This window comes from Dipodomys spectabilis, unplaced genomic scaffold (genome assembly GCF_019054845.1).
Source record: "Dipodomys spectabilis isolate Male_0828 unplaced genomic scaffold, ASM1905484v1 ptg000019l, whole genome shotgun sequence".
In the NCBI taxonomy this organism is placed as follows: domain Eukaryota; kingdom Metazoa; phylum Chordata; class Mammalia; order Rodentia; family Heteromyidae; genus Dipodomys; species Dipodomys spectabilis.
Window position 1 is genome coordinate 10,087,214 of NW_024870696.1, and position 72,089 is coordinate 10,159,302.

The 72,089-nt window shown below is 36.3% G+C and overlaps 5 protein-coding genes and 2 pseudogenes across 6 annotated transcripts in view; 3 read left to right on the forward strand and 4 right to left on the reverse strand.

The window, feature by feature from the left end:
* Positions 1-6,325: 6,325 nt before the first annotated feature.
* Positions 6,326-7,277, reverse strand: LOC122103999 (olfactory receptor 2AJ1-like). Its single transcript, XM_042674705.1, is given in 2 exon segments — positions 6,326-6,568; positions 6,570-7,277. Coding segments are annotated over 2 exon segments (951 nt in total).
* A 7,296-nt stretch (positions 7,278-14,573) lies between these two features.
* LOC122104001 (olfactory receptor 2AJ1-like) lies at positions 14,574-15,515 on the reverse strand. Its single transcript, XM_042674708.1, has one exon. It carries the CDS (start codon positions 15,513-15,515, stop codon positions 14,574-14,576), a length of 942 nt encoding a protein of 313 aa, XP_042530642.1.
* Positions 15,516-24,577: 9,062 nt separating this feature from the next.
* On the reverse strand, positions 24,578-25,513 carry LOC122103998 (annotated as a pseudogene).
* A 10,021-nt stretch (positions 25,514-35,534) lies between these two features.
* On the forward strand, positions 35,535-36,901 carry LOC122103773 (annotated as a pseudogene). The gene has a single exon (XR_006146833.1). The product of XR_006146833.1 is annotated as a serine/threonine-protein phosphatase 2A 56 kDa regulatory subunit gamma isoform-like (transcript).
* A 9,447-nt stretch (positions 36,902-46,348) lies between these two features.
* On the forward strand, positions 46,349-47,290 carry LOC122104000 (olfactory receptor 2AJ1-like). The gene has a single exon (XM_042674706.1). It carries the CDS (start codon positions 46,349-46,351, stop codon positions 47,288-47,290), a length of 942 nt encoding a protein of 313 aa, XP_042530640.1.
* Positions 47,291-52,935: 5,645 nt separating this feature from the next.
* Positions 52,936-53,886, forward strand: LOC122103994 (olfactory receptor 2AJ1-like). The gene has a single exon (XM_042674690.1). The coding sequence runs from the start codon at positions 52,936-52,938 to the stop codon at positions 53,884-53,886; it is 951 nt and encodes a 316-aa protein (XP_042530624.1).
* A 14,243-nt stretch (positions 53,887-68,129) lies between these two features.
* Positions 68,130-72,089, reverse strand: part of LOC122103882 (olfactory receptor 2L13-like) — a 13,157-nt gene continuing 9,197 nt past the window's right edge. Inside the window, exon 3 of the mRNA XM_042674569.1 lies at positions 68,130-68,219. Within this exon, the coding sequence (XP_042530503.1) occupies positions 68,130-68,219 (90 nt within the window). The remainder of the gene's footprint in view (positions 68,220-72,089) is intronic.

Consider the following 72,089-nt stretch of genomic DNA (forward strand, 5'->3'; position numbering starts at 1 on the left):
AGGATATGTTGACATTTTAATTGGAATGACAACAGATATTTTCTTTATATTTCCAAGTGAATTTGAACTTCTTTCTATGTGTTTTCATATTGTTGTGCTTTGTCCATTCATATAACTGAAGTTTAGGCCAAAGTAGGCTTGATGAAGTTGTTCAAGAGAGTTACCAGAGAAGGAGAGAAAGCTTTAAAAAGATCCCAGTGTATATAGGGACACTGAGTGGAATAGAGGGATGTGGCTAGTGAAGCATGAATGGTATGAATTTGCATCAAGTTGGAGCAATCAAGCATTTCAAGGAAGGAGAAAAGAACACTAAGACAATTCTATACAATAATTTAATTACAACAATAATAATATATACAATATAATTCAATTTTATACCTTTTTCATCAACATGAAAGGGTTTGCTTTTGAAAATTTAATAACAGACTGAAAATTCATTGAATATACTTCCAGAAAGTTTTTTTGGGCATATTTTGCATCATTTTCTATGTCAATAAACAGTATATCAAAATTTACTAAAACTATCCAACTATTTATTTATTTATTTTTTACTATGAAAATATGTACAGAGGAGTTACAATTACATGGGCCAGATAGTGAGTACATTTCTTATCAAGCATTGTTGCCTCCTCCTTTGTTTCCACTTCCATCCTTTCCCCTCTCCTCCCCTCCCCCCTTCCCCCATCAAAGTTGTAAAGTTCGTTTATTGACATAACGTTGTGTACATCTCATTGTTGTAATGGGTCCACCTGTATCCCTATTTAACCAATTTGGTTTTTCCCTTCCCCTCCACAAATTATACCAACATCAAATATAGTGAAAGCAGGGCTTATACCATGGGGGAGGTACATACAAAGCAACAAAGAAATCATCTTATAAATATTTTCCAACTATTTATGATTGTTTTAAATATTCAACACTGAAATCCAAACAAATGGCTTATTTCAAAACAGAACGATATAACAGTATTCTGTTTCAAGTTACTGTGTGGCATTCAGTCAACAAAAGAAAATGCAATCCTGGCCACCACAGCACAGGCTCTATGGTTCAGCGCACCACTAGCCAACCGAATTGGGTACACTCCCTGGGGGTGACAACACTGTTTGATCCCAAAGCCCTCTGACTCAAATCCTCTGCCAAAAGGGAGGGATCACACACATCAGAGCAGAACATAAGCTCTGTTCTTAAGGCTCCTGTGTCTACCTGGGAAAGGCTGGGACACAGCTCCAGGCCTATGACAGCATCTGCAAACCTCAAATCCCCAAACATCCTGCCACCAAGCCTGAGAGTGGGACTGTAGATAGCAGCGACCCTCCCTCATCAAAAGGTCATCTGTTCCCAACCAAGCCACAAGGAAAGTGGACTACTGCAAGGCATACAAGCTTCTATCAGGAATCGGCTTTGAGGACTAGGTGGAGACTCAAGCTCCCCACAACAGCCCGAAAAACCCACTCTTTAGTTTTCTTTGTTTATTTTTGTTTGGCTTGGTTTGGTTTTGGGTCTGATCATTTGTTGTTTGTTTTTTATTTCTGTGTGTTCTTTTTGTGTATTGTGTTTAGGATTTGCTATTTCACTTAAATCTCCTGTTTTTCATTATTTTTTTTCACTTTCCAATTTCCTAATTTGTAATTGTTTTCTTTTCCTCTCATTCTCCCCTTCTTGTTTCTCTCCACATTGTACTACTACTCCATCAGAGCTACCCTGTCTAGTTCTTTTTTTTTTTAATTTAATTTTATTTTATTTGAGAACATACTGTACAGAGGGGTTACAATTACATGGGCAGGATAATGCATACATTTCTTACCAAGCATTGCAGCCTCCTCCTTTGTTTACCCTTCACCTCCCTTCCCAGCCTCCCCCCTCCCCCCCACCCAATCATACCCCCCCTCCCCCCCACACACACACCGACATTGTAAAGCTGGTTTTGACATGACATTTTGTACTTCTCATTGTTGCAACAGGTCCACCTGAATCCTTAAACGACTTGTTTGTCCCCGTCTCCTCCACATGTTATATTGACATCAAATATAGTGAAAGCGGGGGTTACACTGTGGGGGAGGGACATACAAAGCAACAAAGAAATAATCTTATAAATGCGTTAGAAACACATGCATGAAAGAAACAAAAACATTAAAATACATATTTGAGGGTTCGTTTTCCTAACATCACATTCTCTGACTTTCCTGTCTAGTTCTATACACAAAGTAAGGCCTACTTCTATGTATGTAAACAATAATTACAGGAGCTATCTTAGATTAAGTGACTTTCCAATAATATGTGAAGAAAACTTTTTCTAATCTCAGCAAGTCTCTCAAATACACTTGTATATAACTTCTTTTCTTAACTTCATCTAGATCTCTAAGCTATTCCCTTCATAATCTTTCTTTGAATTATTTTCTACCTTACACTCAAAAACAAGGTCTCTTTTCTCCTCCTACTACATATACTCCTTCCCTAAGCTATTCTTACCCCTCTACTATCACTATAACCAATTTATCTTCTGAACTTAAATTTATATCTCTCTAATCCTAACCCTTCTCTTCTGCATCTTCTTGGTACTGGCGCAAGAACAGACCTGAGGACCAATGGAATAAGACTGAAGACCCAGAAATGAACCCATAGACCTATAGCCACCTAATCTTTGACAAGGGAGCTAAAGAAATAGATTGGATTAGTTTCAATATGTCGATGTTTGCAAAGAAATTGTCCATTTTTTTTCAGATTCTCAAACTTATTAGCATGAAGGTTTGAGAAGTATTCCCTTTTAATGTTCTGAAACCTGGTTGTTTCTGTGGTGATGTTTCCATTCTCATCTCTGAATTGGTTTATTTGAGTGTGTTCTCTTCTTTTTCTGATTCGCTAAGGGTCTGTCAATTTTGTTAATATTTTAGAAGAACCAACTCTTTGTTTTGTTGATTCATTCTATGTTTTATATTCTAATTCATTTATTTCTGATTTAATTTTAATTATTTCTTTCCAGCTACTGGATTGGGGTTTAGCTTGCTGTTCTTTTTCAAGGAAGTTCAGATGTCTCATTAAATTGTTGGTTTCAGATCTCTTCAATTTTTAGATGTAGGAACACAGAGTGATAAAATTGCCTCTGAATACTGCCTTTGCTGTGTCCCAGCAGAACTGATATTATGTGTGTTCATCTTTGTTGAAAATCATGAACATTTGAATTTCCATTTTAATCTCTTCTCTGACACACTGGTGGTTCAAAAGTGTGTTTTTCAACCTCCATGTGTTACAAGACTTTCTTTGGTGGCTTTTGGTGTTGAGTTCTAATTTTATTCCCTGGTGGTCTGAGAGAATGCAGGGCATAACTTCAATGTTAATGAATTTGGACAAGTTTGCTTTGTGACCTAAAATGTGGTCTATTTTGGAAAATGTTCCATGTACTGCTGAGAAGAAGGTACATATGACCTGATAAGATGATCTTAAACAAAATGAACCTCAAGATAGGGACACAAGTGATGTTTCCTTTATTGCAATTATTTCTAACGTATTTATGATGTACCTTGTGATTTTTTTGCTTCTTTTTATGTTCATCCTGCATGGTATGATCCCTAATTTCACTGTATTTGATCTTGGTGCCCTGCATCTTGTATATACAATTCTCTAATTTGGGGCGGGGAAGGGATAAAACAAAATGCATAAATACGGATACAGGTTGACTCATTGTAACAATGAGATGTACAAGACACTATGTTGAAATGAACTTTACAATTTAGGTGGGGGTGAGGATGGGGAGAAGTGTAGGTGTGGAGGTAGGAGAGAATGGATGGTAGGGGAAAAACTGACGAGGCAACAATGCTTAATAAGAAATGTACTTATTACATTGCTCATGTAACTGTAACCCCTCTGTACAGTATTGTTACAGCTAAAAACATATTAAAAGAAAAAAAGAAGAAAAGAAATAGGATGGAAGAAAGACAGCTTTTTCAGTAAATGGTGCTGGCAAAATTGGTTAAACCCTTGTAGAAAACTAAAGCTAGATCATATAGATCACCCTGCACCAGTATCAACTCCAAATGGATCAAAGACCGTGAAATAAAAGCAGATTACATGAAAACATTACAAGAAGGAATAGGAGAAACTGGCGCTCCTTGGCACAGGCTGAAATTTTCTTAATAGAGACCCAGAACCACAACAAATCAAAAAAAAAAGGTTGGACAAATGGGATTGCATGAAACTTCAGAGCTTCTGCAAGGCAAAGGACATAGCTAGTAAGATCAATAGAAAGCCCATGGACTGGGATAAAATCTTCACTAGCCATACAACCTACAAGGGTCTCATATCTAAACTATAATTAGAACTCAAAAAACTAAATCCCATAACAACAAATGCTCAAAGAAACAACTGCCCAATAAATAAGTGGGTTAAGACTTAAAGAGAGACTTCTATGAAGAGAAATCTGGCCAATAGGCACATGAAGAAATGCTCAACTTCTCTAGCCATAAAAAATTGCAAAACAAGACAATATTGAGATTCCACCTCACCCTAGTCTAAATGGCTATAATCAAGAATTCTAATAACAACAGATGCTGGAGGGGATGAGGACAGAAGGGAACCTTACTGTATTGTTGGTGGGATTGTAAACTCGTTCAACCACTTTGGAAGGCAGTATGAAGGTTCCTCAAAAGACTCCATATAGAATTCCCCTATGACCCAGCAATCCCACTTTTGGGCATCTACCCAAAAGATCACAAACAAGGTAATACCAATGCTACCAGCACAATCATGTTGATAGTAGCATTATTCACCATAGCTAAGATATGGAACCAACACAGATGCCTCTCAGTAGATGAATGAATTAAGAAAATGTGATATATATATATATATATATATATATATAAATATATATATGCACATATGTATATGGTATATATATGTGTATATTTATATACACATATATATGGTATATATATATATATATATATATATATGTATATATATAATGGAATTCTATGCCTCCATCAGAAAGAATGAATTCACCCCAATTGTTAGGAAATGGAAAGACTTGGAAAAATTATATTAAGTGAAGTAAGCCAGGCCCAAATAAACATAGGTCCCATGGTTTCCCTTGTTTGCAATAACAAGTACATGTCTACAACAAGCAGAGGAGGTCAAACACTATGTACATATGACCATATGTGATGATATAAACAGAAATGTACCCCAATACATGGACACAAGGGGTTTTTCTTTCTTACTATTGTTTTTAAGGAACTTAAAATGCACTATGTGATTCTTTATATCTTTTGGAAGATCTTTCCCATGGTATAACCCCTGTTTTCATTGTATTTGATTATGATGTTCTGCATTTTGTATATATTTTTGTAATGTGGGGAGGGGAAGAGGTATAATGAAATGCTTAAATGGGGACACAGGTTGACCCATTGTGATGATGAGATATAGAGGATACTTTGTTGAAAACGAACTTAACAATGTAGGGGAGGTGGGAGGAGTTGGGGAGGTGGGGAGGGAAGTGATGGTGGGGGAAATCAAAGGAGGAGACAATGATGCTCCATAGGAAATGTGCTCATTACTCATGTAACTGTAACCTCTTGTACAGTTTCTTTACAATAAAGTATATGTGTATATACATATAAGAAAATGCAGTTATAATTTAACTTTTAGTAAAATAAAATAGTTTATGTATTTTCATTAAAAACTATTTAAGCAAAATTTCAATAGATATTTTTCATTACAAGATGCTTAGTAATAATCTTAAACATGTATATTATGAACATAGATATGTATGTATGTATGTATGAAATAATACCAAATGTTCAGACCATTCTTACCTAGAATATTATCCAGTGCAATATGAATTATATGACTTATTACGTTTTGGAATATATAAACACTTTTGAATATTTCTATGAATTGATCACTGAAGTAAACAAGTATATAAATCTGAATAATGTGGATTTGAACTGACATTTGTGGATTTTTGATAAAATTATAAGCTGCCTCATTTCCAATAAATTGAGGAAATTTAATGAAAATACAAGTATTGCAAGAATCCATGCTCAATATATAATTGAAATGAATAAATAAATTGTTAACCTCCTAATTTTGGAGGAGAAGGTAGAAGTCACTGGTGATCTTTAACTTTCTACAAGTGCAGGGGTTGATTTTAATAGGTAACAGGGAAGAAGGATTTTTGGAGGTATGTACAAACAAAACTAACTTACAGAAAAAGTTGTGGTTGTTTTCAAATCCTTTTTAAAAAAATATGTTTCCTTAAGAGACTCAATGAGTGGTCTGTGGGTAGTTTATATAGAAAAAGAGGAAGCACAAAATATGTGCATTTTTCTATTCAATTTTTGTTCAGAAAGTTACTTTGGAACATACTTTTGGCAGCAGCCAGAACATCTTTATTCCTAAAGCTGAAAATGACGGGGTTCAGTGTGGGTGTGAGGATGGTATAGAATATGGCCAGGAATTTATCCAGACCTGGTGTGTGGTAGGGCCTGGGTATCACATATGTGAAAATAAATGGTCCATAGTACATTATGACCACAACCATGTGGAAAGAACAGGTAGAAAGGGACTTCTTTCTCCGCCTCTGAGGATTTCATTTGGAACACAGTGTGTAGAATTTGTACGTAAGACACAGAGATCATGGAGAAAGGGATCAGCAGGAAAATAATGGCACTAACATCAACTCCCCTTTCATAGTGAGATGTGTCAACACAGGACAATTTCAGCAAGGCTGGGAATTCACAGAAATAGTGATCAATAACATTGGAGTTACAGAATGGAAGGTGCATCACAATAGCTGTGTGAACTATGGCATTGAGGGTTCCAACCAGCCAGGACCCTGCAGCCATGAGCCTGCTGACAGCATCCTTCATGAGCACTGGGTAGCGCAGAGGGTGGCAGATGGCTGCATAGCGATCATAGGACATGGCAGCCAAGAGAAGGCACTCACTACCTAGCAGGATGATGGACAGAAACAACTGAAAGCCACAACCCACAAAGGAAATAGTTTTGCTGCCCAACACAAAGTTAGCCATCATCTTGAGGACAATGTTGGAAATGTGCAAGATATCCATGAAGGAGAGATGGCTGAGCAGGAAGTACATTGGGGTATGGAGTCGTGAGTCTCCTCGGATAAGGAGCATCATGAGTACATTTTCAGTCACACTCATTATAAAAATGACAAATACACATGAGGAGAAGGCTCGACTTGCTTGGGAAGATGAGAAAAGTCCCGCAAGTATAAAGTCACTACCAAAGTTGAAGGTGTAATTTGTATGTACCATCATAAATTCTCCTTTGTTATCTATAAATAGATAAGCAAATACATCATTAATCATTTAGTTATTAAAGAAAGGAAATGTCATAGTAAAATGGAATGAAAACAATGGATAACACGCGATCAACACATAAAATTTCTCTACTTCAGGAAGTGAATATTCTTTAAAAATCTGGAAAGTTATTTCTTCAAATCAAGTGGCCATATCACTCACTGGCTCTTTATTTTAATTCATTTCATACACTGTACCAATCCAGACTTCTCTCAAGTGGCTACTTCTGAGGAAGCCTCTACCTGCATACTCTTATGTGAGCTTAATTTCTGCCTGATTTTTTGGATTTCTTGGGCACCCTAGCTCAAGTTACTTTTGGATTGCTGATGCTTAATTTTCTAGCAGATTAATAAAAGTGTTCTTTGTTGCTATTCCTAACAGAAGAATCTAACTGATGCTTGGTGTTAGATTTGCTCACTTGTATAGACAAAGGCCTCCACTATCACCAGTTTTGAAGTTTGTTACCCACCTGAATTCAGAGCGAGCTGAGGAACTTGACATTTCTTGAGATAAACCTAAAGAGAATGACATGCATTATTTCTAAAACTTCCCAATGCAAATAAAGAGAAATAGACCATCTAAGTTTTTATTTGAAACAACTTTTATCTTACATTTAAAGTCAAAAGTTTTGCTCATTGAGCATCACCAGCAATTCCTGAGAAAAGTTTTTACTTTACATTTTTTGCATACATTATAGCAAATGGATACTATATATATGTATATGTATAAATTTCCTATCTTCATATATATGATCTATTGCTCAAATAATTAACAAAATAGCAACACTGACAGTGATTTTCTCAATATTTGAAAAAAAACCAACTTTGTTTTTCATTTGTTTCAATCCAGTATCTTACAATGCTTCTTTGAAGATTAAAGGACATACACAAAAAAAACACAGCACTCATACAAATATCATACGCATAGAGACTAAATCCTGGCACATAGTACTCAGAGACAATGATCATTACTATTATTCTGGTTCTCTATGTTAACATTTATATTTAACTACTAAAACAGAACAATTACTCTTATTTCTGTACATTTAAAGTAAGTCTTTAAACCATTGTAAGCCAGAAAGAGGAGAGATATATACATAATATGATAGAATAATTACATAAATAAAATGTAACCAAACCAAAGTTATCATAATTATATCGTATACTCCTTGATGGATAAAATTGGCCCATGATACTCTGAGTGAGAAAGGTCCTCATGCAGATAATGAGAACTCTTTATCTTCACCAACAAGAGGCATAAATAGTTATTTGTGAGGGGGCAAAGCTCATTGCTTTGTTGTATGAAATCTGACAACTGTTCTGCTCACACATTCATATCACACTAGCCTTTCAGTGTCCAAACAAATTATTTTCACACCTTTCTTCTGTTTTGTAGAGCACTGTCACAGTCTATAAAATCATTGCATGAGTAGCCATAGTTTGTTCAACCATTGCTACCTTTCCATTTTATAAATGCAGGGTCTCACAGTGAGATAATCTTCAACATATTTTTAAAAAAATCTTTCTCAATTAAATCTCCTAAAACAGTGATTATTGAATTTCACATAAAATATCCCATATGCAAGACATCTTTGTAATATTCTGCCTACAAAACAGATTCCCATATTACAATCTAGTCTGCTCCATATATGTTTATGGTAGGTTTAAACTATCTATTCTGCACATGTTTCTCAAATAAATAGAATCTATATGCGCTCAGAGAAACATACCTAAAATATTATCATGCTCAGCACCTTTGCAGCCAGTGGAATGTGAGAGTATGGCAAACGGGCTAACTCCTGATCAACTGTAACACAGGAGTTAAGATGACTGAAACAATGAACTTTCTTCTCTTTATCTCTCTGTTCAGCACAAAGTATGATGACATAGGTTCATGCTGTATGGCTATAATGGTTCCACTGAGACCAACCCCCAGGGATTCAGACAGAAAGCTACAATTGCCAGCACATTTCCTATGGATTATGAGCTGCATAAGAAGTTCAGCCTGCTAAAGCCAGCCCTAGCATTGAACACGTTATTTCTGTTTATTCAAAGCAAATCATACTGTATATATTTGAGACTTGAACCTATGAACAATTGAACGTGTTATTTCTGCTTGGTAAGAGCAAACTATATAGTATACATTTGAAATTCAAGCATAATCTATGAGATGAATGTAAATATTTTAAAGGTTATCACAGCAAGACAAATAAAGATGCCCGTTTGTGCTTATGATAGAGTTTTGGTGAATTAAAAAATTATAGTTTATTTAATAAACAGCATATTATACAGTCCAATTTCATGAACATTTTCCCCATAGGGCACATATATTCCCGATACATGTTTTATATATATACACACCCTCATGTGAAATATATATCCTTTTGTATATTTGTCCTGTGATATATATATATATATATATATATATATATCCTCATGTGGTATATATATATATATATATATATATATATATATATATATATATATATATACACACCCTCATGTGAAATATATATCCTTTTGTATATTTGTCCTGTGATATATATATATATATATATATATATATATATATCCTCATGTGGTATATATATATATATATATATATATATACATATAAAAGTATAGAAGTATTCTATACATTTATTCATACTTCTTTATAATTTTCTATCACCTCTTTCAACATTTCCTAAAAAAGTGAATTTTCTGATAATGGCCTTGTTTTTACAAGTAATTGAGTTATAAACATTTCCTTAGTTTTGAAGAAGGTGCTAATAGCAAACATTCATCCAGTTTAGTTAAACTTGAGTAGTACATGGTATGGTAGTTTGGAGGATATTATATTGCTTGGTTATTTGATTTAGAAAAGAAGGCATCAAATACAGTGAAATACAGGGGTTATTTGATGTTGTTATAATTTGTGGAAGGGAAGAGAAAAACAAATCGTTTAAATAGGGTTACAGGTTGACCCACTGCAACAATGTGCAAGTCGTTATGTCGAAAAAGAACTTTACAACTTTGGTGGGGGGGAGAATGGTTGGGAGTGGGTGGGAGGGAGGAGGATGGGAGGGGAAGGGGAAACAAAGGAGGAGGCTACAATGCTTGATAAGAAATGTATTCATGGGCTGGGATGTAGCTCAGTGGCAAAGCGCTTGCCTAGCAAGTGCAATGTCCTGGGTTTGATCCCTAGTACCAAAAAAAAAGAAAGAAAAAGAAAAAGAAATGTACTCATTATCTTGCCCATGTAATTGTAACCCCTCTGTACAGTATTTTCACAATAAAAAAAAAAAGAAAGAAAAGAAGGTAGAGATTATAGTAAAGGTGATATTTGACTCAATATAAAGAAACTGAAATATAATAATTTTGTTTTTTTCAGCTAAAGACAATAAGAAGTTTATGAAAGTAAGCTAGACTTAATATCCATCAGGAAGAAAACTTGAACAATAATAATATTTCTCAACACAATAAATATTACACAACATTTTTTCTAAATTTTATAAATATTTTGTATTCAGATTGTACAATGATTTGTGTAAATATACATATGTATTTATATATTTTATTTTCCCTGTAGAATCTAAAAAGGACAATTATATGAACCTCTCTTTCCAATAATTATTTTTAATTATTTGAGTAGAATTAATATTTGAAATTGCCAATAAAATTATTGTAGTTGTCATTTTCTGTTGTGTGTATTTATTTATGAAATACTTAAAGTGTATACACTATCTGCCAAATGGTTTTAATTAAAGAATCTAAAATTGGAGTTGCTTATTTTTTATCAATTCAAAACAAAATATGAAAAATGAAAAAGTTTTTCTGGCAAGGTGGCTTATGCCTCTCAGCTAATTAGTAGACAAAGTTCTGTAGATATATATAAATTTCTTGTTCTGACATGATGTGTCCACATATGAACATTTTAGAATGAAATGAATTTTTCAGAACAGAAAAAATAATTGTTTATGAAAGTAATGAGCAGATTTTAACAGAAAATCAATTGTTGGTAATATAAATGACTTTAAGGAAAAAATTGATGAAAAACATTTAATGGAATGACTCCTCAAACCAATTAGACCTATTTCAGGTCTGTCAACTGTTCCTTGGGTTTTTGTAGCAAAGTTAGTACAATATAATGCCCTGATGCAGCTGAGAGGTGGAGGAGGTAGAGGTTACCATTGTTTTTCACTTCTGGAGTTTAGCGACTTACACAGATCTGTGTTGAGGATTTTGTACAAGTTCCTTACCGTGAGAACATGACTCTCACAGCATTGATGATATGAAATACTTCAATTTGTAAGTACATGAACGTGAGTAAATGTAAAACATAAATACATACTTTCTAACAGTGTGCAAATTCACAGGAAAAATAATGGTATCAACAAGCACAGATTGTCCCCAAGGTGGCTGGCATAGTGATGTTCTTCTTGGGTTTCATTGCACATAAATTTCATTTCCTCAACAAAAATTTCAAATCATTGTATACAATAACCTGCAGGTTATGTGTAGATGTATAAATGAAACATATTTTATTTCATATATAATTTAGTTCCTGTCAATGTGTTTTCCAAAATAGGCAATGCACATATGTCAAATCCAGACCAAAAAAATCCAAAAGCTTCTGGTTCTATTTTAGGGATATTTAATGTGTTTCAGTAGATAGGTAAATGCTATGATGTGAAGAAATATTTTTGATAGTGCTTTAATATTATATAATATTGTACACTATTAATGCTTTGCTCATTTAAAAATGCTAAGTGTAATGGGGATTTGTATCTCATGCCAGTAATCCTAGCTATTCAGGAGTCTGAGATTTAGAGGATCTTGTCAAAAGTGAACTCAGGCAGGATTGTCCTCAAGTCTGTATGGCCAACCAATGAGCAAAATGCCAGAGTGAGTCATGGCTCAAGTTGTAGTGCAACTTTTATGATACATGTATTTTTTCAAAAGCTAAGAAAAGCCAGGCATCAGTAGTTCATGCCTGTAATACTAACTAATCAGGAGGATGAGATTAAAGTAACATTTTTGAAGTCTGTCTGGACAATAAGTCCTTAAGATACTTGTCAATTAATGTCTTAAAAACTGTATATGCAAGCACAAGTGGTAGAGCACTAGACTTGAGCACAAAAACTTTGGGACAATGCCCAGACCCTGAATTCAAGCCCCAGGACCTGCATATAACACATAACACAAACACACACACACACACACACACACACACACACACACACACACACACACACACACATGCATGCACGCACACAGTGATAATAAAATAAACTAGTAGTTTTGAGCTGTGACTGTGGCTTATAGCTACAGTCCTAGCTACTCTGAAGGCTGAAATCTGAGGATTGTGATTCAAAGCCAGCAGGGTTAGAAAAGTCTGTGAGGCTCTTATTCCAATTTTCCACCAAAAAGCCAGAAGTGAACTGTGGCTTCTCTGGAAGAGTACGAGCTTTAATAAAATAAATAAATAAAAATTAAAAAAGGGACAATGCCCAGAACCACAGTTTAAACTTTATCGTGTTTAAGAGTCATAAACTTTGCTGTCCATAATGAATTGAACCATAGTCATCAGAAATCAGGGGCCTATGTAGTGAGGATTACACATGTGAGCCACCTGAATCAGGATATTGCTAACTTTTTGTGGGTTAGATGGGTTAAATATTTTTAAATTTTTACTTGTCAAGGTTACATACAAAGGGGTGACATTTACATAAGTAAGGCAATAAGTCCATTTCTTGTCACACTTGTTACTCCCTCCCTCATTTTTCTCCCATTTTCCCTCCCCACCTCCAAGTTGTACAGATCATTTACAACATAGTGTCTTGTGAGTATCGCTGTTGCATTGGCTCCCCCTTGTCCTTTGTCTCACCATTCTGTTGTTCCCCTTCCCTTCCCTAATTCAGAAATGTATTTGCAATAGCAGGGAACCAAAATCATATACAGTGAAAACAGGAGTCATACCATAGTGGGAATAACATACAAAAGAAAGAAGAAATCACGTGGTACATTAAGACATGGACACAAGAGGTTGTATAAAAATTTTAATTTCTGTTCTTAATAACTACATTTGTTATGCCAGTATATTTTTATACATTTTCAACTAAAAGAATATATTTTATAGCATCTTTTAAGTGGTTGAACTGAACATGGACTAGATGGACAAATGTTATTGTGTACTAATTAAAATTTATTCATGGAAAAATCCATTTTGATTTTATTACTATAATTTTTTTGGTCATTTGGATAATAAAGATTATTCTTGAACCCAGTTCAAATAGACAAACTTTCATAACTAATGCGACTGCTGGTCACCAGTGGCTCATACCTATAATCCTATCTACTTAGGAGGCTGAGATCTGAGGATCCTGTTCAAAGCCAATCCTAGCAGGAAAGTCTGTGAGACTCTTATCTCCAACAAAAACCACTAGGAAACAGGAAGTGGCACTATATCTCAAGTGGTATAGTGCTTCACCTGGAGATGAAGAACTGAGAGACAGCACCCAGCCCAGAGTTCAAACCACTATCAACCAGAAAAACAAAACAAACAAACAAAAAAATGAAACTAATTCAACTGCCACAGTTTCCCTTATTTGTAATAATTAGTATGTATCTAGTATAATCTTAGCAGATGAGCAGAACAGCTCAATAGCTAGGTACATGTGACCATACAAGACGACACTAAGCAAAATGAACTCCAAGACATGGACACAAGAAGTTTTTCTTTGTTGTTGTTATTTTCAATGGAGTACATGATTTCTTTTTGTTTTGTGTTTTTCCCTCTATGGCTTACCCCTTTTGTCACTGTGTTTGATTTTGGCACCCTAGATATTGTTTACACATTTGTCTGAATCAGGGAAGGGAATGGGAACAACAAAATGGTGAGGAAGAACCAATGCAACAGACACTAGGTCACAAGACACTGGGTAGCAAATGGTCTGTACAAATTGGAAGATGAGGTAAGTGGGAGAAAAATGAGGGAGGGGTAACAAGTTTGACAAGAAATGTACTTATTACCTTACTTATGTGACTGTAACTCCTCTTCACATAACTTCCAGGAAAGCAGAAGTAGTCTTGTGGATCAAAGTTGTAGATCACTAACTTTGAGCAAAAGGAACACAGGGATATTGCCTATGCCGAGTTGAAGTCCGACATCCAATAGGAATAATAATTATTAGTATCATAATAGAAAACAATCATTAGACCTATCATCTAACATATTCAAAGGGCAGAATAAAATATGTACGCATGTTTCTATTCATTTTTTGTACAGGAAGTTTCTTTGGAGCATATTTTGAACAGATGCCAGAACATCTTTATTCCTAAAGCTATAGATGATGGGGTTAAGCATGGGTGTGACAAAGGTGTAAAATATAGCCAAGAATTTATCCTTGCCTGCAGTGTGGTAGGACCTTGGTTTCATATAGGTGAAGATACATGGTCCATAGTACATTGTAACCACAACCATGTGACAGGAACAGGTGGAAAGGGACTTTTTTTGTGCCTGTGAGGATTTCATTTGGAACACAGTGTGCAAAATTTGTATGTAAGATAAGGAGATGATGAAGAATGGGGTCAATAGAAACATAATTCCGCTTATATATATTATTCTTTCATAGTGTGATGTGTCTACGCAGGACAGTGTCAACAAAGCAGGGATTTCACAAAAAAAGTGATCAATGGCCCTAGAATGACAGAAGGATAAATGCATGATATTTACTGTGTGAACTATGGAGTTGAGGGTCCCAACCAGCCAGGCCCCTGCAGCCATGAGCCTGCTGACAGCATCCTTCATGAGCACTGGGTAGCGCAGTGGGTGGCAGATGGCTGCATAGCGATCATAGGACATGGCAGCCAGGAGGAGGCACTCACCACCCAGTAGACCAAGAGACCAAAACAGCTGGAAGCCACACCCCACAAAGGAAATCGTTCTGCTTCCGGACAGAAAGTCGGTGATCATCTTGGGGACAATGTTGGAAGTGTGCAAGATATCCATGAAGGAGAGGTGGCTTAGCAGGAAGTACATTGGTGTATGGAGTCGTGAGTCTCCTCGGATAAGGAGCATCATGAGTGCATTTTCTGTTAAGGTCATAACATAGGTGATAAATAGACATGAGAAGAAAGCTAGACTTGCTTGAGAAGAAGAGAAGAGTCCCACAAGTATGAAGTCACTATTGGATGTGTGATTTCCATGGCTCATAATGAAATTTTACCTATAAATAAAAAAGAAGAACATATATAATGGCAACACTAATGAGAAAGTATTTATATCACAAGCACAATAGTTTACATAATTATAATACAGTACCGAACTATGTTATAAACGAGTTAAAGATGCATATTATAAATTCACATTAAAAGTGTCTTCATCAGTTTTTGAATGGAACATGCTTTAAAGGTGGATATTAATTTACACAAACCAGTGTCATTTATTATTTTGAAAGCATTGTGTCTCCTACTTCTCAATCATCCCGTACCCTTCAGCAATTCCAGTTTTCTCCAAAATGACTGCATCTCAAGAATGCCTACTTCTGTGCTGCCTGTTGAAGTCTAATATCTAGCTCTAATCCTTGATTGCCTAATCATTCTTATTCTCATAAGTATTTCATTTGGCATAGCTAACACTTCTAGTGTTTCAACTAAGAATATTGTTGTTTCTTTTTTGTTCCTATAGTGATCTAACTTGATGTTAGATTTATTCATCACTATATACTATATTCTTCTAAAATATTTTGGGTACATAGAAGCTGCCAGAAATGATTTCTATGTACCTTATATTCAAAAATTTGCAATATAACTGAATATTATTTTAAGTTCATTTCTCATAAGCAAAAATTAAAAGAATATCATATTATTTCCAAGACTTTCCTATAAATATGAATATGTAATTAGCAAATATCTTGCTTAGTCTTTGTTTTACTGGAAATATTTTCAACCTAATATGTAAATAATGAATATATTGTTTATTCTGAATCCACAGTGATGAAGAAAATATTTTACTTCTTCTTATTTTGAGATTTCCAAAAAATGCATGTTTATTTATTCCTTACACGATAAAATAGTTTAAAAATATCTCTTCACAATTGAACGCTTTGGCTTCTAATAGTGTTTAACAAATGATACTAGCTGACTTAAGCATAGAAAATAATCAAAGAATCTTTTTTGCCTTAAATTCGTTTTTCATTGTAAAAACACTGTGCAGAGGGGTTACAGTTACATGAGCAAGGTAATGGGTACATTTCCTATCAAGCATCATTACCTCTTCCTTTGTTTTTCCCTTGCCATCCCTTCCCTCCCCTCCACAGCTACACTCCCCCCTCTCCTCCCTCCCTCCTCACTGCTTAAATCACAAAGTTCTTTTATCAACAGAGTATCTTGTACATCTCATTGTTACAATGGGTCAACCAGTATCCCTATTTAAGCATTTTGTTTTTTCCCTTCCCCTCCCCAAGCTAGAGAAATGTGTATACAAGATGCAGGGCATCGTCATCAAATACAGTGAAAACAGGGGTTACACTGTGGGGGAGGAACATACAAAGAAACAAAAAACCACATGGTACATTTATAAATAGGTTACGCACCATAGCAAGAAAGAAAAAAAACCACATGTGTCCCTTTCCTGGGGTTCGTTTCCCTTAACATCAACTTATCTGATAATATGTACATAGCTTTTGAACTTTTCTTCTTTTCCCAGACATATACTAGTTATTGCAAATATGGGAAATCATAGGACCTATGTTTCTTTGGTCCTGGCTTACTTCACTTAATATAAGTTTTTCCAAGTCTTTATTATGCCCTAACAAATGGGACGATATCATTCTTTCTGATCTTTTGGACAAACATGTCAGTATTTGTGTATTAATTTCAATTTTGAATAGAAGTGTTCTTAGCTGCTTACTATTGAAATCATCCCTGTTCTGAAATAACATTATACCTGTTAACATAGAGGTGTCCAAAGATTTTTTCTTCCAAGTTGCTAAATTGATATCTAGACTTTTTACCAGTGGACTTAAACACAGATTTTTTTTATTTTTTTTATTTTGTTTCCAATATTATTATAAGCCAAACTACATTAATTTTAAGTAATTATAATTAAATTAGTCCCATTTCTGTGCTGATTTTTAAATTAAAATAATTTATAAAAAGTGTTTCTTTTAACTTTGCTATAACAGGACTATTTTTGTTAACATTGGTGTCTACACATATAGTTTTGGCATCAATTTCTCTGTCACTATTTACCGAAGTGATAAAGAAATAATGGTGGTTAAACGTGTAAAAGTGTTTTTTTCTTTCTTGCTATTGTTTCGAACGTATTTATAAGGTGATTTTTTTGGGGGGGAGTGGAGGGGTGAGGGCGGAGTGCAGTCCAGGAGCTGGGAGGGCAGGGATGGTAGGGAAAAACAAAGGAGGAAGCACAATGCTTGATAATACCTTGCTCATGTAATTGTAACCCCTCTGTATGGTATTTTCACAATAAAACACATTAAAAAAAAAAAACAAAAGTAACAAATCAAAAGATATAAGGAAAATTCTGTGACTTCTCCCTGAAAAAAAGTTATTCTCACAACATATCATTGGTTAAACTTTAAGTAGAATCTATGTGTACTTACATTTTATAATATATGAGAATATAAAATTATTTTGGTGTTTACAAAAACCTTATCACTAATCTAATTGATACTTTTCCAAAAGCAGACATATGCCAGTTTGAGTTAGTGACCAGCAGATTAAACAAAACCTGATTTGTTACTCATAATAATACACGGACTAAGGTCTCAATTATATTGGAGACTGAATCAAATACTAAATAAGATGAAGTACAATCACTACCTTAAGCAGACAACATACAGAAAATATGTATAAGAGATGCATAAAACTCTACTTTCCTTAGGAATTAGTGCGCTATTGACTCAAATTATTATATAATTGTATGATAATAAAAGAGAAACATAAGCAGTATTCTTCCTAATACTCTGCAAAGATATGAGAAAAAATATATTTTGAGAATATTTAAGTTTCGATCTCTTGTATATGGAACAGTGATCACTTGTGAAATAATATCTGCAATATTTTTTATTTTTAGTTATTTTAAAAGATATAGAGAGAAGGATTATAGTTACATATGTCAAGTAAAGAGTACATTTCTTTTTGGACAATGTCAACTCTTCCCTAGCGCTCTCCCAGTTTTGAAATAAATATTTATCATCCATGCCACATGGTAAAATTTTGAAGATTAAATGAGACAGGATCAAAAACACCACCAACATAAAAAAAGACATAGGAGCCAGAGCCTGATTAGATAGTGCATACTCAGTGCAGCATTCATTATTATATTTATTACCACATTAATTAAATTTTTACTACTATTGCTATGATCATATTTCTATAATTCTTATTTCTGAACTTTTACTAAGCATTTAAGCTATTGGATAAAAGAAGAGAGAAATCTAACCAGGATGTTATAGGATATGATAATTAAATAAACGCAACAGAGTTAAGAGTATCAGAATGATACTGCCTACATAGTGATTGGTAAATTTGTTCCCTGAAGCTCTGTGAAGGAGAAAGGAGGTATATTACTTGAGAAATGTTTGCCTTCCTTAGGAACAAACAAACATACAGAAGATGGCGAGGTAGTAAGATGAATTCTTATGAAATCAGCCATATAATCTATATTTTACTTTCTTAATACCTTTAAATGTTTTAATGAACTATCTTTGTCCTTTCAACTTTTCAAAGCACTGTGATATAATCCATGATATCACGACATCATGACTGTGAGTTGCAATTCTATTTCTGACTCTACAATAGTGGTAAGTTTTGTTCATAAGGACGTTATCTCCATCATGACTGAAACTGAACTTGGAACGTTAATCCTACAAAACAGTCAGCATGTCCACCATAGCAAACAGGCCCAGGACAAACCAGCAATCAGGAAACCATCCTTGACAGAGAATGTTAACCATCTCAATACTCATGCAACAGCTTGTATATATTCTTCCTGTAAACTGACTCTCTTAATTTGTATCTCACCTAGTGTATCCATGTGTTCATGGTGGCTCTGAAGCACATGTTTTCCATATGTTCCTCAATTAAACAAATCCAATGTGTGCCAGGCAAAACACCTAAAACATGATCAATTTCAGCACCTGGTAGTCAGAGGACTATGGAAGTGTGGGAAATAGGCTACCTCCTGGACAGCTGCAACCCAGGAGAACTGGAGATGGCTGGAGACACAAGGCCTTGTTTGTTCCTTTATCTTGTTCTTCAGCACAGGGTGCTCCTGCAGTGTGCCTGTAATAGTTTCAAGGGGAGCACACCCCAGGGAGTCAGAGAGCTGGAACCAGCAGGTCATTTCCTGTGGACCTGGTGTCTCAGAGCAGTCTCAGGCTACCATGAACAGTTTTATCTTCTATGAAAAAAATTACAACCATCATTTGGTAATGTTAACACAATTTTATTATGTATAATTGATGTTTAAAATGGAAATTATGGAATTAATTTGATTTTATCAAGTTGATTATGACACGCAGATAATCATGACTTCATCACATGTCATTTTTGTTAAGAAAATACTAAAATTCTATTTATTCATAAGTCTTAACTTTATTATATTATTTATTGTACCATTTTAAGAACTCTTGTCCACATGTGTACATTTTGCCTAAATATTTAGCCTTTTTTCTTTTTTGAATTATTCTTTTCAAGGTGATGTAGAGACGGGTTATAGTTACATAAGTCAGGTAAAAAGTACATTTCTTTTTGGACAATGTTACACTTTCCCTTGCTTTCTCCTAGATTTTCCTTTCCATACTCACCTGTAAATTGTATAGGTCATTTTCAACAATATATCAAGTGAGGACCACTGCTGTATGTATTCAACCTGAGTCCCCCCATTTCTTTGACACCCCGTTATACTCCCAAAGAGATATTCTTTAACCTTCTTTAAATCTTTCTACCTATGATTTTTTTTTCATACCAATGACAGTTAAATTCTCTTGCATTTCCTTTATGGATGATGAGTAGTTCCTCAAATGTTTCTCTGTCATTCTTACCTCTTCTGAGAGTTCTCTCCTCAGCTCCCTTGCCCATTCAGTGATTGGTTTATTAGATTTGAGAGGGGTTAGTTTCTTGGGCTCCTTATATATACTGGATATCAGACCTTTGTCTTATATGTGGCTCATAAAGATTTTCTCCTACTCTGTTGGCTGTCTTTCTAGTTTAGCAACTAAGTCCTTAGCTGTGCTGGAACTTTTCATTTTGATGTGGTCCCACTTTCAAGTCTCTTTCCTATCTGTTTTGTTCCTGGGCCTTTTGAAAAAGTTTGTACCTATACCTATAAGGTCTAATGTTTCTCCTGCTCTCTTGCAGTAGTTACAATGTTTTGGGTCTGACATTGAGATCTTTGATCCACTTAGATGTGATATTAGTGTATCATGACCACTAGTGATTCACTTAGGTTTTTTGTTTGTTTGTGTGTGTGTGTGTGTGTGTGTGTGTGTGTGTGTGTGTGTGTATAGATACCCAGGTTTCCCAACACCAACTACTGAAGAGGCTATTTTTCTTCCACTCTATGTCTTTGGTTTCCTTACCAATTATCACATAACTGTATGTGTGTGATTTTATTTCTGGGTCTTCTAATCTATTCCATTGATCTTTAGGTCTATTTTTGTGAAAAACTAAGCTGTTGTTTTTTTTTTTTTATGATGGGTCTTTATTAGAGCTTGAGATCTGGTATTGTGATATCACTCACATTGTTATTTTTGCCTAGCATTGCTTTGGCTATATTAGGCCTTTTGGTGACTAAACCTCACCAAAGATGTAAAAAATGTTTATAGTGAAACTATAAAAATCTGAAGTAAACAATCAAAGAGGATACCAGGAAATGGAAAGGTTCCATGTTCATGGATAGGTACAATCAATATTGTGACAGTGGCCATACAGTCAAAAAATTATATATGTATATATATAATTCATTCAACAAAATCCCAAGGATGTTATTTACCTAGATAGACAAAATAATCCAAAAATTCTTACTTTTTTTCTTAAGAAAAATATAAAATGTCTTTTTTTTGTGAGGGGGGGAGGTTGGTCGTGGGGCCTGAACTCTGGGCCTGGGCGCTGTCCCTCAGCTCTTCAGCTCAAGGCTAGCACTCTACCACTTGAGCCATAGAACCACTTCTGGTTTTTTTCTTTTTGCTTATGTGGTGCCGAGGAATCAAACCCAGGGCCTCAGGCATGCAAGGCAAGCAATCTACCACTGAGTCACCTTCCCAGCCTCACAAAATGTCTTTCAAGAGATATATTACAGGGTACCAGGGAATCTGATCAATAATAATAGCTAATCAGTGTCCCGACGCGCAGGACGTCAACAAGGGCAGTGAACCTAAGCGAGAAGGAATGAAGGGACAAGAGACACGAAGAATGACAGCAAGACAGGGGTTCTGATCAAGCTGCAAATTTTTATTTTTCACACAGGGGTATTTATATGCTTGGAATAAAGAAGCTTTTTCATTGGCCATTAAGGAAGCTTTTTCATTGGCCGTAGCAGTGCAGGATGTTTGCTTAGGGCAGGGGGAAAGGGTGGTCGTTAGCAGTTGCAGGATGTTTGCTTAGGGCAGGATGAGGGTCGGATTCTGTAAACTCAGCCTCAAGATGTTCCAGTGAGATAGTCACGCCTATCATGTTGAGAGACTCAACTTTTGGCTCCCGACATCTCTCCCTTTTTTATTTAGAAAATTGACCATCAATTGTTGGCTGCTCTTTTTAAGGGGGTGACAGAGGCTCTGTTCCTCTAAGGGCCCAGGGTTTTTTTCCGCTCCCGAGCGAGCGTCCTCACTCAGGGAGGGGAATTTTACAGGCCTTGGCATGTTTTTTGAGGAAAGGGCTTGTGGGTATGCATGCCAACCGTCATGCACCAGAGCTTGCCACTCAGGGGTCTTGGGTTTTGGGATCTCGCGGATCCATCCCCCTGCAGTCTTACCTGCACCCTTGATTAGAGCATTTTTTCTTCCTCCCATAGGTGCATCCTCCCCCAAGCGGAGGGGCCTATAGGAGGAGGGGCGAACCTATCCCTTATGGCAATAGGTCTTGCCCGTTGAATGGTCAGGAGTTATGAATAAGGAGAAGGGTTTTCTAAATAAGAAAAAAGAAGGGGGGGGGTTCCCACTGGAACAAGCTCATGGCAAAACACTAATTAAAAGCCTGGGGTAAATCCTAGATCTTAATGCCTTGGTCTGCCATATCAAGGTGATGGTGATGAACCTGTATGGCTTTAGAAGCCAAGAGATCAATCTGTTGTTTAATAAAAGTTACAAGCTTATTTAAGCAATCCTCCAATGTTGGTCTGTACTGTTGCGCGAAGGTAAGCTACTTTGTTTCCACAGTCAACAGTTTGGCTCCAGCTACCGGGAGCCGAATAAAATCCTCCTTTGCATTGGCAGGGGACACCAAAAGAGTGGTCATGAAATTTTTTTGTAGCTGGAGGGCCAACGCCACCATATACAAAACCCCTTTAAAAGAAACACTTCAAACAGGAGGGTCCACGTCTGGAGTTCTAGCTGCATCTATAAGAGAAAAGGAATCATCCTCAGGGGGAAGGTTTCCCCTGGGTTCTGGTAAGCCATTCACCTGTTTTATCAAGCCTTCTGGCAGCCATCTTGGGGCCGCTTGTTCTTGATCTAAAATACAGGCTGAACCTTGCCCCCAGATAAGAACAGGATCTGGGCCCTTCCATTTGCCTGTAAGGGGGTCTCGCCACATGACAGACGGGCGGGCAGAACTGGAAGATGGGTGCCAATGCCTGTCAACTGCCGAGTGGCCTTCATTGTCCAGAGTTAGAAAATTAAGGGCGAACAATGTATGACTAAGGCGATCCCTAGGAGTGGAAAATGAAAAGGCAGAGGTTTTGAGGCGAGTAAGCCAGGTTTATAGGGTGTGGTGGGCTTTTTCTACGATGCCCTGACCTTGGGGGTTATAGGGAATCCCAGTAGTATGACAAATCTGAAAAATAGCACAAAACTGTTTAAACTTGGCACTGGTATAGGCAGGGCCTTTGTCTGTCTTTATGTGGGCTGGTTTTCCATTACAGAAAAGGGTAAAACAAGGTGAGAGAGAACATCTTTGGCAGTTTCTCCTGAGTGTGGTGAAGCAAAAACGAACCCCCTAAATATGTCTATGGAGACAGGTATATATCTTGTTTTTCCAAATTCAGGAAAATGGGTAACATCCATTTGCCAGATTTGATTAGGTAGCAGTCCACGGGGGTTAACACCCAGGTGTTGTACAGGAAGGGAGACAACACGGGCAGGGCATGCCTTTACTATCTCCCGTGCTTGTTGTCTAGTAACTTTACAAAGCAACCGAAGACTCTGGGAATTTAGATGGTGGAGATTATGTAATTCTGTAGCCTTTTGGACAGACCCAACAAAAACCGGAAAAATGGAACGAGTGGCCATATCAGCTTGAACATTACCCTGTGTAAGAGGGCCAGGGAGATCAGAATGTGCCCTAATGTGTCCCAGAAAAAACGGATGTCTCCTGGCCTGAATTAGCTGTTGAAGCTGAGTAAATAAAAATGCCGCATTGGAGGAAGCTTTAATAGCGGGTGAGATTTCTAGCAAGGGAACAGAATGAGTGATGTAAGCACTATCTGTATAAATATTAATAGGTTTATCAAAAAACGTCATAAAAACCTGTGTGATAGCAAATAACTCCACAAGCTGAGACTGAGATCAGAGAATCATAGTTTGAAGCCAGTCCAAGTACTCAAGTGCTTAAAACAAACACAAATTAAGTAAACCAAAGTAGCAGTGAGCTGGTGCAAGTAATCATACCTGTAATTCCACCTAGTTAGGAGGCTGTTTTCTGAGGACCATAATCACAGCCATTGTGACAAGGAAGTGTATCAGACACTTATGCTTAACCACCAAAAAGACAGAAGTGTAGCTGCAGCTCAAGTGGTAGAGGGTTAGTCTTTAGCATAAAACATCACAGTTACTAGACCCTAGTTTTTCAAGCCCTAGTATCAGGAGGGGAAAAGAAAAAGCACAGACACACACACACACACACACACACTAAAAAAAAACTACCAGTGATGTTGCGGTTTAAATGTCAGAGAGCAGCCTTGGGCCTAGTGATAGCTTGAGGTCTTCAATTTAAGCCACCGTACTGACATAAAATATGTAAAATAATACAAGCCCAATAATCAGCCTTAAGTTACTACATGTGAAAAAGACAGTACAAAATATATGAATTTTCTACTCATTTTTTGTTCAGTAAGTTGCTTTGGAGTATATTTTTAATAGATGCCAGAACATCCGTATTCCTAAAGCTATAGATGATGGGGTTAAGCATAAGTGTGCCAATGATGTAGAATATGGCCAGAAAATTATCCTGGCCTGTAGTGTGGTAGGACCTTGGCTTCATATAGGTGAAGATACATGATCCATAGTACATTATAACCACAACCATGCGACAGGAACAGGTGGAAAGGGATTTTTTCTGTGCCTGTGAGGATTTCATTTGGAACACAGTGTGCAAAATTTGTATGTAAGATAAGGAAATGATAGAGAAAGAGGTCAATAGAAAAATAATTCCACTTAATTATTCCTTCAGAGTGTGATGTGTCTATGCAGGACAGTGTCAGCAAAGCAGGTATTTCACAAAAAAGTGATCAATGGCCCTAGAATGACAGAAGGATAAATGCATGATATTTACTGTGTGAACTATGGAGTTGAGGGTCCCAACCAGCCAGGCCCCTGCAGCCATGAGCCTGCTGACAGCATCCTTCATGAGCACTGGGTAGCGCAGTGGGTGGCAGATGGCTGCATAGCGATCATAGGACATGGCAGCCAGGAGGAGGCACTCACCACCCAGTAGACCAAGAGACCAAAACAGCTGGAAGCCACACCCCACAAAGGAAATCGTTCTGCTTCCGGACAGAAAGTCAGTGATCATCTTGGGGACAATGTTGGAAGTGTGCAAGATATCCATGAAGGAGAGGTGGCTTAGCAGGAAGTACATTGGTGTATGGAGTCGTGAGTCTCCTCGGATAAGGAGCATCATGAGTGCATTTTCTGTTAAGGTCATAACATAGGTGATAAACAGACATGAGAAGAAAGCTAGACTTGCTTGAGAAGAAGAGAAGAGTCCCACAAGTATGAAGTCACTATTGGATGTGTGATTCCCATGTCCCATGATGAAATTTTAGCTACAAATAAAAAAGATGGCATAAGTAATGGGAAAGTATATATATATACATATATATATATATATGTATATATATATATATATATACACCAGTTGTTTCAATTGCTTTAATAATTATAATACAGTACCTATCTATAATATAACATGAATTAAGGATGCACATTTTAAAGGCACATTAAAAGTGTCTTCATCTGTCTTTGAGAGGACCATGCTTTAAAGGTAATAATTTACATAAACAATAGTTGTTATGCCCTATCTTGAATGGACGTCTGTGCCTCACTCATTCATGCCATAAACTTCAGCAATTCCAGTCTTTTCTCAAATGACACCATTTCAAGAATGTCTACTCTTGTGCTACCTTCTGAAGTCTTATTCTCATACTCCAACCCTTGATTTCCTGGTCATGATTATTTTCATAACTATTACTTTTATTACGGTCAACACTCCTAACTTATCAAGTAAGCAAATGTTGTTTCTTGTTTTTTCTCATAATAATCTAACTTGATGTTAGACTTACTCTTTTCTACACAAAAAGACCTCCAATAAACTGTAACGCCTCTGTACAGCATCTTTACAATCAAATAAATTTTTTAAAAAATTGAAAAAACACCTCCAATATTGGGGTACATTGCGGCTGATCAGAAAAGATTGCTATCCACCTTAAATTTAAAAATTAGTAAAAGAACTAGTTATTATTCTTTTTCTTTTTAAAATGTTATTTTATTGTAAAGATGCTGTACAGATGGTTTATATTTGCATGAGCAAGACAATTAATACATTTCTTGTCAAAAACATTGTTTCCCACTCCTTTGTTTTTCTCCCACTATCCCTTCCTTCCCTCACCCCTCCAAGTGTGTAAAGTTCATATCCAACATAGTGTTTTGTAAGTATCATTGTTGCCTGGTTACACAAATCATAGAAAAAGAATCACTGGGCATCTGGTTTGCTAAATTTGCTTATGATAGAAATACTAAGCCTTTCCATAAAGTTATTAAGTTTTCCAAATAATAAACATATGTGCATGAAACAACTATTGAATGATCTGCAAGCTTGGATATTTGTAGATAATTTTACATTTTTATGTATGGTAATTTTATTAAAAAGTCATAATCCTGGTAATTGTACTTTATGAATGTGTCCTGTGAAATTGGGTATTAATTTCCTATTTACATTTCAGTGCTATTGGATACTTTTAAAATTCAATTTAAGGTTGTATTCATTTTGGAAGTACAATTTTCTGACTTTATGTTGTAAAAATTAAAGATAAATTGTTTTCAAATTTGACTCTCCTTTGAATATACTACATTAGTTTAGAATAAATATAACCAGTTGAAAATACACAATTTACCCATTAATTCTTCATTATATGTAAATCTCATTGTTTCCATGATAATCAAATCTGCTTGCCTGAATTTAGTAGCTCCGAATGGAATATCTGTGACAGTGTGCTGTTTACTTGTATGAACTAAGATTCTAATTTAAAATGTTGGGCTGGGAAGGTGGCTCAGTGGTAGAGTGCTTGCCTTGTATGCATGAGGCCCTGAGTTTAATTCCTCAGCACCACATAGGCAAAAAGAAAAAAGCCGAAAGTGGCGCTGTGGCTCAAGTGGTAGAGTGCTAGCCTTGAGCTGAAGAGCTGAGGGACAGCGCCCAGGCCCAGGGTTCAGGCCCCATGACTGGACCCAAAAAATAAATAAATAAACTAATTTAAAATGTTTAATGACCTGTGGATACTTTGAATAAGTATCCACTTAGAGTATAAGAGGTTAAATTATAGTGCACAGCACACTGATTACTTACCTGTTTTTTCAAATCAAATAATTTTATTTCTTGTATATGAACATTAAAAACTGTAGGAAGATAAAGTATCAGGTAAAATGTTACATTTTGTACTGTCAAATTATTTTTTTGTGACTATAGATTTGTGGATTATACTGACTGCACTATAAGAAAATCTTGTATAATTTTGCTTGTTAACTGAACAATGATACTTCTGCTACTAAAACCCTGTTTTTGCTATGAGCCCCATGCACTCATGTGAAGACTAATACTGAAGTCCTAAAGAACTAGTTATTCTTTTGGTTCCTGTGAGTGAAAACTAAAAGAATACCATTATTTTTAACACTTTCTTATGAAAATTAAAAAGAAATTAGAAAACATCTTGCTTAGGCTGTGTTTGTTATGAGAAACTTTTTTACCTTAAATGAAAAATAACGAAAGTATTATTTATTCAGAATCCATAATAACATAAAAATACTTTACTTTTACTTCTTTTGTGGCTTCTAGAAAATGTATATTTAGTGATTTCATATGTGGTAATATAGTTTAAAACTATCTCTTCATAAATGAACATTTTGGCTTCCAACATTAATTAAATAATGATACTGATGCAAGCATTGGAAAATATCAGTGGATCTTTCTGATGAATTGTTTAAGTTTTAACATATTCATTTTGATTAAAAGAATTCATAGCTGGTTACTACTGAAATCATCCCTGCTCTGAAATATCATTGTACCTATAAGCACAAATGTGTCATAATATTTCTACCATGCTGCGAAATTGATGTTATCCCTATTCTCCAATGACATTAAACACAGATATCTTAAAGTATTTTATTTGGTTTTCATAGGAAATTGTAAATTAAACTATATACATTAATTTTAGTAAGGATAATTAAATTAGTTCCCTTTCTGTGTTCAGGTTTTCAGTAATTAATACAATGATTTCTTTAAGTTTTGAGATAATTTTGTTGATATTGCTACATGTTTATACGTTCAAATGTACTAATTTTCTCATTGCATTTTTTCTTGATGTGATAATTCTGCTGATATTACAAGCAAAACCATTAAAAGAAAAAAAGTCCAGAGAGATAAGCAAAAGATGCCATGGATTCTCCCTGGAGGCGGGAGGGGGGGACGGGGTGAAATTCTCACCAGCATTTCACAGGTGAATCCTTCATTAGAATCTATAATTATTGGTACGATTCTTATTGCTGAATACTTCATTAGCATTTAAGCCACTACAGACAAAGAAATAGGAGACAAATCTCACCAGGGGATGATAAGCTACAGTAACTAAATAAAAATGCAGCAGAATTAAGAGTATCAGAAATACATTGCTTACTTTTTGACTGATAAACTGCTTCCATTCAGCACTCTAAGAGAGAAAGGATGGCACACTCAAGGAATTTTTGGCATCCTCAGCAACAGACATATATAAGTAATTGAGAGGTGGTAAAAAAAATACTTCGACTGAAATCAGCCAGCTCATCCACACATTATTTTACTTTTTAGTCATTTTTAATGTTTTAACAAACTGTTTTTGCCCTTTGAATTTTCAAAGCATTGTGTCATAATACGCGAATCCTCAACATCATGATCCTGAGTTGCCATCCTATTTCTAACTCCACATTAGCCGGTAGCTTGTAATATTGGTCACAATGACATTATCTTCATTATGACTGAAACTGAACTTGTCAAATTAATCCCCCAAAAGAGTCAGCATGACCATCATAGAAAACAGGCCCGGGACAAACCAGCAGTCAGGAAACCATCCTTGAGAGAGAATGTTAACCATCTTAATACCCATAAAACATCTTTTATACATTCTTCATAAAACTGGCTTTCTTAAGTTACATCTCACCTAGTGTATCCACAGTTAGTCATGGTGGCTCTGAAGCACATGTTTTCCATATGTTGCTTAATTAAACAAATCCAACATGTGCCAGGCAAAACACCTAAAACATGATCAATTTCAGCACCTGGTAGTCAGAGAACTATGGAAGTGTGGGAAATAGACTACCTCCTGGACAGCTGCAACACAGGAGAACTGGAGATGGCTGGAGACACAAAGCCTTGTTTGTTCCTTTACCTTGTTCTTTAGCAGAAGGTGCTCCTGCAGTGTGCCTGTAATAGTTTCAATGGGAGTAAACCCCAGGGAGTCACAGAGAGAGAGCTGGAACCAGCAGGTCATTTCCTGTGTACCTAGTATCTCAGAGCAGTCTCAGGCTGCCAAAAACAGCTTTGTCTTCTATGAATAAAATTAACAACACAATCATTCTGTAATGTTAGCACAATTTTTGGTGTGTGTATCTGAGGTTTAAACATAAATTATGGAATTAATTTAGGTTTTATCAAATTCATTGTAACAAGGCAGATAATCATGTCTTTATCCCATATTATTTTTGTCAAGAAAAAACTGAAATTCCATTCATTGATAATTCTTACCTTTATTATATTAATTATTATATTCTTTTATGAACTCTAGTCCTTATGTTGAACATTTATCATATAAATATTTAACCTTTTCATTTTTCTGTTATTTTCAAGGTGCTTTAGAGAGGGGTTATAGTTTCTTATGTCAGGTAAAGGATACATTTCTTTTTAGACAATGTTACAACTTACCTTGCTTTTTTCTAGTTTTCCCTGCCATACTTATCCATAAGTTATGTATTTTATTTTCAACATAATGTCTAGTGAGTACCACTGCTATATTTGTTAAATTTTAGGCCCTCCATTTCTGTCCCAGCTCATACCCCCCAGTTACACTCCTAAAGAGAGATTCTTTATCTTCTTTAAAACTTTGTACCTGTGATTTTTTTCATACCAATGACACAGTTAAATTCTCTTTGGTTATGTACTTATTAACAAAATAATTGACTTAAAACATTTCCTTGTTTGGTTATTAGCAAAGGCTCCATCAATTCTGAGAAGCTGAGCTGATAAGGGATTTGATAATTGGCAGAATATTTCATTACACCATCATTTGATTTTGACAAGGAGATGGAGCAAATGAAATATTTTACTTCCTACAAGAATTTGTATAATTGTGATGATTAACTGGTTATTTTTAGTAAAGACCAGTGAGAGTATGATTATTCAAGATGCTGTTAGTATTCACAAGCAATTAAACACTATTATGAGCAATAAAACAATAAAATTGCTTAATATATTTCATGAGTATAATAGAATAATATTTTACAGTTACATGTGTGTCCGTGTGTAAATCTTAGCAGTAAAATTTAAAACATGGGAAAATTCTCCAGATCTATCTTCTCAGTGGTTTAGTAAGGAAAGGAATATCCAACTGTAAGGATGAGAGAAAGTTCAGCATTCTAAAAGTGTTGATGCAGATAATGGTCACCAAGCGCTGTAGAACTGAGAGTGAAAACAGTAGCAAGGGAGGTGGGAAGATTCTATATGGTCAGAGAAGGACAGAGAGGGAAGAACATCTGTTCCAGGGGGATACAAAGCATGTGAGTGTTCCTCTGTCTTGGCAGCTCAACCATCATCTCCATGAAAAAAACAAACAAACAACCCCCCCCCCACATCATCCATTTAATGGACCAATCAGAATAAGCACAAGAAGTAAGCAACAAATAAGACTGCCATCATAGATGCCCCCTACTAGGAAAGAAATACCTAGCAAGCACTAATCAATGGTCTAGTATTAATTATGAAGCAGAGATTTAGAAATCTTAGAGCTTATCATGTTTTAATTTAATCATTTCACTTCCATTTCTCTCTCTCCTTCCTTTTCTTCTTTTCTATTGCCTTTGTCCTTTCCTCCCTCTCTCCTTCTCTTTCTTTCAGCCTTTGATTTTTCTCTTCCTTTCCATGTCATATTCTCCCTTTACTTCTCTTATTTTTATCTTGTTTTCTTTAGATTTTTCTTTGCAAAGGTTCTCTCCAGAGTATCTGATCTGGCTTAGACTCTACCTTAGCCTCCCAAGTTGCTGCAATTTTAGACAAGACATAGAAATATCTATTATTCCTGGCTCTAAATATTTAAATTTCAATCCTTCTTCCTCTATTTTCCTTCTTGCATTTCTCTTTGTTTTCAATTAGATCAGTTCCTTTATGTCTTTGTCCTTTTTGTCTTTTTGTCCTTGTTTTTTTATTTACCATCTAGATTCTCTCCTCTAAAATGTTCCATTGCTGTTCAGGCAGGTGTCAGCTTGGCATTTTAAAAAACTAAGTGTTGACACACTTTCAGCTAGAGTCCAGCGGCTGGAGTGCTTACAGCATCAGCATCAGCAGCTAGGTGCTAGAAGCAAAATGAGGCATCAGATTAAGTATCACCAAGGAATACATGTAGCATAGCTTGAATCCTAGCATGGCATCTTGGGTGCCTGTTGCATGGTGGTGTACTCTCCCTGGCCAGGAGTGATTCTCACTGCTTGAAGGTAAGACAGAAACATCACCTACCCTGTAGCTGCTCAGTATTGATGTACAGAGTGTCCATTCTGGAACCACATGTTGACTGATTGGTGAAGCAGAGCATTGCACCTGCCTCTTAATCCCACAAATGACTTGAGACCAACTGCTTCTTCCATCAAGGAGAATGAATGGACAGAAAGGGTCTAAAGCACAGAGTCCTCCTGCTACATTCTGCATGCTTGTGTGTGTGTGGACCAGGGATGAGGATCTAAATCAGGACTCCATGAAACTTCTACAATCTTATCCAAGAAGAGTGAATCACTGAGTGTGTCAACACTGAGATGAGCAAGCAGAGTGACTAGCAGGGCCATCATCCTTCTATCCCAGGCAACTGTTCACTGCACTCTTCATTTTCCTAAACCTCTATCTCACTCAGCAGTGGCCCAAAGTTCAGAAGCTTTCTAGCCTAGGTACAAAACTAGTACGGAGATGAGTTAGGTTTGGAATCTGTTTGTCTCACAAGTTCTAAAACTCCCAACAGCAAAAACTTCTCCCAGTACACAAAGAAAAAAATCCTCCACAGGGACAGTAATTTAGAAGGGAACCAACCCATCTTCAAGGGAGTCCAGTGAGTTTACCTCAATCTTAGCAGTGCTGGCATTTAGTTCTTGGATACCTTGGGAAAAGTCTTGGATTCTGAGTCACAGTGGTGAGAAAGAGAACCTCAAAACAGTCATTATACTGTTGTTTTTTTTCCTGAACACTAAAAGTGCATCAGCTAAAAGAATACAGGTGATTAGAACCCCCAAGCAATGTTTGAATGCCAAACAATATGCACAGTAACATTGAAACAGCAAAACAACATGTACTTTCAAAGAATCATCAGTTTAAAACAAATGACTTGAATGTTATTGAAGGAAATCATAATGAGCTAAATTCAAACTTATTAGTGATATCAGTGAAGAGATATATATCCACATTTATATGCACATATATATGTACACACTATGAAACATGTATATTCTTCAATGAAATTGATCTACATCTTTGTTTTGTTGAGTCTTTACGAGGTTTTTGATTTAGTATGCTATGGTATTCATAGACTCATAGATTTTTCCATTTTGATTTTTTCCTTTTCTTTTTTTGGTCTTGAACTCTGGGTCTGGGTGTTGTCTCTCAGCTATTCAGCTCAAGGCTAGCACTCTACTACTTAAGCCACAGTGCCACTTCCAGTTTTCTGGTGGTCCATTGGAGATAAGAATCTCATGGACTTGCTTGGCCAGGCTGGTATTGACTGCGATCCTCAGATCTCAGCCTTCTGAATAGCTCAGATTACAGGCATGAGCCACTGGTGCCTAGTTTCCATTTTGATTTTTTCTTAGAATACTTTGAAGAACTTTTGATGTTAATGTTTTTCTAAATATCAGGAAGAATTTTTCAATGAATCCAATCATTTCTGGAATAGTCTTTGTTTGATACCTTTTATTATTTATTCCATTTCATTTATAATTACAGATCTAATTCAAGTCTTCATACCTGTTAGTTCAAATTTGTTGCATTACTAAGGTCAAATAATTAATTGATTTATTTCTTCTTGATTTCCTATTACACCATAAGTATTTTAATATTCCCTAATTTTTTTCATTAACATTAACATCTTCTGCATAGTTCCTTTCTCAGCTCTAATTTTATTATGTGGGAACTTCTTTTTCTTATGGCTAGTTTGGTACATCTCTCAGTAATGTTTATCTTTGTAACTAATAACTCTTCTTCTATTGATTCATTATAGAGTTATTTTGAGCTCCATGATATTAATGCCAGTCCTATTTTTTATGCTTTCTTTGAATAAGCAGCCTTGGAGTTTTCTAAGAGTTATTGGGAATGTTTTCATTGTTATTTAGGATCTCTGACTTTCTGATGTAGGCATTTATAACTATAAACTTTCCTCTTAGTACTGCATTTGCTGCACCCCACATATTCTGGAATTATATGTTACTCATTTTTATTTGAATTAGAAGTTTTGAAATTTCTTCGCCAATCTCTTCAATGACTCATTGATCATTTAAGTGAAAGTTGTTCAGCATGTATTGAAGAAATTTTTGTGGTTTTTTTCTTCTCCCAATTAGGTATAACACTATTTCATCATGGTCCTTTAGGGAATATAAAACTATTTTGATGATTTTTTATATGATAACACCTGCTTTATAGACTAAGATATGATTTATTTAGAGAAAGTCCAGTGGGATGTTGAAAAGAATGTAGAATGTTTCGTTGTGGAGCAGCAATATTCTAGAGATGTCTGTGATATCCATTTCATCACTGGCATTTCTTAGTTCTCAGATTTTTTGGTCGGTTGTGGGACTTGAACTCTGGGCTTGGGCGCTGTCCCTGCACTCTTCAGCCACAGTGCCACTTCTGGTTTTCTAGTGGTTTATTGGAGATAAGAGTCTCACAGACTTTCCTGCCTGGGCTGGCTTTGAACCATGATCCTCAGATCTCAGTTTCCTGAGTAGCTAGGATTACAGGCGTGAGTCACCGGTGCCCGGCTCAGATATTTTTGTTGACATTTTAATGTCTGTATATGATAACTATGGTTGGAAGTTGTAGTGCTAATGCCACCCACTATTATTTTACCTAAACCGGTACTATAATTTATCATCAGTAATATTAATTTTTCATTTGAATATACCTATTTTGAGAGTAGATAAATTCATTATAGTTTTGATGTATTGTTTCACTTATTAATTTATAGTGTGCTTTGTGAGTTTTGAGTTGTTTTGCTTGAAATGTTTTCTCTAATATGAATATAGCCACATCTGCCTGATTTGATTTGTGTTTGCTTGATATATCTTCCAATTCTATTAGTTTAGTCTGTGTCTTGGTGATGAGGTGTGTTTCTTAGAGAAAATAAATTGTGACATCCTGCTTTTTATGAAATCAGATAATTTGTATCTTTTTAGATTAATACCATTTACATCTAGGGTTATGATAGACAACTACTAGTTTTGTTTCCTGTAGTACTATTGTTTGTTTCTTTGTTTCTAGGTTATTATACTATTTTTTCTTTGCTTTACCAATATTCATCATTAGATTGTGCTGCTTTGCTGGAACAGTCCTATGGGATATTGTTGCTATTTTCAAGTATTGGTCCAGGTCTCTTTTGAAGTTTGTTATTTCTTAGATTTCTGTATCCGTGATAATTTTTCTTCCTATTTTTATGTATTGTTCCTTTAACTATCTTCTACAATGAATGCAGTGGTCATTAATTGCTTTAGCTTATTCATATCTTGTATGTATATGTATCTTGTGTGTATATGCATATGTATGTATATGTGTATGTGCATGTGCATGTGTATGTGTATATGAATAGAGGGTATACTAGGGTTCCCTGGCACATCTTAATAAAGACTCAGAAGCACAACGAATCAAAGATATTTTGGATAAGTGGGATTGCATTAAACTGCAGAGCTTCTGCATGGCAGAGAGCATAGCTTGCAAGATCAATTGGTGTCTCACGCTTGTAATACTAGATACTCAGGAGGCTGAGAGCTGAGGATCACAGTTCAAAGCCAGCCAGGCAGGAAAGTCTATGAGACTTTTATCTCCAATAAACTACCAGAAAACCCGAAGTGACACTGTGGCTTAAGCTATAGAGTGCTTGCCTTGAGTTGAAGAGCTGGGGGACAGTGCCCAAACCCAGAATTCAAGCCCCATGACCAAAACAAAACAAAACAAAACAAAAAAAATAGAAAGAAAAAGAAAAGAAAAAGAAAAAGAAAGCCCATAGATTGGGGAAGATCTTCACTAGTCACACAACAGACAAGGACCTCCTATCAAAAATATACTTAGAACTGGTAATAAGGCTGGCAGCGGGATGGTGGTGGATGCGGCCAGCTCCAATGGGCCTTTCCAGCCCATGGCCCTTCTCCATATTCGAGATGTTTCTCCTGCAGATCAAGAGAAGCTTTTTATCCAGAAGTTACGTCAGTGTTGTGTCCCCTTTGACTTTGTTTCTGACCCACTGAGTGACCTAAAGTGGAAGGAAGTGAAACGAGCTGCTTTAAGTGAAATGGTCGAATATATCACCCATAATCGGAATGTTTTCACAGAGCCCATTTACCCAGAAGTAGTCCATATGTTTGCAGTTAACATGTTTCGGACCTTGCCACCCTCCTCCAATCCTACGGGAGCAGAATTCGACCCAGAGGAGGATAAGCCAACGTTAGAAGCAGCCTAGCCTCATTTTCAGCTTGTTTATGAATTTTTCTTAAGATTTTTAGAGTCTCCAGATTTCCAGCCTAATATCGCAAAGAAATATATTGACCAGAAGTTTGTACTGCAGCTTTTAGAGCTCTTTGACAGTGAGGATCCTCGGGAGAGAGATTTTCTAAAAACAACCCTTCACAGAATCTACGGAAAGTTCTTAGGCTTGAGAACTTACATCTGAAAACAGATAAATAATATATTTTATAGGTTTATTTATGAAACAGAGCATCATAATGGCATAGCAGAATTACTGGAAATATTGGGAAGCATAATTAATGGATTTGCCTTACCACTCAAAGAAGAGCACAAGATTTTCTTATTGAAGGTGTTACTACCTTTGCACAAAGTGAAATCCCTTAGTGTCTACCATTCCCAGATGGCATACTGTGTCGTGCAGTTTTTAGAAAAGGACAGCACCCTCACCGAGCCATTGGTAATGGCACTTCTTAAATCCTGGCCAAAGACTCACAGTCCAAAAGAAGTAATGTTCTTAAATGAACTAGAGGAGATTCTAGATGTAATTGAACCATCGGAATTTGTGAAGATCATGGAGCCCCTTTTCCGGCAGTTAGCCAAATGTGTCTCCAGCCCGCACTTCCAGGTGGCAGAGTGAGCACTGTACTACTGGAACAATGAGTACATCATGAGTCTGATCAGTGACAATGCAGCAAAGATCCTGCCCATCATGTTTTCCATCCTTGTACCGCGACTCAAAGACCCATTGGAACAAGACCATACATGGCCTGATATACAATGCCCTGAAACTCTTCATGGAAATGAACCAGAAGCTCTTTGACAACTGTACTCAACAGTTCAAAGCAGAGAAACTAAAAGAGAAGCTAAAGATGAAAGAGCGAGAAGAAGCATGGGTTAAAATAGAAAATCTAGCCAAAGCGAATCCCCAGGTACTAAAACAAAGGCTAATGTGAAAGTGTGCAGGTATTACTGACCTCTATAGTGCAGGAGGGCAGGAGCATGGCGTGGCCAGGGAGGGGAAATCAATTTTACTAACATTGTACATGGAAATGTCTTCAATAAATACTTTTCAACTTTGTAAATATAAAACAAACTATATATATATATATACTTAGAACTTAGGTCACCTAGTTTCCCTCATTTGTAATAACTACAATATGTCAATGATATTCTTAGCAGAGAATCACAATAACCCAATTGCTAGGTACATATGAATGTATATAATGAAGCATATCAAAATGATCTTCAAGAATTAGAAAAAAGAGATTTTTATTGTGTCTTATGTGCTGTTATTTCATTTTTAATTATTTTTCAGCACTCTTTGCCTTTATAAGTTTGTCTGATCCACAAAATGGAAAGGAAATCACAGAAAGAATAGGACAACAGATGGCTTATGCAACATTGATTCTAGACATTATGCTGGGAATGATCTTTACAACTTGGCTATGGCAGGGGGGTAGGAGGGAAAACCAGGAGAAAATGAGGGAGTGGATAACAGTAGTCAAGAAGAAATGTACTCATTACCTTACTTATGTAACTGTAACCCCCTGTTCATTACCTTTAAAATAAAAAAAGCATTGCAAAAGGAATCTCTAACCACACACACACACACACACACACACACACACACACACACACAGATGAAAGAATGGATAGCAAAATTAGCAAATAGAAAAAAATAAGATTTAATCTCTAAATATCTTGATTGAATAATGTGTACTTATATGTTATATGCAATTGCTTCAAAGACATAAAGGATGTCAAAGAAAGAATATTCCAAGAATGATTGTATTCATTGAAAAATTATTCCTGATATTTAGAAAAGCTTTACCATCAAAGGTTCTTCCAAGTATTCTTAGAAAAAAAATCCAAATTGAAAAAAATCTCTGAATTTCGGTCTATGAATCCAGGATCATACTAAATCACAAACATAGTAAAGACTCAGTAAAACAAAGATGTAGACCAATTTCATTGAAGAATGCCACGCATACTCCGGTGGAGTCTGCTTAGCATGGGAAACCTGCTTTCAGATCTGAGAATAGGCTTTAAAGAGGCCTACCTATTGGAAAAGGCTGGCAAGCCCCTGGGAAAGATGTGTTGCTGTTTTTCTTTTCTTTGCTGTATAGGAGTGCCTATTAATCTTTAACTGTTCCCGCTACTTATTGTACTTACTCATGCTCAACGTTCCCTTATTCAAGGCTCTTTCTTAAAAGTGTTGACGACTCCAACATCTGATGAGTGTCTGAAGAATATGACTAACTCACCAGAGTTAAGTGCTACCCTGAAAGCCCCTCTTATGGAGGCTAGTAGACAAGTCATAAGTAAATATAAAAGTATTGGGGGTTTTATGATGTCACTTCAGCAGAAGAAATTGTTTGTAAGAGATTTACAAGAAGCTGTAGGCACGGCTAGAGCAGAAAGAGTGTATGGTTATTGGAGACTTTCCTTTAATCCTAAAGCATATACAATAGATATCCTGTAGATAAGAAAGATGTAGAGGGATATTTAGACCAAAAGCTAAATAAGATTCCTAAAAGGTTGGTAGATGAAAGGTGGCAATGGCTTATCAGAGGAAAATGGTGGGATCCTCCATTATCTAGAGGACCCCAAAGACTTCCCCCAGATCCATAGCCTGTTACAGGTGTGTATAATAAGGATGGCAACCGTTGGGTAAACTACTTAGGAGAAAGAACTTCCTATTACTCTCTTTCATTTACTGAGAGACTTGCTAGATCTAGGCCTCCTTGGTGCTTACTATTAAAGAAGGAACAAGAAAGAGCTTATGAGACAGTTAAGGCCTCTATGGAAAAGAGTAAATGATTATGTAAAAGGGTTACAGAAAAGACACTATGAGCTTAAATTTGATATATGGCCAGATTTAACTAAGTATACTGAATATCATGATTTTTGGCCACAAATTGGGGACCCTCTAAACACAATTGCTTAAAAAAGATTTGAAACGTATAAAGTACAAAACTAAACAAAAGTAACTATGAAGTACTAGAGTTCATGCCTTTCTGTTCAGCACCTTGCCCATATGCTCTGGTTAATGGTTAATAGGTGATAATCATCGAAACCAATTGTATTTCTTAAAAATAGAGGTAAAGCCGAAAACAAGTGCCCATCGTCATTCAAAAAACAAGATCAGGCGAGCAGCTGGTGACCACCCAAGAACGAAGCCTTGCAGCAAGATTGTGTAACCTTTTGCCCTTTCTCATGGAGACTTTTGCTATAAAAGCTTGTTATCCTCTGCATTAAATCGCACTCAGCATCCACTCCTCTTGTGTGTGAGTTGTCTGTTTGCCATCTCCCCACCTATTCCAGTTCCTCCACTAGGTGTCCTCCATTGTCCTGACAGAGCCAGTCCGCGGCAGAAGAATATACATGTTCCATTGTGTGTGCGTATATATGTGCATATATAGTCAGATTACCTATCTATCTATAGACTGATATCAGCAATAGTCCTTAAGGTTGGATTTAGTTCATTGTGGTTTCCTTCACTAACATTCAAGTCATTTTTTTTTAAGTTGATGATGCTTAGGAGGTACAAGCTATTTTGCTGTTTCAGTAATACTGTGTATATTGTTTGGCATTTAAACACGGATTGGGGTTTTTAATCATCTATATTCTTTTGGCTGATACAGATTTTAGTGTTCGGGAAAAATAGTATAATGACTGTTTTGATGAGCTCTTTCTCACCACTGTAGAATCCAAGACTTTTCCCAGTGGTCTAGAACCAAGAACTAAAGCCAGCACTGCTGAGATTGAGGTAAAGTCACTGGAATCTCTTGCAGATAGATTGATTCCCTTCTTCTAATTTACTGTCCCTGGGGAGGAGTTTTTCTCTGTGTATTGGGAGCTGTTTTGTGAGTTGTGAGTTTTAGAACTTGTGGGACAAATAGCCTCCAACCTAACTCTTCTTCCCACACTAATTTTGTGCCTAGGCCAGAAAGCTTCTGAACTTTGGGCCACTCCTGAATGAGATAGAGGTATAGAAAAAGGAAGAGTGCAGTGAACTTTGCCCTGGATAGAATGATGATGGCCCTGCTAGTCACTCTGCTTGCTCATCTCAGTGTTTACACACTCAGTGATTCACACTTCTTGGACAGGATTGTAGAAGTTTCATGATTCATTGAGTCCTGATTTAGATCCTCGTCTATGGTCCACACACTCACCAACATGCTACATACATGTAGCATGTAGCATGGGGAAACCATGATTTAGACCCTTTCTGTCCATTCATTCTCTTTGATGGAAGAAGCAGTTGGTCTCAAGTCTTTTGTGGAATTAGGGGGCAGGTGTAATGCTCTGATTCACCAATCAGTCAACATGTGGTTCCAGAAGGGACACTCTGTAGACTTAATACTGAGCAGCTACATGGTAGGTGATATTTCTGTCTTACTTTTAAGCAGTGAAAATCACTCCTGGCCAGGGAGAGTACAACACCATGCAACAGGCACCCAAGATGCCATGCTGGGATTCAAGCTGTGCTACATGTATTCCTTGGTGATACTTAATCTGATGCCTCATTTTGCTTCTAGCACCTAGCTGCTGATGCTGATGCTATAAGCACTCCAGCCACTGGACTCTAGCTGAAAGTGTGTCAACTCTTACTTTTCTAAAATGCCAAGCTGACACCTGCCTGAACTGCAATGGAACATTTTAGAGGAGAGAATCGAGAAGGTAAATTTTAAAAAAAAGACAAAAAGGAACTGCTCTAATTGAAAACGAAGAGAAATGCAAGAAGGAAAATAGAGGAAGAAGGATTGAAAGTTAAATATTTAGAGTCGGGAATAATAGATATCTACATGCCTTTTCTAAAATCCCAGCTCTTGGGATGCTAAAGTAGAGATATCCAAAATCCCAAGGCAGATCAGATGCTCTGGGGAGAACCTTTGCAAAGAAAGATCTAAAGAAAACAAGATAAAAATGAGACAAGTAAAGGGAGAATATGACATGGGAAGGAAGAAAAAAATCAAAGGCTGAAAGAAAGAGGAGAGAGGGAGGAAAGGACAGAAGCAATAGAAAAGAAGAAAAGAAAGGAGGGAGAGAAATGGAAAAGAAATTATTAAATGAAAGCATGATAAGCTTTACCTTTTCGAAATCTTTGCTGCATAATAAATACTGAACCACTGATTAGTGCTTCCTAGGTATTTCTTTCCTAGTAAAGAGCATCTATGATGGCAGTCTTATTTGTTGCTTACTTCTTGTGCTTACTCTGATTGGTTCAGTAAATGGATGATGTAGTTTTTCTTTGTTTTTTGTTTTTTAAATTTTCATGGAGATAATGGTTGGGATGTCAAGACAGAAGAACACTCACATGCTTTGTATCCCCCTGGAAAAGATGTTCTTCCCTCCTCCTCCTTCCCTGACCATATACACTCTTCCCACCTCCTTTGCTATGGTTTTCACTCTCAGTTCTACAGCTCTTGGTGGCCAATATCTGAATCAAGATTTTTAGAATCCTGAACTTTCTCTTATCCTTACAATTGGATATACCTTTCCTTATTAAACCACTGAGAAGATAGATCCACAGTATTGCTCCATGTTTTAAATTTTACTGCTAAAATTTACACAAAAGCACACACATACCTGTAAAATATTATTCTATTATATTCATGAAATATATTAAACAATTGTATTGGTTTATTCATCATAATATTGTTTAATTGTTTGTGAATACTAACAGCATCTTGAATTATACTCTCACTAAAACAACCAGTTAATCATCACAATTATACAAATTCTTTTGTTAGGTGAAATATTTCATTGCTGTGTCCTCCATCTCCTTGTCAAAATCAAATGATGGTGCAATGAAATACTCTGCCAATTAAAATCCCTTATCAGCTCAGCTTCTCAGAATTGATGGATCCTTTGCTAATAACCAAAACAAGGAAATGTTTTAAGTCAATTATTTTGTTAATAAGTACATAACCATGTCGAATTTAACTGTGCAATTGGTATGAAAAAAATTCACAGGTAGAAAGTTTTAAAGAAGTTAAAGAATCTCTCTTTGGGAGTGTAAGCGGGGATTGGGCTAGCGCTATGAACAGGGACAGAAATGGAGGGCCTAAGACTGAACAAATACAGCAGTGGTACTCACTAGACATTATGTTGAAAATGAACTAAACAACTTATGGTTAAGTATGGCAGGAGAAAACTAGGGGAAAGCAAGGTAAGTTGTAACGTTACCTAAAAAGAAATGTACTTTTTCCCTGACATATATAACTATAAACTTCTCTCCAAATCACCTTTAACATGACAATTAAGGAAATCTATGCCTCCATCAGAAAGAATGGCATCGCCCCATTTGTTAGGAAATGGAAAGACTTGGAAAAAATTATATTAAGTGAAGTAAGCCAGGCCCAAAGAAACATAGGTCCCATGGTTTCCCTAATTTGCAATAGTAGTATATGTCTGGGACAAGCAGAAAAGATCAGATAAGATGATGTTAAGCAAAATGAACCCCAAGATAGGGACACAAGTTGTGTTTTTATTCCTTGCTATTGTTTCTAACGTATTTATAAGGTAACATGATTTTTTTGTTGCTTTGCGTGTTCTTCCCCTATGGTATAACCCCTGTTTTCACTGTATTTGATGTTAGTATAATTTGGGGAGGGGAAGGGAAAAACCAAACTGTGTAAATAAGGATACAGGTTGACCCATTTCAAGAATGAAATGTACAAGAATCTATGTTGAAAAATGAACTTTACAATTTAGGTGAGGAGGAGGGAGGAGGAGGGGTGAGTGTAGTTGAGGAGGTGGGAGGGAAGGGATGGTAGGGGAAAAATAATGGAGGAGGCAACAATGCTTGATAAGAAATGTACTCAATCTTGCTCATGTAACTGTAACCCATCTGTACAGTATTTTCACAATAAAAAACTTATTTAAAACTAACAAAAAAGAAAAAGACTAAATATTTAGACAACAAATGTTTAACATAAGGACTGGAGTCCATAAAACAATATAATAATTAATATAATAAAGGTAAGACTTATTAATGAATGGATTTTTAAGTGTTTTCTTGTCAATAATGATGCGTGATGGACATGATTATCTACCTTGTAACAATGAATATGATAAAACCTAAATTAATTATAGAAATTGTATTAACATTACCGAATGATTGTTTTAATTTTATTCATAGAAGATAAAGCTGTTTTTGGCAGCCTGAGTCTGCTCTGAGACAGTAGATGCACAGGAAATGACCTGCTGGCTCCAGCTCTCTGTCTGACTCCCTGGGGTGTGCTCCCATTGAAATAATTACAGGCACACTGCAGGAGCACCCTGTGCTGAAGAACAAGATAAAGGAACAAACAAGGCCTTGTGTCTCCAGCCATCTGCAGTTCTCCTGGGTTGCATTTGTCAAGGAGGTGGCCTATTTCCCACACTTCCATAGTCCTCTGATTAGCAGGTGCTGAAATTGATGATATTTTAGGTGTTTTGCCTGGCACACATTGGATTTGTTTAGTTGATCAACATATGGAAAACATGTGCTTCAGAGCCACCATGACCACCTGTGGATACACTAGGTGAGATATAAATTAAGAGAGTCAGTTTACAAGAAGAATATATACAAACTGTTGCATGAGTATTGAGATGGTTAACATTATCTGTCAAGGTTGTTTCCCTGATTGCTGGTTTGTCTTGGACCTGTTTTCTGTGGTGGACATGCTAACTCTTTTGGGCGATTACCTTTCCAAGTTCAGTTTCAGTCATGATGGAGATAATGTCATTGTGAATATTTACTGGTACCCACGATTGTGGAGTCAGAAGTAGCATTGCAACTCACAGTCATGATGTCGTGATATCATGGATTATATCACAGTGCTTTGAAAAGTTGAAAGGACAAAGGTAGTTCATTTAAAAATTTAAAGATATTAAAGAAGTAAAATATAGATTATACGGCTGATTTCATAAGAACTCATCTTCCCCCCTGTCCATCTTCTGTATGTGTGTCTGTTGCTAAGGAAGGCAAATATTTCTTGTAATATCATACACCCTTTCTCCTTCACAGAGGTTCAGGGAACAAACTAACCAATCACTATGTAGGCAATATAATTCTGATACTCTTAACTCTGTTGCGTTTTTTTTTAATTATCATAACCTATAACATCCTGGTTAGATTTCTCTCTTCTTTTATTCAATAGCTTAAATGCTTAGTAAAAGTTCAGAAATAAGAATCATAGCAGTATTTCAGTAGTAAAAATTTAATTAATGTGGTAATAATAGTGAATACTGCAGTGAGTATGCACTATCTAATCAGGCTCTGGTGCTATGGTGTTTTTGCTCCTGTCTCATTTAATCTTCAAAATTTCACCATGTGGCATGGATAATAAATATTTATTTCAAAACTGGGAGAAAGCTAGAGAAGGGATGACATTGTCCAAAAAGAAATGTGATCTTTACTTGACATATATAACTATAATCCTTCTTTCTATATCTTTTAAAGTAATTTAAAAAAATCAAAAAATATTGCAGATATTATTTCAAAAGTGATTTTTCTTCCATATACAGGAGATCCAAACTGAAATATTTCCAATTTTTTCCTTATATCTTTGCAGAGTACTAGGAAGACTACTGCTTATGTTTCTCTTTTATTATAATACAATTATATAATGAGTCATTAGTACACTGATCCCTAAGAAAAGTAGAGTTTTATGCATCTGTTATAAATGTTTTCTATATGTTGTCTGCTTAAGGTGATTGTACTTCATCTTATTTAGTATTTAATTCAGTCTCCAATTTAATTGAGACCTTAGTCAGTGTTTTACGAGTAACAATCAGGTTTTGTTTAATCTGCTGGTCACTAACCCAAAACAGCATATGTCTGCTTTGGGAAAGTATCAATTAGATTACTGATAAGGTTTTTGTAAAAGCCAAAATAATTTGATATTCTCTTATATTATAAAATATAAGTACTTATAGATTCAACTTTAAGTTTGACCTATGAAACATGGTGAGAATAATTTTTCTTCAGGAAGAATTTACAGAATTTTCCTTATGACTATTGATTTGTTACTTTTATTTTCTTTTACATATTTAACCACCATTATTTCTTTATCACTTCAGTAAATAATGTCAGAGAAATTAATGCTTTCAAAACTATATATGTAGATACCAATAATAACAAAAATAGTCCTATTATAGTAATGTTAAAAGAAACACTTGTATAAATTATTTTAATTTAAAAAAACAGAATAGAAATGGAACTACTTTAATTATAATTACTTAAATGAATGTAGATTAGCTTATGATAATTATGAACACAAAATAAAACAAATATCTTGTGTTTCAGTCCATTTCAGAATAATCTTATGATACATCTTTGTTAATAGGTAGAATGCTATTTCAGAACTGGGATGATTTCAAAAGTAAGCAGCTAAGAACATATCAATTCAAAATTAATTAATACATAGATACCTAACATGTTTGTCTAAAAGATCTTTTGATTATTTTCTATGCTTTAGTCAGCTAGTAGCATTAAACACTGTTAGAAGTTAAAGAGTTCAATTTCTGAAGAGATATTTTTAACCAATTTTATCATGTAATGAAAAAATAAACATACATTTTTTGGAAATCACAAAATAAGCAGAAGTAAAATATTTTCTTAATCACTGTGGATTCAAAATATACAATATGTTCATTATTTACATTTAAGGTATAAAATATTTCCAGTAAAACATACACTAAGCAAGATATTTGCTAAGTACTTATTGATTTTTGTTGGAAAATGTTAGAAATAATTGGATATACTTTTAACTTTCGCTTATGGGGAATGTACTTAAAATGCCAGTTATATTGCAAATTTTTGAATTTGATGTACATAGCAAGCATTTCTGGCAGCTTGTACATACTCAAAATATTTTGGAGGAACTTGTATGGAGTGATGAATAAATCTAACATTGTTAGATCACTATAAGAACAAAAAAGAAACAACAAAATTCTTAGTTGAAACACTAGAAGAAGTGTTAGCTATGCCAAATGAAATACTTATGAGAATAAGAATCATTAGGCAATCAATGATTAGAGCTCTATATTAGACTTCAAGAGGCAGCACAGGAGTAGGCATTCTTGAGATGCAGTCATTGTGGAGAAAACTGGAATTGCTGAAGGGTACGGGATGATTGAGAAGTAGGAGACACAATGCTTTCAAGATAATAAATGACAATGGTTGGTTTGTGTAAACTAATATTCACCTTTAAAGCATATTCCATTCAAAAACTGATTTTAAAGCATATTCCATTCAAAAACTGATGGAGATACTTTTAATGTGAATTTATAATATGCATCTTTAACTCATTTATAACATAGTTCGGTACTGTATTATAATTACTTAAGCAAATAGGATGTGATATAAATATTTTCTCATTAGTGTTGCCATTATAAAAGTTCTTTTTTATTTATAGGTAAAATTTCACCATGAACCATGGAAATCACACATCCAATAGTGACTTCATACTTGTGGGACTTTTCTCTTCTTCTCAAGCAAGTCTAGCTTTCTTCTCATGTCTATTTATCACCTATGTTATGACCTTAGCAGAAAATGCACTCATGATCCTACTTATTCGAGGAGACTCCCGACTCCATACACCAATGTACTTCCTGCTCAGCCACCTCTCCTTCATGGATATCTTGCACATTTCCAACATTGTCCCCAAGATGATCACTGACTTTCTGTCTGGAAGCAGAACGATTTCCTTTGTGGGGTGTGGCTTCCAGCTGTTTCTTTCTCTTGGTCTACTGGGTGGTGAGTGCCTCCTCCTGGCTGCCATGTCCTATGATCGCTATGCAGCCATCTGCCACCCACTGCGCTACCCAGTGCTCATGAAGGATGCTGTCAGCAGGCTCATGGCTGCAGGGGCCTGGCTGGTTGGGACCCTCAACTCCATAGTTCACACAGTAAATATCATGCATTTATCCTTCTGTCATTCTAGGGCCATTGATCACTTTTTTTGTGAAATCCCTGCTTTGCTGACACTCTCCTGCGTAGACACATCAAACTATGAAAGAATAATATATATAAGCGGAATTATGTTTCTATTGATCCCTTTCTTCATCATCTCCTTATCTTACATACAAATTTTGCGCACTGTGTTCCAAATGAAATCTTCACAGGCACAGAAAAAATCCCTTTCCACCTGTTCTTTCCACATGGTTGTGGTTACAATGTACTATGGACCATCTATCTTCACTTATATGAAACCAAGGTCCTACCACACTGCAGGCAAGGATAAATTATTGGCCATATTTTATACCTTTGTCACACCCATGCTTAACCCCATCATCTATAGCTTTAGGAATAAAGATGTTCTGGTATCTGTTCAAAATATGCTCCAAAGAAACTTTCTTTACAGAAAATGAATAGAAACATGCATACATATTTTTTGCTGCCCTTTGCATATGTTATATACTTAGGCCTTATGATTGTTTTCTATTATGATACTAGTAATTATTATTCCTATTGGATGTGGGACTTCAACTTAAGGCATAGGCACTATTCTTGTGTTCCTTTTGCTCAAAGTTAGTGATCTACCACTTTGATCCATAAGACTACTTCTGCTTTCCTGGAAGTTATGTGAAGATAAGACATTCACAGACTTTCCTGCCCAGGCTGTCCTATGAATTGTAATCCTTGGATTTCAGTCTTTTGATTTCCTAGTACAGGCATGAGCCACCAGTACCCAGTTTTCTATTACTTTATATTTTGTGTGTTAGTAGTGTATCTTGAACTCAATGCTTTATGCACTGACTAGGCTGAATCTCTGAGAACTAAGCACCATCTCCACTGACAGCTATTTATGAAATATATATGTATATATAGTCCTGGTGCTTGAGTTAAGGATTTGTGTACTGTCCCTGAGCTTTTGTGCTGAAGAGTAACACTCTGACCCTTGACTCACAGTTCCCCTTGTAGCTTTTGTTGTGGTTAAGATAAGAGTCATAAACTTTGCTGTCCATAATGAGTTGAACCATAGTCCTCAGAAATCAGGCTTCTACATAGTTGGGATTATAGATGTGAGCCACCCAAATCAGGCCACTGCTAACTTCTTGTGTGTTAGATGGATTAGATTTTTTTTTTTAACTTTTACTTGTCAAGGTGATGTACAGAGGAGTTACAGTCACATAAGTAAGGTATTAAGAACATTTCTTGTCAAACTTGTTACCCCTCCCTCATTTTTATCCCATTTACCTCATCTTCCAATTGATACAGACCATTTCCAACCTAGAGTCTTGTGACACAGTGTCTGTTGTATTGGTTCCTCCTTTGTCCTTTGTCTCACCATTTTGTTGTTCCCATTCCCTTCCCTGATTCAGACAAATGTGTAAACAATATCTAGTGTACCAAAATCAAACACAGTGACAAAAGGGGTAAACCATAGAGGGAAAAACACAAAACAAAAAGAAATCATGTACTCCATTGAAAATAACAACAGCAAAGGAAAACCTCTTGTGTCCATGTCTTGGAGTTCATTTTGCTTAGTGTCGTCTTGTATGGTCACTCGTACCTAGCTATTGAGCTGTTCTGCTCATCTGCTAAGATTATACTAGATGTATACTAATGTATACAAATAAGGGAAACTGTGGAAGTTGCATTAGTTTTATTTTTGTTTGTTTGTTTTGTTTTTCTGGTTGATAGCTGTTTGAACTCTGGGCTTGGGTGCTGTCTCTCAGCTCTTCATCTCAAGGTGAGCACTCTAGCACTTGAGGTACAGCGCCACCTCCGGTTTCCTGGTGGTTTTTATTGGAGATAAGATTCTCAGGGACTTTCCTGCCTGGATTGTCTTTGAACTGTGATCCTCAGGTCTTATCCTCCTGAGTAGAAAGGATGATAGGTATGAGTCACACCGGTGGTCAGTAGTTGCATTAATTTGAGTGTTTGTCTACTTAGATTGAGTTCAAGCTGTGATTCTCTGATCTCAATCTCTTGATTAGCTGTTGTTTTTGTAATTTCCTGCTGCCCTGTAACATTTCTCTTAAAGCCAGTTTTGTTTTTTCTTTAGAAAAAAGAAAACTATTTGTTTCTTGTAATTTTTAAAAAAATTATTTAGTCTTATATTATGCTTCTAAGACATGAGGATTTCATTGAGAGACACAGAAACTATATTCATTTTTTATTCCTTTTGTAATCTACAGATACTTATATTGAAAATAACAAGTTGACCAATGTTTCTAAGTAATCTTACAGTAATTGTAAATCTAGTTAAGAATTATTCTTTATGACTTAATTATATCATTTATATGAAAAATATTAATTCATGTACTGTTTGTATTTTATAAAACTTTGAAGAGTGTTTATAGAACATAACTCAAAAAATTAAATCCCCCAACAACTAATCCTTAAAGAAACAAATGCCCAATAAATAAATGGGCTGAAGACTTAAGGAGAAACTTCTCTGAAGAGGAAAGAAGGATGGCCAATAGACACATGAAGAAATGTTCAACCTCTCTAGCCATAAAAGAAATGAAAATCAAAACAACATTTTCACTCCAATTAGAATGGCTATAATCAAGAACTCTTATAACAACAGATGCTAGAGGGGATGTGGACAGAAGGGAACCCTTCTGCATTGTTGGTGGGAGTATAAACTTGTTCAACCACTTTGGAAAGTAGTATGGAGTTTCCTCAAAAGACTCCACATAGAGCTCTCCTATGACCCAGCAATCCCACTTTGGGGTATTTATCCAAATGATCACAAATAAGACCATACTAAAGCTATAAGCACATATATGTTTATTGTAGCATTATTTACCATAGTTAAGATATGGAACCAACCCAAATGCCCCTCAGTAGATGAATGGATCAAGAAAATGTGGTATACATACACAATGGAATTCTATGCCTCCATCAGAAAGAATGACATTGCCTCATTTGTTATCAAATGGAAAGACTTGGAAAAAATTATATTAAGTGAAGTAAGCCAGGCCCAAAGAAACATAGGCCCCATGGTTTCCCTTATTTGCAATAACTAGTATATGTCTGAGACAAGCAGAAAAGGTCAGATAAGTTGATGTTCGGTGAAATGAACCCCAAGATACGTATTCAAATGTTTTTACTTTCATGTGATTGTTTCTAACATATTTATAAGATGACTTCTTTGTTGCTTTGTATGTCCCTCCCACACGGTATAACCCCTGCTCTCACTGTATTTGATTTTGGTAAAATTTGTGGAGGGGAAGGGCAAAAAAATCATTTAAATAGGGATACAGGTGGACCCATAGCAACAATGAGATGTACAAGTCGTTATGTGGAAAAACGAACTTTACAACTCTGGCTGGGAGGATGTGGGTGGAGGGGGAAGGGGGTAGAGGAAGCTGGGTGGGAGATGGGAAGGGATGGGAAGGGAAAACAAAGGAGGAGGCAACAATGCTTGACAAGAAATGTCATTATCTTGCCGATGTAATTGTATCCCTCTGTACGGTATTTTCACAATTAAAAAAAAAAAACCATAATTCACTACAATCAGTTTTTCAAAATCCCCAACAAATCTCACCTGCGATTTTCATTTCTTTGCCTTCATGCTGCCCTCCATGTATACTTCAAGTCATATATAAACTCTCCTTCCCATATACATTCACAGATTCAGTCGTGGGGGATATATTCTGGGCCTGGGCACTGTCCCTCAGCTCTTGGGCTCAAGGCTAGAGCTCTACTTCTTGAGCCACAGTGCCACTTCTGCCTTTTTCTGGGTATGTGGTGCTGAGGAATCAAATCCAGGGCCTCATGCATGCAAAGCAAGCACTTTCCAATGAGCCACCTTCCCAGCCCCAGACATCTTTATTTATCTTGCTGTGATAACCATTAAAATATGTACATTCATCTCATGAATTATGCCTGAATCTCAAATATATACTATATGGATTGCTTTTAACAACAAGAAACAACATGCTCAATTGTTCATAGGGTTAAGTTTCAAATATATACATTTGTTTTGAACAAACAGAAACAACATGTTCAATTCTAGGGCTGGCTTTTGCAGACTGCATTTCTTATGTAGCTCATAATCCATAGGAAATGTGCTGGCAATTTTAGCTTTCTATGTGAATCCCTGGGGTTTGGTCTCAGTGAAATCATTACAGCCACACCACACGGACCTATGTCATCATACTCTGTGCTGAACAGAGAGATAAAGAGAAGAAAGTTCATTGTTTCAGCAACTCAACTCTTGTGTTACAATTGATCAGGAGTTAGCCCGTTTGCCACACTCTCATATTCCACTGGTACAAAGGTGCTGAGCATGATAATATTTTAGGTATGTTTCTGAGTGCATACAAATTCTGTTTGTTTGAGAAACATATGCAGAATAGACAGTTTAAACCTACCATAAACACATTAGATTGTAATTTATGTGCGTCTGTTTTGTAGGCAGCATATGACAAAGATGTCTGGCATATGGGGTATTTTATGTGATGGCAATAATCACTGTTTTAGGAGATTTAATTAACAAAGATTTCTTTTTAAAAATATGCTGAAGATTTTCTCACTGTGAGACCCTGCATTTATAAAATGGAAAGGCAGCAGTGGTTGAACAAACTATGGCCACTCATGCAATGATTTATGGACTGTGGCAATGCTCTATAAAGCAGGAGGGGTGAAAGGCTAGTATGATATGAATGTGTGAGCAGAACAGTTGTCAGATCTCACAACAGGCTTTGCTTTGCCCCTCATGAATAACTGTATGTGCCTGTTGTTGGTGAAGATAAAGAGTTCTCGTTGTCGTTATGAGAACCTTTCTCACTCAGAGTATCATGGGCCAATTTTATCCATCAGTGAGTAGAAAATATAATTATAATACCTTTGGTTTTTTTACATTTTACTATATGTAGTTATATTTTATCATATTATGTATAAATCTTTCTCCTCTTTCTGGCTTATAATAGTCTAAGGACTTATTTTTAATGTACAGAAATAAGAAGATTTGCTGTTTTGTAGTTAAATATGAATATTAATAAAGAGAAACAGAACAATAATAATGATCATTGTCTCTGAGTACTATATGCCAGAATTTAATCTCTATGTGTATATTGTTTGTATGAGTACTGTGTTTTTTAGTGTCTTTTAATCTTCCAAGAAACATTGTAAAATAATGGATTGAAAAAAATATAAAACCAAGTTTGTTCTTTTCAAACTATTAGGAGAATCACTGTCAATGTTGTTATTTTGTTAATTACTTGAACAATAGATCCTATATACAAAGATAGGAAGTTTTTATATATGTGTTGTACCCATTTTCTATATATATCCAAAACATGTAAAGTAATGAAAAGTAAAAACTTTTCTCAGGAACTGCTTGTGATGTTTTATGAGCAAAACTTTTGACTTTAAATGTAAGATTAAAGATGTTTCAAATAAAAACTTAGATTAAGTCAATTTTTCTTTATTTGCATTGGAAAGCTTTAGAAATAATGCATGTCATTCCCTTTAGGTTTATTTCAAGAATTGTCAAGTTACTCAGCTCACTCTGTGAATTCAGGTGGGTAACAAACTGCTAAACTAGTGATAGTGGAGGCCTTTGTCTATACAAGTGAGCCACATCAAGTTAGATTATTCTGTTAGAAGTAGCACCAAAGAATATTTTTATTAATCTGCTAGAAAATTAAGCATCAGCAATCCAAAAGTAACTTGAGCTAGGGTGCCCAAGAAATACAAAGGTTCAGTCAGAAATTAAGGCCACATAGAGTATGCAGGTTTAGGCTTCCTCAGAAGATGACATTTGAGAGAAGACTGGCTTGGCAAAGAGTATGAAAATACTTAAAATAATGAGCCAATGAGTGAGTGATAGGGCCACTTGATTTGAAGAAATAATTTTCCAGATTTTTAAAGAATATTCTTTCCATGAAGTAGCAGAGAAATCTTAGATATTGTTTGTATGTTATACATTGTTTTCACTCCATTTTACTATGTTGATATGTACATGAGCCCAAACTTAATGACCTTTCCTCTCTTACATTAAGTAATTAATGATGTATTTGTTTATCTATTTAGTTGAAGATAACAAAGGAGGTTTATGATGGGACATACAAACTACACCTTCAACTTTGGTAGTGACTTTATACTTGCGGGACTTTTCTCATCTTCCCAAGCAAGTCTAGCCTTCTTCTCATGTGTATTTATCATCTTTATAATGAGTGTGACAGAAAATGCACTCATGATCCTCCTTATCCGAGGAGACGCACGACTCCATATCCCAATGTACTTCCTGCTCAGCCATCTTTCTTTCATGGATATCTTGCACATTTCCAACATTGTCCCCAAGATGATCACCGACTTTCTGTCTGGCAGCAAAACTATTTCCTTTGTGGGTTGTGGCTTTCAGTTGTTTCTGTCTCTCATCCTGCTGGGCAGTGAGTGCCTTCTCTTGGCTGCCATGTCCTATGATCGCTATGCAGCCATCTGCCACCCTCTGCGCTACCCAGTGCTCATGAAGGATGCTGTCAGCAGGCTCATGGCTGCAGGGTCCTGGCTGGTTGGAACCCTCAATGCCATAGTTCACACAGTTATTGTGATGCACCTTCCATTCTGTAACTCTAATGTTATTGATCACTATTTCTGTGAATTCCCAGCCTTGCTGAAATTGTCCTGTGTTGACACATCTCACTATGAAAGGGGAGTTGATGTTAGTGCCATTATTTTCCTGCTGATCCCTTTCTCCATGATCTCTGCGTCTTACGTACAAATTCTACACACTGTGTTCCAAATGAAATCCTCAGAGGCGCAGAAAAAGTCCCTTTCTACCTGTTCTTTCCACATGGTTGTGGTCATAATGTACTATGGACCATTTATTTTTACATATATGACACCTAGGCCATACCACACTCCAGGTCTGGATAAATTCCTGGCCATATTCTATACCATCCTCACACCCACACTGAACCCCGTCATTTACAGCTTTAGGAATAAAGATGTTCTGGCTGCTGCCAAAAGTATGTTCCAAAGTAACTTTCTGAACAAAAATTGAATAGAAAAATGCACATATTTTGTGCTTCCTCTTTTTCTATATGAACTACCCACAGACCACTCATTGCCTCTCTTAAGGAAACATATATTTCTTTTTTTTTTTGCAAACAAGGATTTGAAAACAATCACAACTTTTTCTTTAAGTTAGTTTTGTTTGTACATACCTCCAAAAATCCTTCTTCCCTGTTAGCTATTAAAAATCAACCACTGCAGAAAGTTAAAGATCACCAATGACTTATACCTCCTCCTTCCAAAATTTGGAGAAGGCTTACAATTTATTTATTTCAATTGTATATAGAGCATGTATTCTTGCAATACTCTAATATTTTGGAAATGAGACAGAATATAATTTCATCAAAAATCCACAAATGTCAGTTCAAATCTACATTTTCGTCAGATTTACATACCTGTTTAATTCAGTGAGCAATTTAGATACATATGTAAAAATGTTTATATATTCCAAAATGTAATAAAACCATGTAACTCATATTATATTGCAATATATTCTAGGTAAGAATGCTCTGAAAATTACGCATTATTTCATATGTATATACAGGTTAGGTTCGTTTTACAAACTTTTAAGATTATTACCAAACATTTTCTGATGGAGAAAAATTTTACTTAAATAGCTTATTAATGAAAACATATAAACTATTTTATTGTACAAAATGTTTAAGTTACATTTTCTTTCATTGAATGAATGTCACACAGTAATTTGAAACAGAATATTGTTACACCATTCTGTTTTGTAATAAGCCATTAATTTGCATTTCAGTGTTGAATATTAAAAGCAATCATAAATAGTTAGAAAGTTTTTGTGAATTTTGATATACTTTTATTGACATATAAAAATGATGCAAAATATGCCAAAATCTCTGGAAATATGTTCATTGAACTTTTAATTATTAAATTTTCCAAAGCAAACACTTTCATGTTGATGACAAAGATATAAAGGGGAATTATTGTATAGAAGATTATTATTAATAAATTTATGTTATAGAATTGTCTTCCTGTTCTTTTCTCCTTCCTTCAAATGCTTGAATACTCCAACTTGATGCAAATTCATACCATTCATGCTTTACAAGCCAGGTCCCTCTATTCCACTCAGTGTAATTATATAGACTGGGATCTTTCAAAGCTTTCTCTCTTACCATGGTAACTCTCCTGAACAACTTAATCAAGCCTACTTTGGCCTTAACTTCAGTTATATGAAGGAACAAAACACAATAATATGAAAACACAAAGAAGTTCAAATTCACTTAGAAATATAAAGAAAATATCTGTTTATCATTCCAATTATGTCCTGTTTTGATATCTGTTTTATCACTTACTAAACTTAGTGAGTAATGGATGTTTTTAATGAAATTTCAAGCTGGTGTTTTCTACATTACAGGATAGAATCAAGCTTTTTTTTTTTAGATTCCTTTTTTAAATTTTTTTTTAAATTGTGAAAATACCATACAGAGGGGTTACAATTATATGAGCAAGATAATGAATACATTTCTTATCAAGCATTGTTGCCTCCTCCTTTGTTTCCCCTTCCCATCCCTTCCCATCTCCCCACTTCCTGCCAAAGTTGTAAAGTTTGTATTTCAACATAATGATTTGTACATCTCATTGTTGCAATGGGTCCATCTGTATCCCTATTTAAACGGTTTGTTTTTGCCCTTCCCTTCTTATATTATACCAACATCAAATACAGTGAAAGCAGGGGTTATACCGTGGGGGAGGGACATACAAAGCAACAAGTAAATCATCTTATGAACATATTAGAAATAATCGCATGAAAGAAAAAAAAAACATTTGAATACTTATCTGGGGGTTCATTTCAACTAACATCAACTTATCTGACCTTTTCTGCTTTTCTGAGACATATACTAGTTATTGAAAGTAAGGAAAACTGCCTGGGCCTGCTGGCAAGGAAAGGGAATCCTGATGTAGAGGGCAAGGATGAGGAAAAAAAAAAACACACAAGACAAAGGAAGGGGTTCTGGAGGTTTGCAGATCAAGACTGCAGCACCGTTTATTTTTAACTTTCCCTAATATATACGGTTAGAAGTCAAGAGGTAACACTATAGTCCAGAAAAACAAGGAAAATTTCAGTAAAAACAGAGTACAGTAAAAACAAGACAAGGACAACTGGTTGAAAGTAAAATACCCTGCAGGCATAGCAAATCAATCTCGGGCACCTGCTGTTTTTCAAGTAAGCCAGTTCCTTGTACCTGCCTTCAAGCGAGCACAGGGGTCATGTTTCTTGGGGCCTGGCTTACTTCACTTACTATAATTTTTTCCAAGTCTTTCCATTTCCTAACAAATGGGACAATGTCATTCTTTCTGATGGAGGCATAGAATTCCATTGTGTGTGTGTGTGTGTGTGTGTGTGTGTGTGTGTGTGTGTGTGTGTGTGTATCACATTTTCTTGATCCATTCATCTACGGAAGGAATCTGGGTTGGTTCCATATCTTAGCTATGGTAAAGAATGCTGCAATAAACATAGTTGTGCTGGTAGCTTTAGTATGGCTTTGTTTGTGATCATTTGGGAAAATGTCCAAAGGTGGGATTGCTGGGTTATAGGGAGCTCTATGTGGAGTCTTTTGAGAAGCCTCCATACTACTTTCCAAAGTGGTTGAACAAGTTTATACTCCCACCAACAATGAAGTAAGGTTCCCTTCTGTCCACATCCCCTCCAGCATCTGTTGTTGTAAGAGTTCTTGATTATAGCCATTCTAACCAGGGTTAGGTGGTATCTCAATGTTGTTTTGATTTGCATTTTTTTTATGGCTGGAGATGTTGAACATTTCTTCATGTGTCTATTGGCCATCCTTCTTTTCTCTTCCCCTCTTATTTATTGGGCAGTTGTTTCTTTGAGGATTAGTTGTTGGGGGAATTTAATTTTTTGAGTTCCAGGTATATTTAGATATAAGATTTTTGTCCATTGTATGGCTAGTGAAGATCTTCTCCCAATTTGTTGGCTTTCTATTGATCTTGCTAGCTATGTCATTTGCCATGCAGAAGCTGTGCAATTTCATGCAATCCTATTTGTCCAAACTTTCTTTGATTTGTTGTGTTTCTGGGTCTTTATTAAGAAAATTTCAGCCTGTGCCAAGGAGACCTAGCGTTTCTCCTATTCCATTCTGTAATGTTTTCAGAGTGTCTGCTTTGACTCCGAGGGCTTTGATCCATTTAGAGTTGATTCTGGTGCAGGGTGATATATAAGGATCTAGCTTTAGTTTTCTACAAATAGTTAACCAATTTTTCCAGAACTATTTACTGAAGAGGCTGTCTTTCTTCCATTCTATTTTTTTAGCTCCCTTATTGAAGATTAGATGGCTATAGGTCTGTAGGTTCATTTCTGGGTTTTCAATTCTATTCCATTGGTCCTGAGGTCTGTTCTTGTGCCAGTACCAACCTGTTTTGATTACTATGGCTTTGTAGTAGAGTTTGAAATTTGGTATTGTTATTCCTCCCATACTGGTTTTTCTCTTAAGGATTGTTATTGCTATTCGGGGTCTTTTATTGTTCCATATGAATTTTTGGGTTGCCTCTTCAATTTCCTTGAAGAATGAGGTTGGAATATTGATAGGTATTGCATTGAATTTGTAGATAGCCTTGGGAAGTATTGCCATTTTCATGATGTTGATCCTTCAAATCCAGGAGTTTGGGAGGTTTTGCCACTTTCTAAGTTCTGTTTTGATTTCATTTTTCAGGTTTTTAAAGTTTTCATCATAGAGGTCCTTCACTTCTTTGATTAAGTTAATTCCTAGGTATTTGATTTTTTGTGGGACTATCAAGAATCAAGCTTACTAAAATATTTTGAGTCACCCACCACAGAGGCTTATAAAAAGTTAAAAGTATTTCCCATTGTATATAAGTTGCATTAGATACAAATAAAACATCATTGGGAATGGTGATATTACCAGAAGGAGCTTGTGGAGTCAGAATCTTTTCTATTGAAGAGGTTGCTTGCCAAAAAGGACCACCATTTTAATACCAACATCTTACAGGAAGCTATTTCGATTAATTCACATTTTGTTAAAAGAGTTGGTTTTTTTAGAGGCTGCAGAATTAGATCTACTAGAAGAGAATCAGCTGAGTAAGACTTGTTTTTCTTACATATTCCTGCTTGGCCAGGTAACTTGGCTTTAAATAGTCATACTTGAATTGAGGACTTCTGATAAAATGTAATCAACAGCTCCTGTTAAGCAACCTGCTTAACTTAAAAATGTGAACCCATGGAGCTTATGTTTCTTTGGGTTTGATTTTTTTCCAAGTCTTTTGATATTCTTATGAATAAGGTAATGTCATTCTTTCTGATGGATACATAAAATTCCATTGTGTATATATGCCACATTTTCTATTTTAAATTTAAATTTTATTGCCAACGTGATGTAATAGGGGTTACATTAACATTAGTAAGAGAGTGAGCTCATTTTTTTTTGATCCATTCATCTATTGAGGGGTTGATTCCATATCTTAGTGATGGTAAATAATGCTGTAATTAACATAGTTGTACTTGGAGCTTTAGTGTGGCCAGCTTGTGGACATTTAAGGATGAACCAATGTAACAACACATCACTGGGAATGGTGATATTTCCAGAAGGAGCCTGTGGAGTCAGAATCTTTTCTATTGAAGAGGTTGCTTGCCAAAAAGGACCACCATTTTAATACTCAGACCCTATTTAATATTTTAATATTCATTTAATATTCATTTTAATATTCAGACCCTATGTGAAAAATGAACTTTGCAACTTGGGATGGAGGGGAAATGAAGGGAAGGGAAAAATGGAGAAAATGAGGGAAGGGTAACACTAAAAAGATGTTCTCATTACCTTACTCGTGTAACTGTAACACCTCTGTACATTACCTTTGCAATATATTTTTTAAAAAGAATGTGAAGCCAGCCATTGCAAAAAGAGTGGTACACTAGTAGAAATATAAATACTGCCCACCTACCGATCTTCATCATTTGACTTTCTTTAAGCAGATGTAACTTCTACAGGATTATACTTTGCCTTACCAAGTTTGTCAGCTCCTCTTAAGTATGTCAAGAATAAAAGTTCACTGAGTTAGGAAGAAATGGGTTATATTCTTTGCTTGTAGAAGGGATCCAAGACTATTCTGTCTTAAATCAAAAGGGAGAATTAGAATTCTGAAGAAAATGGGAATAATCAGGATCCCTCAGCTATCTCTCTCTACCTTGCCAAATTAAACTTTGTTTTCAGGATTCTCAAAAGGGGGAAGAAAAAATATTTTAAGGGATCAAGGGAGGAAAGAGGGGAAAGTGGGGGCCAAGGGTGCCAAGAAAAAGGTTGGTTAAGGGAAATTGGCCATGTCAATTTCTTCAGTAAGTCCTTTACCAGATCTTTATCAGGGCTGAAAAAGGGAATTTCAGCATTATAAGAGGCCCTTTAGATTGCCAGACTATGGAAACCAAAGGAAAATTCACAATGGTGGGAAGTGGAAGAAAGACAAAAGGATGGACCTGGAGAGAAAGGAGTGTTTAGGGAATCAAGAAAAAAGGGTTTGGATATCCCATGTGGGGCAGTATTTTCAGCCACTCCTCTAGCACAAAGAGACTCAGGGACAGGGCCCAGGCTCTAAGTTCAAGTCCCAGGACCAGCAAAAAAAATGAGACTGATATGGAGAGACTAGTGTTTGTGAGAAATGGATTAATTACTTTAAATAAATCTGCATACTAAACCAAAGAATTGCTGGTGTGGCAGAGGGGCTAGAGGCTCAAGAAGTCCCATTCCCACTGGGATTCACCTCACACCCTATGGGCACGGGGTGTATGATCTATAATATAGACAGCCTTGGGAACTCAGCATACAAGGTTGTATCACTGCTGTTCCTGATAATTAAAGGTCGATAGAAACTTCTACCAGGTTTAAATCTGCCCAGCTCTTTTGTCCCAAAGCCAAAAGTGTCCCTTGCTTCTGTAGGTGTGTGTGTGGGAACAGTTGGTATTCTTTGTCTGAATGCAGTGAAGCCTGATCCTTTTGAGGAATAATCTGTCATCACTATCCATAAACAAGGGGAATATCTGGTGGTATTGATGATGATCCTCTACTAAGACCAGACTGGCCAACTAGAATATAAGCAGTGCTTTAGTTCAATTGGCCATCCCTTTCTCTCTAGCATCTTGTCAATCTGACCAGTCTCCAGTGCCTAATAGATACCTCATTATTAAGAAATCATTTTGACAAGCATATTTATGTTATTGGAGGCTCTGTATATTTTTAATAAGTATAGTATCAATTTTGAAATCATTCAATTCTTCTGAGTCACTGGATGTACGTCATCTCTCTACCAGAGATTTAGAAAAATTGAACACTCTGACACTAAAGTGGAATAGAATTATGTTGTCTATATTTAGAAACTCTTTTGTAGTTGCTTTGAAAATAATGACTATAATTTTGTGGGGTTTTTATTATTTTTTTCTTTTGAATAGGAGTTTCTGCTTGAGAAATAGAATGAAACAGCCCTCACCAAACTTCTTACTTATGAAGAGACTTTTCTTCTCAAGTAGTTAGACATAAGCATCATCGTTTTTACAGCAGTTATGATTTTATAAAAAATCTTTTCTAGTTAAGCCACATTTTTCCTAGAAGAATTAGTGTTCTATTCATTGATATTGCCCCATTTGTTAGGAAATGGAAAGGCTTGGAAAAATTATATTAAGTGAAGTAAGCCAAGCCCAAAGAAACATAGATCCCATGGTTTCCCTTATTTGCAATATCTAGTATATGTATGAGTCAAGCAGAAAAGGTCAGAAAGGTGATGTTAGGGAAATGAACCCTAAGATATGTATTCAAATGTTTTTTTTTCTTTCATGTGATTGTTTCTAACGCATTTATAAGATGATTTCTTTGTTGCTTTGTGTGTCCCTCCCCCACAGTATAACCCGTGCTTTCACTGTATTTGATGTCGGTATAATTTGTGGAGGGGAAGGGGAAAAACAAGTCGTTTAAATAGGGATACAGGTGGACCCATTGCAATAATGAGAAGTACAAGTCGTTATGTCGAAAATGAACTTTACAACTTTGGGGCGGGGGCGGGGAGGATTGGGTGGGGAGGATTGGGTGGGGGGGGCAGGGGGAGGAAGGGAAGGGATGGGAAGGGGAAACAAAGGAGGAGGCTACAATGCTTGATAAGAAATGTACTTATTATCTTGCCCATGTAATTGTAACCCCTCTGTACAGTATTTTCACAATAAAAAAATAAAAAAAAAAATAGGAGTTAAAAAAAAAGAATTAGTGTTCTAGACAGGGGCCAGTATCTCATGCCTATAATCTTAGCAACTCAGGAGGCTGAGATCTGAGGATCGTGGTTCAAAGCCAACCAAGGCAGGTAATTCCACCAGACTCTTATCTTCAATGAACCACTGGAAAACCAGAAGTGGTGCTGTACCTCAAGTGGTAGATTGCTCTCCTTGAGCTGAAGAGCTGAGGGACAGGACCCAGGCCCACAGTTCAAGCCCCATGACTGACAAAAAAAGAAAAACAGAATTACTTTTCTAGAGACTGGTGAAGTTGTTCTCATTAAAGCTCATCAGCTGGGTATTTTTCTGACAATTTCCAATTTTCACTAGATGGCTCAGTCTTAATTATACTTTAATTGAAAAATTCTGTGACAACTTCTTGATACTGTTAAGAATCCTGCTGAAGCCAAATAAGTTAAGTATGTGAACCTTCCAATTAGAAAAATGGGCAATACTACATTGGGGATATAAACTGGGATTTTGCCCATTCAACACTTTCTTACCTGACTTTCTGCCAGAAACAAGACCTTCAGTATGATTACAGTTGACCTTAGCAAGTTTGTCAGCTCCTCTTAAGTGTGTCAAGGATAAAAGTTCACTGAGTTAGGAAGAAATGGTTTATGCTGTTTACTTGTGGAAGGAACCTGTGACTCTATTCTGTCTTAAGATATCTAAAGTGAGAAAAAGAATTCAGAACGAAATGATTGGGATCCCCTCAGTTGTCTTTATTTACATTATGGGCCTGAAAATCTGTTTATAGTATCTTATCTGCATAAATTTAGGAGCAAAAGTGTTTCTTTTTTTTTTTTGTTTGTTTGGGTCCGGTCGTGGGGCCTGAACTCTGGGCTGGGCGCTATCCCTCAGCTCTTCAGCTCAAGGCTAGCGCTTTACCCCTTGAGCCACAGCGCCACTTCCGGCTTTTTTCTTTTTGCGTATGTGGTGCTGAGGAATTGAACCCAGGGCCTCAGGCATGCAAGGCAAGCACTCTACCACTGAGCCACCTTCCCAGCCCCCAAAAGTGTTTCTTAACAAGAGGACAGAGAAATCTTTCAAAGGATGGAGGGAGGAATAAGGGGAGGATGGGGCCAGGGATGCAAAAACAAGGGTGGAGTGTGGGGGAATTATTTTTTGGGGGGTGATTTCAACACCTTCCTTACCTCCTTTACTTTCAGGGATGAGAAGGGAATTAAAACAATGTAAAGGAAGATCGTCTGGAACTCTGAAGCATGGGAGCCCAAAGGAAAATTCTCAAAAGTGGGGGAAATAGAGGGGAAAAACAAAGGATGAAGCTGGAGACCAGAAACAGAATTAATTAGGGTAGGGGAAAAAGATGGATGGGTATAGATGTGGTAAAGTACTACAAGGCACTCTTCTAACAGATATCTTCTGTCATGGCATACAAGGGAGATAAAGCAATAAATGTTATAAAATCTTCCCTTGTCCAACTTTGCTTCTGAATAAAGCCAACCCCAAGCCCTATACCTTCTTTGGAAAATTCCTTTAGGAAAAGAGGTATTGGATTAGTAACACTTTTCTTTTGCTACTCTACTTCTCATCAGAACCACTCCCAAGCGCTATAACTGTTTGGCCCATTTCTTTAAGGAGAAAGAGATTTGATTTGTAAATTCACTCTGAGCAGCTCTGAGGAAAGGAATATAAAGAAGCAACTAAGACCCCCCCAATAAGAGTCACATAAGGTTGCAAGAATGGCCAAATTTCTGGTTCATAAATATATATGTGGTTTGAACTCTTAGATGTATTTTAATTGAAAAATTCTATTACAACTTAATTTCCTGTTAACTGTTAAAGGGGCTTACTAAAGAAATTTGTATTAAGAATGCGACCCAAGCAATTGGAACAAGGTACATAAACTGTGGTTTTGCCCACACAGCACATTCTTGATTTTTTTTTCCTGCCAGTAGTAAGACCAGCAGGAGTTTACTTTGCCCTTAGAAACTTTTGTCAGCTCCTCTTAAATATATCAAGGATAAAACTTCATTAAGTTAATAAGAAAATGGATTACACTCTTTGCTTGTGGAAGGAACCTGTGTCTCTTTTGTGTCTCAAGATATCTAAAGGAAAAAATAGAATTCAGAAGAAAATGGCAACAATTGGGATGCCCTCAGTCGTCTCTCTAGCTTACGGACCTGAGATCTGTCTGTAGGATCTAGTCTAGAGAAATATATGAGCCAAAGCCTCAAAATGGGAAGAAAAATCAAAGAATGAAGACAGGGAGGAGGGGAGGTATGGGCCAGAGGTGGGAGAAGTATGGGGAGGGGAAGATTAGTGGGAAAATGTCAACATCTGCAATTCTTCTTTTCCCACATCCTCTTTCTCAGGGATAAGAAGGGAATCCAAATAATATGACATCCCCTGAGCCTCCAAACCATGGGAACCAAAGGATAATTCTCAAGAGAAGGGGGAGGTAGAAGAAAGCAAACCAAGGGTTAAGTGGAGGGGAAGGAAAGGAGAAGACAGGATAGGTGTTAAGGAAAGAAGAGGAGTTGTGTTTCGGTTTGGGACAGTACCATCAGCCATTCCTCTACCGGATATCTCCTACTCAGGGCTTAAAATGGAATAAAAACTTCCATTTCTATCACAAGCATCTACTGATCTGACTTTCTCTATATAAAGGGATTTTTAAAAAAATATTGTAAATATGATGTAGAGAGAGTTTCAGTTATATACGGTAATGAGTACATTTCTTTTTGCACAGTGTTACCTCTTTCTTCATTTTCTCCCACTCCTGCCCTCAGACTCCCTCTCCCAAGTTGTAAAGTTCATTTCCAACATAGTGTCTAGTGAGTATCCCTGTTGCCTTGGTTCACCCTTTGTCACATTATTTCTGTGATTCCCTTTCTCTTATCCAAATCAGATAAACTTATAAGCAAGACAAAAGGTACAGAAATAAAAAATAGTAACAACAGGAAAAATAAATCAAAGGGGGAAAAGAAGAAATAACTGGAAACTTTGGATGGGGAAAATGTTCTACAACTGGATTGTGTTGAAGGTTGGACAGGTATGTTGGTTTATTAAAATCTTTTTATACCAAAATGGGCTATCTTTATGATCTGTAATTATGTTACAATAAAACTTGTTAAATAAATGAAAAATGTTGGGAGAACCCATTCAGTGACTGAAGCTATGGTTTAAATAAGTATTTTCTGAAAACAATGATTCAGGATGCTCTCAAGGGAGCCCTCTATAATGATGAACTATCAATCATCAGCTGAACAGCATATAAACTGTAGGATGTCCAGTTCAACTCAGGGGAAATGTGTCCTTTAGGGGAGTTTTGTCCTGGGAACCTAGTTTTGTTTAGTTAAAGACTAATGGAGGAATACCATATTCTTATATGTGTATAATAAATTCATACTGACTTCCTAAATAGAGAAATTCAAGCAATAAAAGAAAGTTAACCTTTCCTTTCCCAAATCTGCTTCTTATGACAACCAATTCCAAGTCCTATACCCATTTAGGCAAGGTGGGAAGAGGTGTTGGAATTGTAAATTAATTCTCTTCACCAATTCAGAGGTGAGGAATCTAAACAAACTAATATCCCCAATTGAAGAGTCACATGGGGTTATCAACCTGCTTGGCCAATTTTTTCATTCATAAGCATATATGTGGGTTGAACATAAGTTCATCTTCACCACTCAGTTCTATAGGGAAAATGTTTACAAAGGTAGCTGGGACAGTCTGAGGAGATGAAGATCTTTCAGGTTCCAAGGTAACCAGTAGTTACCCAACTAGAGCCCCAGTGGGATAAGGCTATCTGAGTCATATTAGAGAGCTCAAAGATTCAGTTACAAAGGGAACCAAAAAGATGTTCCACTATACCCCCAATTATCTAAAGCTGTTGAAGCCTTACAAGGGAAAGCATGAGCCCAACCCAAAAAAAGAAAAGTATCTAAGGTCCTCTAAAGAGGGCATGTTAAAATTCTACTTTGTAACTAACAGTTGTCCTAATATAGGAAGCAAGTTAAAAACTAGAAAGTTGGAAGAATAGAAACCTGGAGAAGTATTATGGGAAGTTTAAATGGTTTCTGTAAAAATCAATGATAAACAAAAGGTTAAAATGATGTTGATTAGACTATCCAATATTAAGAATGAAACATTATTCAAAAAACTTATTATTGGGGCTGGGAAGGTGGCTCAGTGGTAGAGCACTTGACTTGCATGCGTGAAGCCCTGGGTTCAATTCCTCAGCACCACATAAGCAAAAAGAAAAAAGCTGGAAGTGGCACTGTGGCTCAAGTGGTAGAGCGTTAGCCTTGAGCTGAAGAGCTGAGGGACAGCGCCCAGGCCCAGAGTTCAGGCCCATGACTGGACCCCCCCCCCCCAAAAAAAATTCTTACTATCTTCAATTTCAAGGTATGGACTAATTCTCAACTTGCTTTTAAAATGCGAGAAATTGGGCCTCAAGCTCCGGAACCAATTACTTGGGGTGATGTAGGAATAAAAATTTGAGACTGGATATGGAGAGACCAAATGCTTGGGGGAATGGATTAAGAGAAAATCCCCACACTACATCAAAGAAATGTGGTGTGGCAGTGAGTCCAGAGTCTCAAGTGGTCCCATTCCTGTTGGAATTAATCTCAGATCCCAAGGGCATGGAGTGCAGAATTTATCAGGGAGACAGCCTGGGAATCCACCTTGCAAGACCCTTTCATTGCTTTTCCTGACAGTTCAGGGTCAAAACAAGCAACTTCCATGCATAACATTATATAGCTTTCTTCTCCAGAGGCTGATGCCTCTCCAGGTCCAGGGAACAGTTAGTATTTCTGGTAATCTTGTCTGGATGCAGTGAAGGCTGATGCTTTTGAGGAAAAACAAGTCAGCACTCTCCATAGCCAAGGAGGTTATCTGGTGGTATTGAGGAGGCAACTGTTGGGACCTTACCATTCATCTGGAAGGGAATTGGCTCTTTGGTTCAATGGGCCAGCCAGTTCAATCTGGCACTTTGATAAGACCAGTCTATAAAAAAATCTTAAAAGACCTTATAATTTAAGAATAATTTGATCCTCATTTATGTAATTGGATTCTCTATAGGAATTTCTAATGAGTATACCAAGTTTTAAGTGCATTCTATTCTGGTAATCCATTGAGAGAATTTCATCCCCCTACTAAGGATTTACAAGGATTGACCACTCTGGCAGTCTCGACAGACTAGTACAAATTGGAAAGGAATTATGGTGTCTATAATTGACCTGTTTTATAATTGTTTTGGGAGTAATGACTATAGGTCTTAAATGGGAGTTCTTTTGTTTAAAATTTTATTTTCTGGAAAGATGCTGTACAGAGAGGTTACAGTTACATCAGTAAGGTAATGAGCACATTTCTTGTTGAGCATTGTTACCCCTTCTTTGTTTTTCTCCTACTATCCCTTCCCTCCCCTCCTCCCTCACTTCTCTCCCCAATCCAATGTTGTAGAATTCATTTCCAACTTAGTGTCTTGTGAATATCAGTGTTGCAATGGGTCATCCTGTGTCCATGTTTCAGCATTTTGTTAGTCCACTTCCCCTTCAAATTAGATAAATGTAAATACAAGATGCAAGGTACCAAGTTCTTAAGAGGCATAATCAAACTACCCTTACAGAAAAAAAAATCATGTTGCTTATCACGGGATTCTTTGTGACCTTTACTGTTATTATTATTTTTTAATCCGGCAAGCTCCTTAAAAATATGAGGAGATTGTAGGAGTCAGAAATTCTTTTCTATCAAAGTGGCTAGTTAACATGAACACCACCATTTTAAGAACAGCTACCAATTTCCATATACTTTTTTTTTATAGGATAAGCTGCATTTTCTATTAAGAATAGTTCGCTAGAATTGAAATGCTTCTCATGGATGATCCCGTGCTGTGTAAATTATTTCTCTGACAGCTTCTTCCTTTGGCCACATAGCTTATTCCCAAACAAATTTACACTTGGACATCATAAATTTAACAGGACACTAAACATGCATAGTGAGAACAAAGGAGAATATTCTTAGGGAGGTTCACAAGAGTTCAATGGCTATGTACATATCATAATATAACATGATACCTACCAAAATAAACTTCAAGAAGTAGAATCAAGAGGGGTTTTTTGTTCTTATTTTACTTTTGCGTATTTTTTTTCTGTTTTTTTTTCCCCCTTTTGTCACTGTTTTTTTTTTCATTTCCTTACCTTTCATCTTGTATGTAAGTTTCTCTGATTTGGGGAGGGGAAGCAGAAGCACGGAAATGGATGAACTAATTCAATGATACCTAGACACCATGTTGGAAATGAGCTACATAAATTGGGGGTGAGGGGAGTTGGTAGGGAAAAATGTGTGAGACCATGAACGAGGGTGTGACATTTCAAAAAGAAATGTATTCAATACCTGACTTATGTAATTGTAACCTCTCTGTACATCACCTTTACAATAAAAATAAAATAAAGAATAAAACTGCAATATGATCTTAACTATATATTTCTGAAATTAAAAATAATTACAAGATGACTTGCATTTTCCAAGCATTATTTTATTTCATTTATTATCTTCAAATTGTTTTACAAAGAGGTTTCAAATTAGCATGTCCATTTAGGCAGACAATACATTTTGCTAAGTGTCACCCCTCCAGCATTCTTCCTTTCCCTCCAATCTATTACATTCTGTTGTCCCATCAATTATGCTAATACTAATCACACCTAAGGACATGGAGTATCATTCCTATATTCACCCATCATTTCTTTCTCCAATCATCTGTCTCACATTCCCCTTAACATCCCCATTTCAAGCTGTTTTAGTTATAAAAAAGACTTTATGTTATTATTTAAAGTCTTCTGGGAATTATTCTTAATTGATTCTGAGTATATTTGCACATGTATTTTGGTGCATGTGTTCATGCATTTTCACTGTATCTCCCTGTTTAACTTTTCTCATTGTGATGACTTACGTCCATAGAATGTACTGAAGTATGACATCCCTTTCAGGGCAGAGCAGGGAGGTTTCTACTGCTACTGATGTTCTTTCCTCTCAGTGAGAATCTCCCACTTGATACCCACCTTGGAGTTATAGTAGGCCTTTTCCTTCTCATCTCTTAAAGACTAATACCATACATTATCAGGCATCATATCACAGGGCATGGACTCTTGTGTTCTGGTTGCCCCTCTGTTCTCTTTTTATATTCACTTAATTTACAAAGTATTAATTTCTTTTTAAAATTATATTTTATTATATCTAAGCTTTACAAAGAATTACCACTTATCCAGTTTATAAGTAGAACACATCTTTTGATGACCCCATTCATTATTCTACTCATCCTTCCCTAATCAACCCTTCCCTTCAATTTTATTAGTATCATATGATATATATTGGATATTGTGATTGCATTCTCCCACCATCCGCTCTTAATTTGTCTACCCACTCCCTTTGACTTACCATCAATACATTTAAGTGCTAATTTCTTTCTATTCAGTTGGACTGTGAGTTTTTCTAATGAATTTCACAATTTGAATACTCTCATGAAAATACTATAATTATCATGTTATAGTCTATATATATTAAAATGCAAATAATTCTAACTATAGCAAGGAAAAACAGGAAAGTAAGCAAAATGTTGTAAACAATGTGAAATGTTCTCTAAGTTTGAGAGAAAGGAGAAGACATACTCATGTCCTCTGAATAACGACTATGTTGTATAGATGCTCATAAAAATTTTCTGGTTAGGCTGGTTGCTAGTGGCTCATGGTTGTAATCCAAGCTACTCTGGAGGCTGAGATCTGTGGATCTTGGTTCAAAGCCAGCCTGGGCAGGAAAACCCTTGAGACTCTTATGTCCAATTAACCACCTGAAAATCCGAAGTGTCTCTGTGGCTCAAGTGTTAGAGTGCTCGCTTGAGCTGAAGACCTCAGGGACAGTGCTCAGGCCCACAGTTCAAGCCTCATGACCAAGTTTTTGCTTAGAACATTCTGAATGTTAGTGAAAAAGGAGAAGAAGATTATATGTAGTTGGCACTTGATGAAAACTAGAGTTTTTTTTGAAGAAGTGAACAAAACCTAGCAAATGATTATAAATTATTTTGATTGTGCATTTATTTGTAAGAAAATTTCAAGAAAGATGTTTTGTAAATTTAAACAGAATGTCTGTTTATAGTTTCAGACGTCTTATGATTGAGATGGAAAAGAATAGACATGCCAAGCGGATGAAAAACATGTGTCTAGTAATAGGGGCATATTTAAGGAATGTATAAAAGCCCTGTGATATAGCATAAGATACTATGCTTATGACACCTGATTTTGTAAGATACTTATTTTGTGAGATACTTGTGGATGGGTATCTCACAGTAAATTAAAAATCTGTGAAAAACAAACTTCAAGGTTTTTTTTTTTCACATTCATCCATGACATAGAAAATGAAGATTCAGTTTTCAACATATTTTTTATTGAGTTATCACACATCATGAAGAACTATCAGTATGATTAATGTGTTAAAATCATTTGATGTTTTATATCCAACTTTCTGTTTTATGTACTTCTAGAAAAAAATAAATGAGCAGCTTATGGAAAGATACAATCAAACTTTTACATATTTCATCTTAATGAGATTATTTCCTCAATCAAGAATTGGCTTTTTCCTACTGACACTTATTGTTACCTGATTATTCAGTGTTTTCTCAAAATGGAAAAATATCAGAATCCTAGAGCTGTGCTGAAGACAAATTCATATTAACAGCTGAAATTTCTATAGTTACTAGCATTGTCATCTCAGTTGTTATACACTGTGATTGCTAGTTTAAAACACACAATCCTGAAACATAAAATGTTTCATTAACGTTGGCCATTTAAGAACAGAAGTGTGGGGAAGGGTGATAAGTATAACAAAATGGGATGGGGATTTGGAAAAAATATCTTGATAATGGGGTAAATGTATTGCTAGCTATCATGAATAAGAGATGTAAAGCAGAATTTTCCAGAGACAGAAAATGCCCTGAGCCATGCCTCTACTGTAGGATGTAATAGCTAGAGGCTCCAGAAATGTAAAATAACCTCAAAACTAATTTAATTCATCGGGTGGTATAGTGCACACATGGTAAAATGATTTTTGTTTGGTTTTATAGTTGGAAAAGTTTATGAATTGAACACCACAAGTTGTGGCACAATGTGATTGAATCTTTATAGCAGTCAAGTTTTGTTAGTTACCTCATGTCTATGAGCAGAGAAGTTCACCACATATGAAATTCTATTTCTATTATCAACTGTCTGAAATTCTCCTAATGTGTTTTATATAATGCATGGTGCAAATACTTGGTGACATCACTGCTTTCCTTTAGGAAATAACCCTTGTAAAATGAAAATGCCACATATAAATTAACAATTTTATTAATGTGACACCAATATAGATGATTCTTTTCTACTAAAGAAATTCTTTTAATGTTAATATGCTTTCAATACTAGCTACCCAGGAAGCTGAGATCTGGAGGATCCAGGTTCAAAGTCAACTTGAACAGAAACGGCTGATATTTTTATTTCCCATCTCCAATTATTTAGCAAAAAGCTGCTCTGGGCTCTGGGCTCAATTAGTAGAGTGCCAGAGTTAAGCAAAAGAGATAGAACATTTACCCTGAATTCAAACCCTAACATTAGCCCAAACATACACACATTTATAAGTTTTTAGGATAAAGGTTTAAATGGCTTCATGACAGGATGGACTATAGATATAATTAAAATGAAAATACATGAGTTAAACAGAATAGAAAACAAAGAGGAGTCCAGAGAATATGGTGGAGGAGAAGCTGGAGGCTAAACAAGCTCTTGCATAGAAAGCAGTTTTAGTGTTCCAGTAAACAGTCCTAGACTAAGGAGTCACACCAACTCTGCCATCACAGTACAGAGGGTTTGGCTAGAAAGGAAAAATCCAGGAAGCTAGGTCAAGGAGACAGATCTGAGCACTTGCCTTTGTGCATTCCAGTGGCAGCAGCAGTTGCTACTTCAGCCACCATATCAACACAGAGAGCTCAGGACAAAAGTGCCAGATGCAGTATGTGAGCAAATTCTACTCACCACCAGCAAGAACTGACAAGGAGCAGAGATCTTCATCCTACTCATTGCAGACCTGAGATGGCCCAGAAACCAAGAGCCTTGCATGAGTACCCTCAAGACATCCTTATTCCTTCTCATGGAGCAGCAGTGGGAAGCTAGTCTCTCCCCCAACACTGGAGAACTCCATCTTTAATACTGACAAAGGCCCAGTCCAGCAGCTAGCTCCAACTCAGGCCTTGGAAAAAACAATAGGAGCCATTCCACAGTTCACAGGAACTGGACCTGGCCTGGCTGGCTCAGCCCCACCCAGAGGAAAGTCACCCCATCCAGGCAGAGATAGCTCCGCCCACAGAGGAGTAATTTTCTTGCCAGAGGCTGCACCTCCCCACTACAGCCTAGGCAGCACACCCAGCAGCAGGAGAGGTAAAAGATAAACAAGTAAACTCAGTAAACATAAATCCGGAGAATGGCTCCAGGCTGGGCTCTGTGAGAGTCTCAGGAGCTAGCCCCTCAGGGAAATGCTGCTGATTGCTGATAGGCCTCAACCCTATCCAGAACCTAGCCTCCTCACAGCAACTCCAAGTTAAAGGAAACTGCCATCTCCCTCTTTTGTGATACTCAAAGCAGATCTCCCTCCCATTGAACTAGCCTGGGAGGAGGATTACAAAGTCCTGGGAAAGGGAGATCATTTTTCTTCATGCTCAAACAAACTGACTTAAGAAACCAATAAAGCCACAAGAAAACCAAACACCACAAGCAAACCAGAGGCTGCACCAAGAAACTGGTTACTGACACAGGGGAGATACAAGATCTCCCCGCAAAACAATCAAATAACTCACTTTTCTACCTAATATTTTTATTTTTATTAAAAAATATTTTCTATATATTTCCTCCTTCATAATTTTTATTTTAGGTGTGTGTGTATGTATATGTGTT

Excerpts from the sequence above, each read along its gene's own strand:
- LOC122104001 (XM_042674708.1), bottom strand. The coding sequence starts at position 15,515 with ATGAGCCATGGAAATCACACATCCAATAGTGACTTCATACTTGTGGGA.
- LOC122104000 (XM_042674706.1), top strand. The coding sequence starts at position 46,349 with ATGAACCATGGAAATCACACATCCAATAGTGACTTCATACTTGTGGGA.
- LOC122103994 (XM_042674690.1), top strand. The coding sequence starts at position 52,936 with ATGATGGGACATACAAACTACACCTTCAACTTTGGTAGTGACTTTATA.